The 65,760-nt window shown below is 40.9% G+C and overlaps 1 protein-coding gene across 2 annotated transcripts; it reads left to right on the forward strand.

Moving 5' to 3' along the window:
* Positions 1-2,203: 2,203 nt before the first annotated feature.
* STARD3NL (STARD3 N-terminal like) lies at positions 2,204-59,940 on the forward strand. 2 transcript variants are annotated; one of them, XM_052639144.1, is made up of 9 exons: positions 2,204-2,395; positions 36,569-36,851; positions 44,901-44,978; positions 47,579-47,656; positions 49,576-49,629; positions 49,735-49,852; positions 52,432-52,527; positions 58,266-58,341; positions 59,519-59,940. In XM_052639144.1, exons 2-8 carry the CDS (start codon positions 36,627-36,629, stop codon positions 58,322-58,324), a joined length of 708 nt encoding a protein of 235 aa, XP_052495104.1. In that variant the 5' UTR covers positions 2,204-2,395; positions 36,569-36,626; the 3' UTR covers positions 58,325-58,341; positions 59,519-59,940. The 2 variants fall into 2 exon arrangements, with proteins under 2 accessions (XP_052495104.1, XP_052495106.1); XM_052639146.1 differs by lacking the exon at positions 2,204-2,395 and adding an exon at positions 7,547-7,606.
* The last annotated feature ends 5,820 nt before the right edge of the window (positions 59,941-65,760 follow it).

The following is a 65,760-nucleotide window of genomic DNA, read 5'->3' on the forward strand; positions in this document are numbered from 1 at the left end:
CTGAATATACATACATTTTCTGGTAATATTATACTAGGTATATATCAAAATCAAATGTATAACTATGTGCATCAACAGGTACAAAAATATTCTTAGCAGAATCATTTTTACTCACTCCAAACTTTAAACAACTCAATGCTACGCAATATTAGACTAGACAAATAAATTTTGGAATTACATGAAAATGAATAAACTACTACTATATTCTTTAATATGTATCAATCTTACAAATTTTTATTGAGTGAAAAGAGCCACACAAGAGAATATACTATGTGTGGTCATTTATAACCATTCAAAAGCAGGCAAGGCTAATTCTGCTTATAAAATTCAAAATAGTGGCAATTTTTGTGTGGGTTGTGATGACTCAGATGGGGTATAAGATTTTTATATTTACGGTAAACATCTAAAAATCTTGATGTAGGAGGTAGTAACACAAGTTCATTCATTTTGTTACCAAGATACACACTAGGAATTATCGCACTTTTGTACATATGCCATCTCTTAACAATTTTTCACACACATCCATTAAGAACATTTTAAAAATTGTATTTCATTAATTTTTGGCAAAGGCGTAGTGCAAGGGGTACTCATATATTTAATGTACAAATGTCAGTTGTAGCAGCTACTTAAAGGAGTAAAGGGAAGGAATCTACTACTGAGATTTAAGATGTGCTCCATCCAGCACTTCCACATATTAGTTTCTTTCCCTAGAGAACACTTGGATATACCTGCAAAAAGGCACAAACACATGTTGAAGGTCGCAACATTTCTAACTAAAAAACTAAAAAAGAAACAAACATGTCTGAGGGAAAGGGAATCATAAATTAAATCTATTGGTTCTGAGAACTACCATGTAGTCTTTTAAAACAAAGAGGTAAATTTATATATATATATATATATATATATATATATATATGGAAAGATCTCAAGGATATAATGTTGACTGAGGGAAAAAACCAACATCTACTGGCATGTAAATGCAGAAAACTAAAATCACCATATGTGAAAGTCACTCAGTCGTGTCCCACTCTTTGCGACACCACGGATTATACAGGCCATTAAATTCTTCAGGCCAGAATACTGGAGTGCATATCCGTCCCCTTCCCCAGGGGATCTTCCCAACCCAGGGATGGAACCCTGGTCTCCCGCATTGCAGGCGGATTCTGTACTACCTAAGCCACAAGGGAAGCCCAGAAGTCACCATATAGGGACTGGTTTTTAATTACTCCCTGAAAACGATTAGCTAATGTGTGACGTTTAAATTTATGGTTATATGTAATTTAACATGAATAATAGCACTCATAGTGTCTTTGGAAGGATACGCAAAAAATCTGCAACACTCAAGTTATTGACTTCAATAGGCGAACCAAGTGCCTCAGGACCTGGAAGCAGAATTCCCTCTATGTAACTCTCTAGTCCTTCATATATTTGAACGGTCTAACTGTAGTAGTTTCATTAAAATATAACCTTTAGTCAAACAATAAAGGAGGTCAATTTAGAGCGAAAACCTATACAAATATAAAAAAAAATGTTGACTGCTATTAAAACTGATTGGGAAGATCTCCTGGAAAAGGAAATGGTAACCCACTTCCATCATTCTTGCCTAGAAAATCCTACGGACAGAGGGGCCTGGCGGGCTACAGTCCATGGGGTCGCAAGAGTCGGACACGACTTAGCAACTAAACCATCACCACTATTAAAACTGAAGTGTTATGCGCTAGGAGAGCTGAGAGAGTATCCTAAGCGGGGAGGAGGTGGGGCTGGAGCCGAGAATTCAAAGATGAGGTAACTCTTGAACAGGGAAATTGAATATCCTACTTTTTCACTTCTGGAGCGCCCAAGGGCCCTGAAATCCAGTCCCATGATTATTTTCCAGAGTTGGACCCTAAATTGCCACCAAGAGAATGGGGGAAGCCAGAAGAATCTATCAGGAGAGAGAAGAGACGCATCAGAAAACCGTGCGGTACCGGATTCGCGAAAATTCAGTCAGCCGGAGTTTCCTATTCCCACTCTCGCCTCAGGGCCGGCCGGACCGCCCCGACCGCCCCTCACGCCTTCCCGCGACGCTCACTGGACAGTATATGATTGATAGAGTCACTCACCAATCGCCGCTCTGCTATAGGGGCTCTCTGGCCCTTACCGGTCTTTGGTCCCTGGGGCGAGATGCGACCTCTGTGCGTCGACGTCAGCGTGCTGACGTCATAGGCCGGGTACTCTAGGAGGTCCTGGGGCGACAGTACGCGGGCGGTGGGCTGCGCGACTTCTGCAGGACTAGATTCCTGGTCCCACCCTGCCGAGCCCCGCCCCTCCGCCGGCGGACACTGCCGCGGGCGCAGCCACAGAGCCGCGGTCTCCCGGCCAGCCTGGGGCGGCCGGCCCGGAACCACCCGATGAGGTAGGCTGGGTTTCTAGTCACCCTATTTGACAGATTGGAAAACTGAGTCATCGGGATCAGGTGATTTGCCCGGGGCTCACTGGAGACCCGCGAACGGAGGCCAGAACCGAGCATCCCGGCTTGTTTGTACGGCCCTCGCCGTCCTCTGGAGAGGAGGAGGGGCTTGGCGGTCTTGTTTATAATGGGTACAGAAGTAAAGTTGCAGATTGCGGCGCCCCTTTTCATCCAAGGTTTGGGTGGGCATTCAGGGCATGGATGCTAGTAGAGAGGTCTCCATTCCTTCATTCTGCGGAGCCCTCGGTGAAATCAAGCCTTCTGCTGGCCCCTTGGGCCTTCCATAGTGACCGAGAATGGTGACTAGGTTGATGCGTCGGTTACTGACCTCTTTTTTTTTTTTTTCATCAAGGAAAGCTGTGTTCCAAACAAAATTTAAAAATTAAAGCACAAATCACGAATGTTCTGGCTGTGGTTTCAGTTCACTGCTTTGCTCACTCGTGGGTATCTGGTCATATTTTGAAATCTCAGTAGCATGCTTATTTTTTGGTTTAGGATTAGAGAGGGATTTTTTTTTCTTTCTTTCTTTTAGTTCAAACAGAAGTTAACATTGTGGAACTTTTCTTATTCTCTTAAAGTGCCAATTGATCTTCATGTCATTTTTCTTGTTTCACAGATGGAATTACTGAATTCGTCACTTGACTCAGTAATAGTCATAAGCTTAGCTAGGTAACAACAGGTCAAGCCTTTCCATACTAGTACTGAAATTAGTTCAGTTTATCTCAGAATTCTTTGTGGAGAAGTGTTCTGAAAGATAATTCACATATATATATATTCCATCTACCTATACATCCTCATGAAACAAAACGTCGTAGGATACCTAAGATGCTTTATTTATGGGTTCTAATAAGGTGGGGGCATAATTCATGCTCATAAAGTAAAAATGTGTACTGTATAATATATGTATCCATATATGTTTTGTATTGTTTTGAAGAAGTCATTCTTTTTAAATCTTTCTGTCTCAGACATTGACCTTTAAGACTGCATTATTGCATAAAACTGCATTAAAGAAATGAAATTAAAACCACTTCAGGGGACTTTTCCTTACTAAGGTTCACAGAAGGATGGTTTTTATCATTTAACTTTAGTCTTTGGACAAATTTATCTGATGATCGATCGCCTCATCTCTGCCTCATCTTATGCTTTGTTTTAGATGTTGAGAATTGAATGTGGAAACATTTAAATAATAGTCTTGCCCTCAAGACCTTCCATTTTGATGTAGATACTATAAATATATAAACAAAAATGACAATTTTAGATAATGATAAATGCTAGAAGAGACATTACCAGGGGCTGGAGCACGACTGGGATGGGGGAAATTTAGATATGGGTGATCAGGAAAGATTTCCTTGAGCAAGTTTGGAGGAGATCTGGATGTTTAGAATGAGTCAGCCATGGGAAGATCTGCTGGAAGTTTCCAAGCAGAAGTAACAGTGCAAAGGAGCTAAAGGAAAAAGAAGCTTGATATGTTCCAGAGATAGAAGAGCAGCTGTGTGGCTGGAGTGGGGTCTACCTAGGGGAGAGTGAGGTGGGAGGACAGTAGTGGGGGAAGTGGCACTCAGAGGTGGGCAGGACTGCGATCATCTCAATCCCGCGTGCGAATTGCAGGCAAAGAATTGTCAAAGCCCTCTTCATTTTTCTTAGTGACATTCATATAGTGCTAACCCAGCTTTCTGCTTTATATTGGTCATGAAATCATTATAGTAAATCACTGTATATGTTTTTTCACCAGTGGTCCTCATTCTTAATGGAAAGATGTCTTCTTCCCTCAAGCACTGTGTCCCTTGTTGTTTCTTTCCTGTTCCTTGTTACTATGTGCAGTACTCTGAGCCTTTGCTTATCTTCTCCTTCCTGCTTTGATCCTTCTTACTCCCAACTGTGAGTCCTCCCCAGTATTTATGTGCCAGGCATTCAGTCCCTGCTCTTCTCCAGGCTGAGTTCTAGGAAACTGCTTTGTCAAGTGGATTCCTCTTCTCCATCAGAACTTATCTTACTGGCCAGAGACTTAATGTCTGCCTTTATTTAGTGCCTGCAGTATACCAGATGCATTATATACTTTCTGATTCTTCTTTCCTGTTGCAAAGGTAAATGTTATCCTTTCTTGATAGAAGAGGAAACTTCTGCATAAGGCTACCACCTGGTACTGAGGGAGCCCATGTTTGAACACACCAGCTAGTCTGCCACTGAACCTTGATCCGTGATACGCTACCTCCCTGAGTGTATTACAACAACTCTCTACTAAGAAATTAATATTTTATGAAATAGCACTTTAGACATCATGATTCAATCCTCGTAGTTTAAAGGTGAGACTGGAGAAGCCTGTTTAGTGCTTTTCGAGACAGAACTGGCATCAGATTCTCATCCTACTAATTTGCAGCCTAATGTTTTTCCTGCTATACTTAAACTTCATGGACGGTCCATCACAAGGGGTTTTGGTATATAGAGAAATATAATATTTCAACATCGTGAATTTATTGTCCATAAACTCATATCAGGCAGTTTTAAATGAACTTATACAAGGCATCTTTTAAAAAGATGAGACAGTGCTGCTCAGTTCAGTTCAGTTCAGTCGCTCAGTCGTGTCTGACTCTTTGTGACCCCATGAATCACAGCACGCTAGGCCTCCCTGTCCATCACCATCTCCCGGAGTTCACTCAGACTCACGTCCATCGCGTCAGTGATGCCATCCAGCCAGTGCTGCTGCTTGGGCTAAAATATGGTGGTTTAGTCGCTAAGTCGTGTCCGACTCTTGAGACCCCATGGACTGTTGCCCACCAGGCTCCTCTGTCCATGGGATTCTCCAGGCAAGAATACCAGAGTGGGTTGCCATTTCCTTCTCCAGGGGATCTTCTGGACCCAGGAATTGAAGGCGGATTCTTTACTGACTGAGCTATGAGGGAAGCCCCAAAACAGCCCCTTACTGTATTTTAATTGTCTTTTTCAGCAGTGAGCAGATGTAAGCTTTCTTTGTGAACCTTGGTTTTCTTAGTAGAAAGTGGCTTCAAAATGACTTTAAAATTTACATTTCAATTTCACAAATCTTTGTAGAGAGTTTACAATGTGTTGTTTTCCCAGATTTAACCACTTGCTTACAAGTACGGGAACATCGCTGAGCATTTGCTGGTTCATAGTTTCTGTTGGCAAGTATGGTTTCTTCCTGTAATTGAGGAAGCTGTTGAGCCAGCTCAGGGAGACAACTTCTCTTTCTTCGGTTCAGTTCAGTTCAGTCTCTCGGTCGTGTCCGACTCTTTGCGACCCCATGATTCGCAGCACGCCAGGTCTCCCTGTCTATCACCAACTCCCGGAGTTCACTCAGATTCATGTCCTTTGAGTCAGTGATACCATCCAGCCATTTCATCCTCTGTCGTCCCCTTCTCCTCCTGCCCCCAATCCCTCCCAACATCAAAGTCTTTTCCAATGAGTCAACTCTTTGCATGAGGTGGCCAAAGTACTGGAGTTTCAGCTTTAGCATCATTCCTTCCAAAGAAATCCCAGGGCTGATCTCCTTCAGAATGGACTGGTTGGATCTCCTTGCAGTCCAAGGGACTCTCAAGAGTCTTCTCCAACACCACAGTTCAAAAGCATCAATTCTTCAGCGCTCAGCCTTCTTCACAGTCCAACTCTCACATCCATACATGACCACTGGAAAAACCATAGCCTTGACTAGACAGACCTTAGTTGGCAAAGTAATGTCTCTGCTTTTGAATATACTATCTAGGTTGCTCATAACTTTTCTTCCAAGGAGTAAGCGTCTTTTAATTTCATGGCTGCAATCACCATCTGCAGTGATTTTGGAGCCCCCCAAAATAAAGTCTGACACTGTTTCCACTGTTTTCCCATCTATTTCCCATGAAGTGATGGGACTGGATGCCATGATCTTCATTTTCTGAATGTTGAGCTTTAAGCCAACTTTTTCACTCTCCTCTTTCTCTTTCATCCAGAGGCTTTTGAGTTCCTCTTCACTTTCTGCCATAAGGGTGGTGTCATCTGCATATCTGAGGTTATTGATATTTCTCCCAGCAATCTTGATTCCAGCTTGTGTTTAGTAATGCATTATCATTTTTAAAAATGAGTCAAAATTCATTTCTAAATTATATTATTGAAAAGGGGTCACTTTCTTTCTACAATTTAAAAATACCCATTCTTTATTTGTAATGTTTGCTTATTTTATTAATTATGATTGGGATATAACTGATGAATTATACTAAATTAACAAATAGCTGAATTTACTTTCTGATAGCTTTTTGACTCTCCTGCAAGTGACTCAGATGGTAAAGAATCTGCCTGCAATGATGAAGACCTGGGTTTGATCCCTGAGTTGGGAAGACCCCCTGGAGGAGGGCATGGCAACCCACTCCAGTATTCTTGCCTGGAGAATCCTATGGACAGAAGAGCCTGGTGGGCTGTAGTCCATGGGGTCGCAAACAGTTGGACACGACTGAGTGACTAAGCACAGCACAGTAACTTAATGGTGATCAACTTTTCTATTAATCAAATCGGAATAATGTTACTGGAATTAGTTTGTGCAACTGACTTACACCTTCTGAAGGTCCAAGCTGTCATGATTTGGCCTCAGATTACAGTGCTGTCCTTCCACCATGAACCCAGTGCCCCAAACTGGACTCCTGGCCATTCCAGCTTTAGTGCCATTGCTTGTGCTCCGCCTGCAGCCTGAAATGCGTTCTACTTAAACAATTGCAGCCAAAGTTCTGCCTGTGCCACTGTGTCCATCTGTGCCCCTTTCTCAATGAGCTGTTTCCTTTGTCTCTTTAGTGGAAGCTGTCTCCTTAGTGAAAGCCTTCTGTTTGACAGCACTTCTGGTAGTCTTGCTCTGTGATGCAGTTTACCAATCTGGGTATCTTTGGTAGCATACTATATTGTACGTGGGTGTTGAAATATATGTTTACTTGAGCTTAAAAGAGATTTAACAATTCGTTTTAGACTTGAAAAGTGGTTTGTTTTTTTTTTAATAAATGATAGAGCCCTTTAGTTTAGCCTTTTTAGATTTGTAGAACATTTATTACCTCACCTTTGCTAGAAGCATCTTTAATGCTTTTCTTGGCTTTGATTCAGCAGAACTTCTTTCCTGTTACAGTCAAGGGTCTGACTGCTACAGTTACCAAGGGGTCCCTTGAGAGGAACTCAGATGTTTGTGCTGTAAGTATTGAAGACACATTGTTGCAAATAAGAATCAGTGTTCTCTGTGTTTATGGTTTTGGGAAAAAAATAACAGCAGTTCCACTTTTTAATAGTGACTGAGAAAACTGAAGCCCAGAGGACAAGTCAGAGATTCCTGTAGTACTGGGCTACGGAGCTTGATCAGCACTCCTGGTCCACGGCAACAGGGGCTAGCACTCATTCTAATGTCCTGCCGCAGAATTCCTGGTAGCCTCTTAAGTGTATTTCAGCACGGCTGAGGCCTTTCCGGATTGCTTGGCTACTGAGCTGCCCTACATCTGGAAGACACCTCTTCTTGTGACTCCAGGTCAAAGCAGGAACTCTCCCCAAGGATCCCCAACTGAGCTGTTTAAGCCCACGGGATCTTCTTGGGCAAGCAGTGGCTGGTATCCGGGTGGTAGGCTCTTTAGTTTAAAGCCTATTTCTTGGGGCTTTCCTGGTGATCCAGTGGTCAAGACTTGGAGCTTCGCTGGTCGGAGACATGGGTTCAATCCCTGGTTGGGAAACTAAGATCCCACATGCTGCTCAGGGCAGCCAAAAAAGGTAAAATAAAAATTAATTAATAAAATGAAAGAGCAAAACCTTTCTCTTCTACTTCCCCTCTCATCACAGTTTTCTAAAAAATATCTTGGGATTAATGGACATCCTCTGTATTAAACTATGAGCTGGAGGAAATTCAGTCTGGTGCCTTCTAAGTTGCAGTAATCACCAGTTTCTGTGTCCCGTGTTTTCCAGGACAGTTTACTTTTCTGACACTGTGCATTGTTGCTCACTAGAGGATGTTCTTGTTTGCTTTTTGTTTTAGGAAAATATATTCTCATGGTTCTTTAATTGATTAATGACCTGCTGAATGAATGACATAGAACCAAGGAATTTCAAGTACATCTCTCTATTTGTTAAATTCCTCCAAGGTAGCAAAAGGAGCTCTTGAGAAATTAAGAGTTTTCTCCAGCTGAGGTGGGAGCCCCAGCTAGGGCTTGCTTCTGTTATTACTGATAATAACTGAGAGGGTTTCCTCTGTGTTAAGCATTCCTTTTAAATGCTTTATGTCAGGATTTGGTATCCTGAGCACTGTTGATATTTTAGGTTGGATAATTTTTTGTGGTGGGGGCTGTCCTATGAGTTGTAAGGGGTTTAGCAGCATACTTAGGCTCTGCTGCTGCTAAGTCGCTTCAGTCGTGTCCGACTCTGTGCGACCCCGTAGACGGCAGCCCACCAGGCTCCCCTGTCCCTGGGATTTTCCAGGCAAGAACACTGGAGTGGGTTGCCATTTCCTTCTCCAGTGCATGAAAGTGGAAAGTGAAAGTGAAGTTGCTTAGTCGTGTCTGACTCTTGGCGACCCCATGGACTGCAGCCCACCAGGCTCCTCCATCCATGGGATTTTCCAGGCAAGAGTACTGGAGTGGGGTGCCATTGCCTTCTCTGACCTAGGCTCTACCCACCCTGTATACCAGTCCCCCCTCCCCCCAGTTGTGACAACCAAAAATGTCTCCAGTCTTTGCCACATGTCCTGGAGTGAGTGAGCAGAGTCCTTCCCTCCACAGACACGTAAAGAACCACTGCTTTACTAAACTAATTTATTCCTCTCAACAACCCTCTCAGATCAGTCGTATTGTTGTCTTCATTTTGTGCAAGGAGAACCTGAGGCCTGGAGAGGGTTAAGTGACTTGTCCGGGATTACACAAGTAGTAAGCAGTCATGCTGGATGTGAAACTCGCCAGTGTTCTTTGTGAACTCTGGCCCTGCACAGCCAGCAGACTGGCCACAGACTGTTAGGGACCCAAAGACTATGTGAGTTCAGTTCAGTCGCTCAGTCGTGTCCAACTCTTTGCAACCCCATGGACTGTAGCACACCAGGCCTCCCTGTCCATCACCAACTCCCAGACTTTACTCAGACTCATGTCCATTGGGTCAATGATGCCATCCAACCATCTCATCCTCTGTCATCCACTTGTTCTCCCACCTTCAGTCTTTCCTGGCATCAGGGTCTTTTCAAATGAGTCAGTTCTTCACATCAGGTGGCCAGAGTATTGGAGGTAAGTCAGGGGACAAAACAAAAGCCAGCAGGACCAAACAGGGCTATAAGTGAGGTGGTTGAGTGAACTGAGGAGCATTGCGAGAATTGCCTCTTTTTCAAGAGAAGCTAGAGATCTGGATTTTAGTTGTGTGAAAAATGCTTTTCTTTAATTAATCTAGTGACTAAAAATACCATGCAAGCCAGTAGACAGACAAGCAGTATCACTTACGTATGGACAAGGTTTGGCCCCAGGCCACCAGTTTGTGGTCTTTTTTGTGGAGACTTTGCAACATTGTGATATCTTAGAGAATTGTATATTAATTTGATTAAAAGCACAGGTATAGATTCTGTGTGGAGGGCAAAAGTTTTCACTTCTTGGAAGTCTCTGGAAATAGATTGGTGGGGTGGTGCTTCTAGACTAGAGGTAGTTGTCTTTTTTATTTAAAGCCAAAAAAAAAGTGTGAGAATTAGGCTGACCATCCATCACACTTCGAAATTTTAATGCTCTGCTGCTCAGCACAGACTCAGTTTGAAAGTTCTGTACTTTGTCCTTCAGCAGCGTCACCAGTAACTATTTTTTTTTTATGACCTCTCCTTGTACTGGTACTAAAGGCAATATCATATAGGACAACCAGGAAACATAAATTCTGTAATTCTATATCCTAGAGAAGTGAACCACAGCCATACCTCAGTCTTTTGACAGCCAGTAACCAATGGAGTCCAGTTTAACCCTGTAGGAAAAGACCGGCCTCTCTGTCTGTTTCGGTAACAGGTGGACTTCTCCAGGTTTTGTAGCCTTTTCCGTGAGCCTGTGTGCCTTCGTACCCCTGCTCTAGGCGTGAGAGCGGCCTCCCGCTCTCACACGGTCTGTGCGTGGCCTTGGGATCTGCCCTGTGCCTCCTCACGTGGGCCCTCTGAGGCTGTGGGCAGCCCATTCTCCTGGACGTGCTCCTGCTTCTCCTCTGTTTTAATTTAGTCTGCCTCTTCCTTGCTGGATGTTACCTTTTCATTTCTTTCGAAGCCATACGTTTTCTTTTAGGCCAGCTTTTTTTTTAATCAAGCTTGTTTTCTGGCTATAAGAGCCTAAAGTTCTGTCCTTTAGTGTTGCAACCATCTTAGACTTTGATTTCTAATTATTTGTATAACTGCTTTACCTCCTCCATAAAGTTATATTTTGCTTGAGGATGGGGAACAGTCTTTCCCATCTCACTTTTCCCCACAGCATCTAGCAGAGTGTTTTCTGTGGGGTAGATGCTTCATACATTTCAGTTTATTCAGGGGGTCCTGGTAGGTTCCCAGTCATATAGTGATTTCTTCCTTTTTCCCCTGTATGTTTGTATCAGTTTATCTAGTGTGTTGTTAGAGTGACTTCACTAAATAGAATTCAAAATAGGAAGGAAGAAGTGATAACCAAATTAATTTGGGAAGGTTGGACCATTTTTATTAATTTCATTGTCAATGCTAGTAATCAGAGATGAAATATTCTTCATTTATTGATGTTGGAACTCTAGACATCTGTGTAAACTTGGCTAACCTTAGGCAGCAAGTACCCAGACTCCAAACTTTAATACAGCAATATTTATTATTTATTTATAATTATATAAATATTATTATAAATAATATATAATCTATATTATTAAATATAATAATATTTATTATTAAACAAATTTATAATAACAAACAAATGCCTAACAAACACATGGCCAGGTATTTCTCTAGGTGCTAAGGATACAGAAGTGTCTTCTGGGACCTTTGGTATAATACTGAGAATAAGACATGTAAACAATATGTAAAATTGTATGAAAGATTAGAAGTACTGGTAAAGACAGATAATCTCTCATGGGATCAGAGAAGATTTCTTTGAGGAAGTGGTACTTAAGCTTCCTTGAACAATGAATAGGCTTTCATTGCTGTTAATTGTTTGGCAGTTGCAGGAAAAGTCACTCCAGGCTGGAGTATTAGGACAAAGACAGTGATAGTGCGAACCACCTCGTGTACAGGGAAACCAACCATAAGTTAGTTCATCTAGAGCTCTGGGTGTGAGGAAATGGAGTTTTGAGCAGAGGGAGGAAGTGGTTCCTTCAGGCTTTCATTTTAGAAAAACTAGCATGATTCCAGTATGGAGAATGTTTTGGAGACAAGTAGACTGAATTACTGGAGTAATGTAGATAAACGCTGACTGGGAAAACCATGGAATAAACTGATGAGAGCTATTGGGAGGAATGACATGGTCATCAGTTAAGAATGTAATATTTGAAAGATGGAGCCAGCAGAAGAATCAAGTTTAACACCTTCTCTTAATTATGAAAGCTTAAGTATGAGATCTTACTGATTATTACTGGCTAATTTTTCTTACCTTAAGCATTTTTTATGTATTTACAGGTGTGTGTGTATATATATACAAAGGTCAAGGATTCTTGGGGGCCAAGAATCCTGGCAAGAATATTGGAATGACTTTTTTGTTTCAGTTATTCTGGGCCACTTGATAGCAGCTTCTGAAAAAAATGACAGAAAAATAAAATAATATTCTTGTTTGTCTCTCTCTCTTGACCTTTGAAAAGTGATGAGATATAGCTATAACATTCCAGCCATCTGACTCAGCCAGTGTTGGTGATGTGACTGACTACTGAGTTGTTGAGCCCTGCAGGCTGGTGAGCCGACAACATAGGCCACCCAACGTGATTTTGATTACTGTGTAGAATAGTGCAACTTTGTCACCTGTGATCCTTAGTAGAACAGATATACATTGTCAAAGACCTTCCTCTGTCCAGCTGACTCATCCTCCCATGGACCAAGCAACATCCTAGTGACATGTTTATTAGCAAGAGTATATACTTGATTTCTTTCCCTTCTCTTCGATCACCCCCTTGTAATATTTATATATCTGCCTCTTTGACTGGGGCTTCCCAGGTGGCTCAATGGGTAAAGACTCCGCCTGCAACGCAGGAGACATAAGAGATGCAGGTTCAATCCCTGACTCAGGAAGATCCCCTGGAGGAGGACATGGCAACCCACTCCATTATTCTTGCCTGGAGAATCCCACAGACAAGAGCCTGGTGGGCTTTAGTCCATAGGGCAGCAAAGAGTCAGACACGACTGAAGTGACAGCACGCACACCTGCACTCTGTGACTATTTGGAAGTTTTTCTGAGAACAGAGAAAAATTGCATTACCTTTTGGGAGTTTTAAATTTTGTAGGTGTTCGATGATTATAATTTAAGAAAATGAGAGCTCTTAAAGGATTTAAATTATGATTTAAATGAGGATTTAAATAGAGGATGAGATGGTTGGATGGCTTCACCAACTTGATAGACATGAGTCTGAGCAAGCTCTGGGAGTTGGTGATGGACAGGGAGGCCTGGCATGCTACAGTTCATGGGATTGCAAAAAGTCAGACACTACTGAGTGACTGAACTGAACTAGAGGATTTACATAGGGCCCACCTCATAATTCGGAGAAGGCAATGGCACCCCACTCCAGTATTCTTGCCTGGAAAATCCCATGGGCGGAGGAGCCTGGTAGGCTGCAGTCCATGGGGTTGCACAGGATCAGACATGACTGAGCGACTTCACTTTCACTTTTCACTTTCATGCACTGAAAAAGGAAATGGAACCCACTCCAGTGTTCTTGCCTGGAGAATCCCAGGGACGAGGGAGCCTGATGGGCTGCCGTCTGTGGGTTCGCACAGAGTTGGACACGACTGAAATGACTTAGCAGCACCTCATAATTATTTTCTGTTCTACAAATAGATGCACTTTCTTTGTTTTTTATACCTCCCCCTCTTCTTTTATGGAGAGAAGGGAGACTATTCTAATTTCTGTTACATCTCATGGCTGTTAACCTCCATCTACGTGCTGTTGACTCCCAAATTTCTATTTCTAACTCAGACGTCTCCCCTGAACTCCTGACTCACACCGTACTGCTTGCTTTTATTTTCACTTAGATATGAATAAGTATCTTATACTCGTCGTGTCCACACTGCACGGATATTCTCCCTAAGAGTCACCCTTCCGCCAGCTTCTCCCTTGCAGTAAATAGCGAGTCCCTCCCTCCATCTTCTTAGGCTGTAAGTCTGGCAGCTGACTTCTAGGCCTCTCTTTGTCCTGTATCCCATGCCCAATCCATCCTTTTACTAATTTGGCTCTGTATTTGGAACCAACCACCATCACCACCCTTGTTTACTAAGGCACTACGTCTTCTGTCTCCTGAATTAACAGCCACCATAGTCCCCTAAATAGGCTCCCTGCTTCTTTGCCTCTCTCAGCCAGAGTCTCCTAAAGCTTAAGTTGCATCAGGCTTCTCTTCTTCTGAAAAGCTTCTGGTGTTTTCCCACGTTATTCACTATCTTTACTGTGGCCTGTGAGGTCCTCCAAGGCTCCCCCAGGTTGTTAACTTCTCAGCACCTCCTGCTGCTCTCCTGTCTGTCAGTTGTTGCAAAGCTAGAAGCTGATGGATGACCTGGCTGAACTCCTGCCTGGCCAGCTCTGCCCCTCCTCAGGGCCTCACCCATCCTCTTCCCTCCTGTAGCCCTGCTCTTCTTCCTGATACCTATGTGGTATCTCTTCCTTATCTCCTACTAGTCTCTGCTCCACTTTTGTTCACCTGTAATGACTTCAGTGACATCATCCTGACCAAGCAAGCTGTTTACAGTTAGGGTTCAGGTTAGTGCTTCTTTATCCTCTGTCCCTGCCCTCTAGACAGTAAACTGTTAGAGGAGAGCATTCTTTCAGTTTTATTCATTGCCGCATCCGCAGTGCTCAGAGGAGGACTAGACATATTTTTGGTATTAAAAGTGTATTTGTGGAGTAAATTAAGTAGATGTGGTATATTGTTGGCAGACGCTGAATTTTCAAAAATTATCAGGTACAACTCTTAAATCTTATAGTATATATCCAGATTCAGTTTCTTAGTAAATGCTTTAGATTTGCCTCATAAATTATAAAAACAATATATGTTTGCCCAGCTATCTTTAAATCTTAATATTTCTTTCTGTGTTATATGTCAAATAAAAGTGCACTGATATTTTTAATATTGGTATGGAAGTAGTTGCCGTAAGAACAGGTTTATTCTTGGGAGATCAGTTGGTATCAGTGAGAGGAGTGACTTAAAAACTTCATAATATACTTGTTTTCTGCTTTACTTTTTCCAAGTCATTGGTGCTAAATTCTAAATAAATTTGAGAATCTTGAAACAGATTGTCAAAAAGTTAAATTCTCGTTATACATACACAATTAATCTGTTGATATTAAGAGAAATTATTAAATGAGATGAGACTGCACAAAATGACACAGAATTTGAATGGAGAGCCTTGAATGTGTGGAAGGGGGATGAGAGCAGAACACATAGCAGCAAATGGTGAGCAGACATACCAGGATGGAATAAAAGCTTTTCTTACTTCTCAGTGTTAACAACTCTAGAAAATAAGACATCTGGAGCATAAGTACAGTATTCAGAAAACAACCATGGAGTGAGTATTTAGGGATATTACTATGGAGTTGGACTTCTGATTCTTGAAAAAAAGTAAGAAAAAGAAGGAAGTGCAGTTCAAGTGTAGGTCCCAGTGGAATAAGTCAGCTGCATGAGTAGAACAACATGTGGTACGTGATGCTGTGTGGTAGATCTGTCTCTCCCCACTGTCTGGGAAGAGTATGAGTACTAACGGATGAAACAAAAGAAGGGTAAATTTGACTTTTTAAAAGCTTACGATAAAGTAATGGCTTGTGTACATTTTCACTAAAGATCAGATCTAACTTTAGACCCCAAACCACTGCGTGATGTGCACTTTATTGTTTCATTTAATAAAGCCTTGTTGATGACAATAAAAAGAAAAAAAAAAAAAAACAATTATTAGATGTTCGGTATTGGCTCAAAAATCCAGACAGGATGACTCCTATGTTCAGTCACACGCATTTTAGAAGTCTTCAGCCATCTCCATTTGTGTCTTGGAAATTCAGTATTTTTATTAGGGGCAGAATGATTTGGATGCCCGGAAATCTTACGTAGGTTTTCCTTCGAGTCTGTTAATGTGTCTCCGTTGTCGTATGTGTGCGTGCTCAGTAGCTTCAGTTCTGTCCAACTCTTAGCCACCCTGTGGTACAAAAATGTGTTTACAAAATCTCCATGTGTTTGTTCTCTTTTATAAAACAATTTAAGAAGTTTTCTAGGATCATTCCAGTTCTTTAATTCTGCTCTCAGAGGTAGCTCATACTTAAAGTTAACTTAATGATTTTTCACAGTGAGAATTTACTTTTATTCACATATAAACACACACATATGCATATATATACAATATACATATTGTATTTAAATATATGTATGTTTATATCATATATATATTTTTGTATATACTAGATGGATTGATAGAGCAACCCCATCCCAAAACATCCTTCTATCCTTGTTTTTCTGAACTATTCAGAGGTTAAGAATTTCATAACCAGAATACGAAACTATAATCAGTTTTTCAGTTGTTTTTTGTAGCTTTATCATTTGGGTTTTTAGTTTTTATTTTATTCAGGATTCAGTCTAGGCTTGTGCGTTACTTTTGATGGTTGTGGCTCTTTTTACTTTTAAAGTTTGAAGAGTATCCACACCGCTTTCTTACCTTTTGTTTTTGTTTTGCTTTTCATCATGTTGACTTTGCTCAAGATTCAGGATAACTGTCTTGTAGAATATCCCACATACTGTGTTTGATTGTATCCTTATGGAATTTAGGTTAAACTTTTTTTGCACAGGAACGTTAAAATTGATGTTACAGACTTCTGATTGTATCACTTTAAAAGGCACATAGTGTCAACTTGCTCTAGTATTGGTAATGCTGTTTGGTTAGTTGGTACAGGTGGAGACTGCCAGATCTCTCTACTATAAAGGTACATTATTCCTAATGAAATAATTATATAATCTAAGAGTTGACACTTTGAGACTTCGAATATCTATTCTTCAACAATGTTTTAATAATTTTAGGCACCCAGTAAAGATCCTTGTCTGAATTAGTTATTCCAGCTGGGGGTTACAAACTGTTGATATTTCTTGTTTTATCGTTTCTTCTACGTTTTAATCTAACATTTGTTTCTTGTAAAAGAGAACTACCCTCTCCCTCTATTGCAGTATTACTGTAGACTCATGGAACTTCTTAAGTTTTCCAATGTAAATTCCAACATTACAGTCATTATTCATTTTTATAATCAAGTCACTGCATCTGGCCAATGGAAACACCTCATGAAAGCCTACACATTAAAAAAAAAAAAGATTTTGGCTTTTTGTGTCTTCTCTTAAGAAAACTTGCCTATAAAGAGTTTTTAAAAATATTCTCTGCAAATTTTTATAACAGCTTTATCTTTTTAGTTTTTATGTTTAGACCTATGATCCATCTGGAATTATTTTTTGCATGGTGTTTGTTAGGGTTTGAAGTTCATTTTTTTTTTTTTTTAAGTTTTGATATCTGGTTGTCTCGGCATCATACGTTCTTATTCCAGTTGGATTGCTTTGACATCTTTGTCAGAAGTAAAATGATCATATACGTGCAGATCTCTTTCTAGACTCTCCCTTATGTTCCATTGGTCTGTCTGTTGATCTTTATGCTAGTGCCACACTGTCTTCATTACTGAAGTGTTGCAGAAGGTCTTTAAGTAGTGTGTTTTCCAGTTTTGTTCTTTGTCAAGATTGCTTTGGATATTCTCATTTCTTTGCATTTCTACATACGTTTTAAAATTAGCTTGTCAGTTTCTACCAAAAAAGCATGATGAGATTATGGTTGAGATTGAGTTGAATCTCTAGATCAATTTGGGAAGAATAGAAATATTAACCATGATTCCTTCCAGTCCTTAAACCTGGTCACCTGCCTGTCTATTTTCATCTTCTTTGATTTTTTTCGACAGTGTTTTACAGTTTTCACTGTTGGGACCTTGCATATATTTTAAGCTTATTGCTTAGTGTTTTATGTTTTTGATGCTATTTTAACTGCACTCTAGCCCTTACTTATTTATTCCTACTCCTAGCTGCCCAGAATGGAGGGATTGATAAACAGGTGAATCACAACATCCTGAATAAGCTAATCTTTTTTATTTGTTTGTCTTGTCTAAAGTCAGTTTTCATTCCAATCCCAAAGAAAGGCAGTGCCAAAGAATGCTCAAACTACTGCACAATTGCACTCACCTCACATGCTAGTAAAGTAATGCTCAAAATTCTCCAAGCCAGGCTTCAGCAATATGTGAACCATGAACTTCCAGATTTTCAAGCTGGTTTTAGAAAAGGTAGAGGAACCAGAGATCAAATTGCCAACATTCGTTGGATCATCGAAAAAGCAAGAGAGTTCCAGAAAAATATCTATTTCTGCTTTATTGACTATGCCAAAGCCTTGGACTGTGTGGATCACAATAAACTGTGGAAAATTCTGAAAGAGATGAGAATACCAGACCACCTGACCTGCCTCTTGAGAAATCTGTATGCAGGCCAGGAAGCAACACTTAGAACTGGACATGGTACAACAGACTGGTTCCAAACAGGAAAAGGAGTACGTCAAGGCTGTATATTGTCACCCTGCTTATTTAACTTCTATGCAGAGTACGTCATGAGAAACGCTGGACTGGAAGAAACACAAGCTGGAATCAAGATTGCCAGGAGAAATATCAATCACCTCAGATATGCAGATGACAACATCCTTGTGGCAGAAAGTGAAGAGGAACTCAAAAGCCTCTTGATGAAAGTGAAAGAGGAGAGTGAAAAAGTTGGCTTAAAGCTCAGCATTCAGAAAATGAAGATCATGGCATCCAGTCCCATCACTTCATGGGAAATAGATGGGGAAACAGTGGAAACAGTGTCAGACTTTATTTTTTTGGGCTCCAGAAATGACTGCAGATGGTGACTGCAGCCATGAAATTAAAAGACGCTTACTCCTTGGAAGAAAAGCTATGACCAACCTAGATAGTATATTCAAAAGCAGAGACATTACTTTGCCGACTAAGGTCCATCTAGTCAAGGCTATGGTTTTTCCTGTGGTCATGTATGGATGTGAGAGTTGGACTGTGAAGAAGGCTGAGCGCTGAAGAATTGATGCTTTTGAAGTGTGGTGTTGGAGAAGACTCTTGAGAGTCCCTTGGACTGCAAGGAGATCCAACCAGTCCATTCTGAAGGAGATCAACCCTGGGATTTCTTTAGGAGGAATGATGCTAAAGCTGAAACTCCAGTACTTTGGCCACCTCATGCGAAGAGTTGACTCATTGGAAAAGACTTTGATGCTGGGAGGGATTGGGGGCAGGAGGAGAAGGGGATGACAGAGGATGAGATGGCTGGATGGTATCACTGACTCGATGGAGGCGAGTCTTAGTGAACTCCAGGAGTTAGTGATGGACAGGGAGGACTGGCATGCTGCAATTCATGGGGTCGCAGAGTCAGACACGACTGAGCGACTGAACTGAACTAAAAGATCAAAAATAATCTTAAGCAGGATGATAGATATCTATGTACACTATTCTCTGATAGGAGCAGACAGGTGTAGAAAAATGGGAGGAAGCAAAAGCTTCCCTGAGAAAGTGAGTTAAGGCTTATTAGAATGAGTAAGAGTCATACCTATTTGAATGCAGAGTTCCAGAGAATAGCAAGGAGAGATTAGAAAGCCTTCCTCAATGATCAGTGCAAAGAAATAGAGAAAAACAATAGAATGGGAAAGCCTATAGATCTCTTCAAGAAAATTAGAGATACCAAGGGAACATTTCCTGCAAAGATGGGCTCAATAAAGGAAAGAAATGTTATGGACGTAACAGAAGCAGAAGATATTAAGAAGAGGTTGCAAGAATACACAGAACTATACAAAAAAGATCTTCACAACCAGGATAATCACGATGGTGTGATCACTCACCTAGAGCCAGACACCCTGGAATGTGAAGTCAAGAGGGCCTTAGGAAGCATCACTAAGAACAAAGCTAATGGAGATGATGGAATTCCAACGAAACTGTTTCAAATCCTAAAAGACGATACTGTGAAAGTGCTACAGTCCATATGCCAGCAAATTTGGAAAACTCAGCAGTGGCCACAAGACTGGGAAAGGTCAGTTTTCATTCCAATCCCAAAGAAAGGCAATGCAAAAGAATGCTCAAACTACCGCACAATTGCTCTCCTCTCACACTCCAGTAAAGTAATGCTCAAAATTCTCCAGGCCAGGCTTCAGCAGTACGGGAACAACTTCCAGATGTTCAAGCTGGTTTCAGAAAAAGCAGAGGAACCAGAGATCAAATTGCCAAGATCCACTGGCTCATCAAAAAAGCAAGAGAGTTCCAGAAAAACATCTACTTCTGCTTTATTGACTATGCCAAAGCCTTTGAGTGTGTGGATCACAACAAACTGTGAAAAACTGTTAAAGAGATGGGGATACCAGACCGCCTTACCAGCCTCCTGTGAAATCTGTGTGCAGGTCAGGAAGCAACAGTTAAATCTGGACATGGAACAACAGACTGGTTCCCAATTGGGAAAGGAGTACGTCAAGGCTGTATATTGTCACCCTGCTTATTTAACTTATATGCAGAATACATCATGAGAAATGCTGGGCTGGAGGAAGCACATGCTGGAATCAAGATTGCCGAGAGAAATATCAATAACCTCAGATATGTAGATGACACCACCCTTATGGCAGAAATCAAAGAACTAAAGAGCCCCTTGATGAAAGTGAAGGAGGAGAGTGAAAAAGTTGGCTTCAAGCCCAACATTCAGAAAACTAAGATCATGGCATCTGGTCCCATCGCTTCATGGCAAAGAGATGGGGAAATAGTGGAAACAGTGACAGACTTTATTTTTTGGAGATCAAAAATCACTGCAGATGGTGACTACAACCTTGACATTAAAAGACGCTCACTCCTTGGAAGAAAAGCTAGATAGCATATTAAAACCTAGGTAGCATATTAAAATGCAGAGACATTACTTTGCCAACAAAGTTCCTTCTAGTCAAGGCTGTGGTTTTTCCAGTGGTCATGTATGGATGTGACAGTTGGACTGAAAAGAAAGCTGAGTGCCGAAGAGTTGATGCTTTTGAACTGTGGTGTTGGAGAAGACTCTTGAGAGTCCCTTGGACTGCAAGGAGATCCAACCAGTCCATCCTAAAGGAAATCAGTCCTGAATATTCATTGGAAGGACTGATGCTGAAGCTGAAACTCCAATACTTTGGCCACTTGATGGGAAGAGCTGATTCATTTGATAAGACCCTGATACTGGGAAAGATTGAAGGCAGGTGGAGACTGGGATGACAGAGGATGAGATGGTTGGATGGCATCACCGATTCAATGGACATGAGTTTGGATAAACTCCAGGAGTCAGTGATGGACAGGGAGGCCTGGTGTGCTGCAGTTCATGGGATCACAAAGAGTGGACACAACTGTGCAACTGAACTGAACTGAAGACTCATAGAGATAAAGGAAAGTTGCTCTCAGGGTAGGGAGGAAAGTACAAGCTGAGGTTGGTGAGAATGTGATTCCTGTTCAGTTCAGATGACTACTGGACTACATGACTACTGGAAAATCCATAGCTTTGACTAGATTGACCTTTGTTGGCAAAGTAATGTCTCTGCTTTTTAATATTCTGTCTAGTTTAGTCATAGCTTTTCTTCCAGGGAGCAAGCATCTTTTAATTTCATGGCTGCAGTCACCATCTGCAGGGATTTTGAAGACCCCAAAGTAAAGTCTCTCACTGTTTCCATTGTTTCCCCATCTAGTTGTCATGAAGTGATGGGACTGGATGCCATGATCTTAGTTTTCTGAATGTTGAGCTTTAAGCCAGCTTTTTCACTCTCCTATTTCACATTCATCAAGAGGCTTTTTAGTTCTTTGCTTTCTGCCATAAGGGTGGTGCCATCTGTGTATCTGAGGTGATTGATATTTCTCCCGGCGATCTTGATTCCAGCATGTGCTTCATCCAGCACAGCATGTCCCATGATGTACTCTGCATATTAGTTAAATAAGCAGGGTGACAGTACACCACTTCGACGTACTCCATTCCCTATTTGGAACCAGTCTGTTGTTCCATGTCCAGTTCTAATGATTGCTTCCTCACCTGCACACAGATTTCTCAGGAGGCAGGTAAGGCGGTCTGGTATCCCCATCTCTTTAAGAGTTTTTCACAGTTTGTTGTGATCCACACACTCAAAGGCTTTGGCATAGTCAATAAAGCAGAAGTAGATGTTTTTCTGGAACTCTCTTGCTTTTTTGATGATCTCTGGTTCCTCTGCCTTTTGTTAATCCAGCTCAAACATCCGGTAGTTCATGGTTTCCCTACTGTTAAAGCCTGGCTTGGTGAATTTTGAGCATTACTTTACTAGACTGTGAAATGAGTACTGTTGTGCAATAGTTTGAGCAATCTTTTGCATTGCCTTTCTTTGGGATTGGAATGAAAACTGACCTTTTCCAGTCCTGTGGCCACTGCTGAGTTTTCCAAATTTGCTGGCATAGGCAATGGCAACCCACTCCAGTGCTCTTGCCTGGAGAATCCCATGGGCAAAGGAGCCTGGTAGGCTGCAGTCCATGGGGTTGCAAAGAGTCAGGCACAACTGAGCGACTTCACTTTCCCTTTTCACTTTCATGCATTGGAGAAGGAAATGGCAACCCACTCCAGTATTCTTGCTTAGAGAATCCCAGGGATGGGGGAGCCTGGTGAGCTGCCGTCTATGTGGTCACACAGAGTCGGACACGACTGAAGTGACTTAGCAGCAGCAGCAGCAGCTGGCATAGGGGCTGTAGCACTCTCACAGCCTCATCTTTAGGATTTGAAATAGTTCTGCTGGAATTCTGTCATCTCCACTAGCTTTATTCTTAGTGATGCTTCCTAAGGCCCTCTTGGCTTTGCATTCCAGGATATCTGGCTCTAGGTGAGTGATCACACCATCGTGGTTATGTGAATCATGAAGATCTTTTTTGCATAGTTCTTCTGTGTATTCTTGCCACCTCTTCTTAATGTCTTCTGCTTCTGTTAGGTCCATACCATTTCTTTCCTTTATTGAGCTCATCTTTGCATGAAATGTTCCCTTGGTATCTCCAATTTTCTTGAAGAGATCTGTAGGCTTTCCCATTCTATTGTTTCTCTCTATTTCTTTGAATTGATCATTGAGGAAGGCTTTCTTATCTCTCCTTGCTGTTCTCTGGAACTCTGTATTCAGATGAGTAAATCTTTCCTTTCTCCTTTGCCTTTAGCTTCTCTTCTTTTCTCAGCTATTTGTAAGGCCTCCTCAGATAACCATTTTGCCTTTTTGCATTTCTTTTTCTTGGCGATGATTGATCACTGCCTCCTATACCATGTCATGTACCTCCGTGCATAGTTATTCATGTACTGTGTCTATCAGATCTAATCCCTTGAATCTATTTCTCACTTCCACTGTATAATCATAATGGATTTGATTTAGGTCATACCTGAATGGTCTAATGGTTTTCCCTAATTTCTTCAATTTAAATCTTAATTTTACAATAAGAAGTTCATGATCTGAGCCACAGTCAGCTCCTAGTCTTATTTTTGCTAACTGTATAGCGCTTCTCCATCTTTGGCTGCAAAGAATATAATCAATCTGATTTTGATATTGACCATCTGCTGGTGTCCACGTGTAGAGTCTTCTCTTATGTTGTTCAAAGAGGGTGTTTGCTATGACCAGTGCATCTCTTGGCAAAACGTTTGTACTCCAAGGCCAAATTTGCCTGTTTTTCCAGGTATCTCTTGACTTCCTACTTTTGCATTCCAGTCCCCTATAATGAAAAGGACATCTTTTTTGGGTGTTAGTTCTAGAAGGCCTTATAGATCTTCATAGAACCATTCAACTTCAGCTTCTTCAGCATTACTGCTTGGGGCATAGACTTGGATTACTGTGATACTGAACGATTTACCTTGGTAACCAGCAGAGATCATTCTGTCGTTTTTGAGATTGCACCCAAGTACTGCATTTCAGACTCTTGTTGACTATGAGGTCTACTCCATTTCTTCAAAGAGATTCTTGCCCACAGTCGTAGATATAATGGTCATCTGAATTTAATTCGCCCATTCCAGTCCATTTTAGTTCACTGATTCTCAAAATGTCAGTGTTCACTCTTGCCATCTCCTGTTTGACCAGTTCCAATTTACCTTGATTCATGGACCTAACATTCCAGGTTCCTATGCAATATTGTTGTTTACGGCATTGGACTTAACTTCTATCACCAGTCACATCCACAACTGAGTGTTATTTTTGCTTTGGTTCTGTCTCTTCATTCTTTCAGGAGCTATTTCTCCACTCTTCTCCAGTAGCATATTGGGCACCTACCAACCTGGGGAGTTCATCTTTCAGTGTCATATCTTTTTGACTTTTCTTACTGTTTGTGGGTTCTCACGGCAAGAATACTGGTGTGGTTTGCCATTCCCTTCTCTAGTGGACCACGTTTTGTCAGAACTTTCCAGCGTGATCTGTCGGTTTTGGGTGGCCCTTCACAGCGTGTCTCATAGTTCAATTGAGTTAGACAAGGCTGTGGTCCATGTGATTAGCTTGATTAGTTTTCTGTGGTTCTAGTTTTCATTCTGTCTGCTCTCTGAAGGATAAGAGGCTTATGGAAACTTCCTGAGGGGAGAGACTGCCTGTGGGGCAAATTAGGTCTTGTTTTGATGGGTGAGGCCATGCTCAGTTAAATCTTTAACCCAATTTTCTGTTGATGGGCGGGACTGTGTCCCCTCCCTGTTAGATCTGAGAACAAACCTTGGTGGAGGTAATGAAGATAATGGTGACCCCCCCTTCAAAAGGTCCCATGCTTGCACTGCTGGACTCAGTGCTCCAGAACCTGCTGCAGGCCACTGCTGACCCTAGCCTCTGCTGGAGACTCCTGGACCCTCACAGGCAAGTCTGGGTCAGTCTCTTGTGGGGTCACTGCTCCTTCCTCCTGAGTCCTGGTGTGCACAAGGTTTTGTTTGTGCCCTTCAAGAGTGTTTCCCCAGTCCTGTGTAAATTCTGTAATCAAATCCCCCTGGCCTCCAAAGACAAATTCCCTGGGGGTTCTCAGTCCCTTTGCCAGATCCCCAGGTTGGGAAATCTGTTGTGGGTCCTAGAACTCTCCTAACAGTGTGAGAATTTCTTTAGTATAATTGTTCTTCAGTTTGTGGGTGTCTGCTTGGCGGCTCTGTGGTGGGGTTAATGGTGACCTCCTCCAAGAAGGCTTATGCCACAGGCTGTGTGACCCAGGTAATTCTTCTAGGGAACGCAAGCTTGTGATTTGTGGTGTGCTGCAGTGGTTCTGGAGAGGTTGGAGGAAGTAAGCCATATTAGGTTAGGCAAGATTAAGAAATTTGACCTCTACCTGAAGGTCCCAGAAAAGTATTTAATAAATAATCTTGTGAATTTAATTTGCTTCCCTAAATAATGAATAGGTATTGGGTGAGATTTACATTAGTTTATTAACAAATTTAGTTTTCTTTTGTGCTTTGATGTGCTTTGCCCATTTTCAAGCTGAATTTTAAGATTTTAACGACCTGTCTTTCCATATTCTTGTTTAGCGTCTAATGTTTTTGAATAAAAACTTGATTTTTATGTATTCAGTTTTGTTTCCCATTGTAGATTTTCTAAGATGGAATCCCTCATCCCAAAATCATGTTATTTACCACAGTTTCTTCTGCTGCATAAACCATAGTAATGATTTTGCTTTGTTAACTTTTTAGTAAAGTCTTCAATGTATTTTGATGCATAGATTTCTTTCTCCACGTACTTGAACAACTGATTAATAGCTTTCTTTTGCAACTAAATTTCGATGGTATCTTTATCATCTGTAGATATATTTTTTTTAACGCAAGTTTTTCCTTGCAGAGAAGCTTAGGGAAGTACAGGCCACACAGTGGCTTGTCTGTCATGAGTTTTCCTTGACTATCAGTATGCTTATTATTGATTTAATTGAACTAATGCTTAATATTTGAGAAATTTGGTGTTAGAGTCCATGTTTCTGGCTTCTCCTGATGAATAATCTTGTGACCTCTATTTCCACACGTTTGACCCTGGAACAAGTTTTTCCTTGTCTCCTGACACTGATTGTCAGTTGCTTACACTGATTTTCCTTCAGCTTACAGTGATTTTCCTTCAGCTTTTCTCATTATCACATATGTTTCAAAACCTGGGGAATAAGAGACTTGAGAGAGCCATAGTTTTGTTTTTTTTTTTGAAGTGGAAGATGGTGGATATCTTTGTGGAAAGGTAGGGTTCCCCGCTCCAAGATTTGAAACCAGTCAAAACATATATAATTTCAAAGTTCTTCCGCCCACATAAGTTTAAATTGTATGCATGCATGCTTTCAAAATGCAGTGAAACATTTTAATGTGTAAACAGAAATATGTGCCTTCCAGTTAGGTTTAGTTTTTTTCTTTCATATGAATTTTGACTTATTTTTGTGATGTTTCAGGAATACATTCTAATACGTGGGACCTACTTGTGGGAGCTACTGTGAAACTTAAATGGCATAATGTGTGTTAAGTACTCAGAATTGTGCCTGATTGAGGGAAGGATTTTATTATGTTAATATAAGGCATCCACTCTTACATAATATAATGATAGTTAATAGGTGGGCTAGGTTTATACTTGTGTTCTTTTGTTCTTGTGTGTTGTTGGTCAGATTATGTTAGGATTGTGCTAACTTTGTTTAATGATGGGACAGCTTTTCTTTCTTTTTAATGTTTGTTTATCTTTATTTCAAATTTTGAAACTTCTGGCATACTCTGACTCTAGGTGATTCTGTGTCAACTTTTTCATGAAGATTCATTCTGTCCAAGCCATCTATGTCTTCTTGGTGCATCATATATATTTCTTTTGTATTGACTTATTTATGATTTTTAAATGTGATGCATATAGAGTATCACTTACACTTTGAAAAATAGCCTCTCCTATTTATATTATGATCTGTGTATTCCTTTCTTAATCTCCTCTCCCCAAGCTAGGTTTTGATTTGGGGGGGTGGGTGATTATGTATGTAACTTAAATTTGTGGAAATATTCATTCATGTACAAAAATAGGGGGTTTAATATAATGAATTACATTGTAGCAATCACTCAGATTGAAACAATTATCATCATTCTTGGTTTGAATTTATTTATTAATTGTACCATTGTTTTTCATTTTTTAATTTTTTCCCCATGGGATACTGAGAGCTTTTATAACTTTATTGTTTAAATGCCTAATTCTTTAATCTTATGCTATATTGAAAAATAATTAGAGCACTTACAGTTCAGTTCAGTCGCTCAGTCATGTCCGACTTTGCGACCCCATGAATCGCAGCACGCCAGACCTCCCTGTCCATCACCAACTCCCGGAGTTTACCCAAACTCCTGTGCATCGAGTTGGTAATGCCATCCAGCCATCTCATTCTCTGTCGTCCCCTTCTCCTCCTGTCCCTTGTCCCTCCCAGCATCAGGGTCTTTTCCAAGGAGTCAACTCTTTGCATGAGGTGGCCAAAGTATTGGAGTTTCAGCTTCAGCATCAGTCCTTCCAACGAACACCCAGGACTGATCTCCTTTAGGGTGGACTGGTTGGATCTTCTTGCATTCCAAGGGACTCTCAAGAGTCTTCTCCAACACCACAGTTCAAAAGCATCAGTTCTTTGGCACTCAGCTTTCTTCACAGTCCAACTCTCACATCCATACATGACCACTGGAAAAACCATAGCCTTGACTAGATGGACCTTAGTCGGCAAAGTAATGTCTCTGCTTTTTAATATGCTGTCTCAGTTGGTCATAACTTCCCTTCCAAGGAGTGTCTTTTAATTTCATGTGCACTTTAAAGGAGTGAATTTGATAATAAGCCTAATTTTGACAGCATTCCATTGTATTTTCTAAGTAGTCTTTTAATTTTTAACTATTTTTATCTCAGTAGTTATTTTAGAAAACTTATTTATTTATTTATTATTTATTCTGTATTTTGCACCTAATTGAAAGGCTTGCCAAATTATATATTTTTAATAGTCTAGCTTTATGATCAATATTTTGAACATGGCATATTATATCCTTAAAATAGCATATATGTATGTAGGGTTGTAGGGTTGAAAAAATACAGTGTTTAATAAACTTACAGTGTTAAAACTTACAGTGTTTGAATAATCTATATCCATTTGTGTCTTTAACTCACTAAATAGATAAAAAAGTAAAGCTTCCCATTATGATTATAATCTATCACTAAGTAAGCTTTTGCATTTTGTTAGTTTTTAAAGATGCGTTTTGTATTTCTGTTCTTTCTCATAAGGAGTACATGGATACTGATTGGTAAATCTTAAACCTGATTTCAGTTATATTGTGTGTGTGAGCATGTGTGCTAACGCTTCAGTCATGTCTGGCTCTTTGCGACTCTAAGGACCGTAGCCCATCAGACTCCTCTGTCCATGGAATTCTCCAGGCAAGAATACTGGAGTAGGTTGCCATGCCCTCCTCTAGGGGCTCTTCCTGACCCAAGGATCAAACCCGTGTCTCCTGCATTGGCAGGTAGATACTTCACCACTGGCACCATCTGGGAAGCCCTTCAGATATATTAGACTACTACCAGATTGTAGCTATAGTTGCTTAGGTTGCTGCTGCTAAGTCACTTCAGTCGTGTCTGACTGTGTGTGACCCCATAGACGGCAGCCCACAAGGCTCTGCAGTCCCTGGGATTCTCCAGGCAAGAACACTGGAGTGGGTTGCCATTTCCTTCTCCAGTGCATGAAAGTGAAAAGTGAAAGTGAAGTTGCTCGGTCATGTCTGATCCTGTGCAACCCCATGGACTGTAAGCCTACGAGGCTCCTCCGTCCATGGGATTTTCCAGGCAAGAGTACTGGAGTGGGGTGCCATTGCCTTCTCCAGTTGCTTAGGTTAAGAGTATGTAGCTTCAGAGTATCTTCAGAACTTTATGCATCTTGAGCTTTTAAGTTTTTGTGTACTTATTAAAAATCTCTAAGTGAACTATGTACCTTCCCTGGCTTTTTATTGAGTATGAATTTGTAATCTTACCTAAATGCTTGCAAGTCAGATTGAGAATAAGCAAATATTGTATCATCATCACATAGTCAAGTTCAGTTCTTACTGCTTTGGGTTGAGCTTGGTAACTGTCATTCAGTTAATAAGTCTACTTAAGAAAAATGATTATCACATGTAAGCTTATGAAGAGATATTAGAAGAATACTGGCGTGATGATACAACCTTTCTATAATTCTCTTTTGCAGTATTCCCACTTGCATACTGTATAGAGGATATGCTAATTGTTATGGTGGCTAACCATCACTAAGATGGTCTCTGGGTGATATCTCTAGGAGCCACTCGAGCAATTTTGCATGATAATACCACTGAGGGTCATCAGGAGACGTCTCAACATTCACCTCCCCAAAAAAGCTTTTCAGTGGTATCACATTCGTGACTTTGTTGGCTCTGAGTCCAGCCATCTTTCTTGTTGACTGAAAAACTTGATTTTGTCAGCCTCTGTGTCCAGAGCCCTATGAGAAGGGGCACTTCCTCACACAGGTAAACTCACATCTCAGAATCTGCAGTTAACAATGTAACTGCTATGTAGGCTGTTTAATCTCAGGCTAACTGGTGTGCTGTTTCCCTGTTGCATCTTAATAAGAAGCACAGAATTATGACAGGTTGTAGGAGGCATGTCGGGAATTATTAAATTGTTCAGTAACGAAAAGACACTGATGATGCCCTGATGCCATCATAGTAATGGTAGGAATCATCTAGCCAGTGTGTTGAAGATTTAAAATCCAATAGACAAGGTGCCCCTATTTGAACAGTGCCAGGCTGGGCACAGCTGCCATTTTTTCATGACCCTGTTTTCCCTGTGTTTTGCAGACTGACCACCCCTCTTTCTGGTGGGCATGTTCCTACCTTTGAACATATGTCCAGTCACCTTGCTCTTGTTTCTTGGCCTGTGAGCCATTTTGTGTCTTTCAGGATGGAGCACATCTACTCTGATTCACTATGTGTTGATTTTATGGTTTAACTTTCAGAGGACAGTATTATCTTAATTTCCTGTTATAGTCCTGGTGATATAGGCAAATCTATAAAACGCCCAGTAGAGTTTTATACATACACATAGATTTTTTTTTTTCTTCTTCTAAGTATTTCACTCATTTTCAGTTGGAAAATTAATAGGAATCTGCTGGAAAAATTTGACTCCTTGATTCAGGAAAGATTTTAAAATTTATATCGAACAGTTGGTGAGTGATTTTATTTAGATGCTTAAATTTTTTTTTTTACTTATTAACTTAAAATAACTTTATTTTCCAGACTTCTCTATACAGTAATTTCCTATTGCTACAGCTGCTAATTTGGAAGTGATGTGAAGGTGTTTTAAATTTCAATCCTATTGTCTAGATTTTAGAACTGCTTTTCTAGACATTGTATTTAACTTGGAGTATATAAGACATAAAGTAAGCCAGGGCTGTTTTGAAATGTGAGCATAATGGTAGTGGACATTTGCCAAAAACAGGTTTGTTTATCTTGATTTTGTTAAACTTCCTGTAGTTCTTCATTGTGATAATCCTCTAGCCCAGGAAGCTGGAGTGTAACACAAATTCATTAGCTTCCTAACCTGGGCCACTGCCAGACTTTCTACTAAAGCCACTGTCATCAGAGTTCTACCAGGTCTTTCTTTACCTTCCAAGGTAGAATGGACACACTAGAGCATTAGAATCAGGAAGCCCAGGACAATGAATCATTTGTTGTTGTTACTGCTTAGAATATCTTTACTGCAAAGCAACTTTGGGATATTCTAAAAATATAAGCAGCTCATCTAAACAGATACAAAATAGAAGTTTTTATTTTTGAAAGTTTGAATAGTTAGTTGAATTCTGACATGTAGAATCCCCAGGTCTTCTTAGGCATGCAGAACTTTTCCTCATCTCACAGTGATACCTTTAGAATAGGAAGGTTGTCTATTATGTTTTTCTGATACTCTGGATTAGCTTCCTTTCCACAGCACTGTCTTCTCTGTGCATGCTTACTCTGAAAGCATCTGTGTTTTTTTAGCTATCATGCCTTTTCCTCATCCTGGCACATTATGCTTGTAAATGTCAGGTTACTCCCATGTTATTCCCGTTCTCCACTTCTAGCTGTTTTCATTTTGGAAACTGTCAGCTCTAAACAGGACTTTAAAAAAAATCATCATGTACCAGGTCTCATAACAGGTGCTGGGCCTTGCAAGAGGAGAGCCAACTCAAGGTGCTTCCCGCCCCCTGAGAAACCCAGTCCTGGGACAGAGTGGGCACCCCTGAGGCAGCTCTGGTCTTTAGGGACAAGCCCAGTCACTGTATCCCAAGGGCCGTTTGAACACCTTCTTATGCCCCTCCTGTTTCCTTCCAGGAATCCGACAGAGAGGGAGGAAGTGGAAGACCCAAGTCTTAATCCTCAAATATGTCTTGAAATATTTTTTGGATGGGTGAATCCTCATAATCCACGTAGGCCTCAGCTGCTACTTTTGTGTTTTCTCCATCTGTAAGCAAACCTTTCTAGGCAAGAATAATTTCAATAACAAGCATGAGGAAAGCTGTGAAATAGCACCTTGAGACACAACCTTCAGTTGTAGGACTTTCTGCCTGTCAAGCAAGGGAGGGGGAGTAAATCAGAGTGGTGGACTTGGATGCCCCCAGGCAAGGTCGAGGCTGAGGCCAAGTGGAGAGTGTGGGCTCCATCTGAAGAGCTCAGCAGTTTCTTGGCTTTGTTCTCATGGTAAGGGAATGCAGGCCTGGCCATTCTGTGTCTTTTAACTTTTCCAGAGAAGCTAGACATCTGGAATTTTACTTGAAAGCTCATTATTTAAAATGTTAGCAATTAGTTCAAAATCTTTAGAAATCCTGTACAAGACCAAGCAAAACATTTCTGTAAGCCAAATCTGCTCCCCAGGCCTCTGGATACGTTGAAGACTAAGGTCTTGCTGAGTTAAGTGTTTTTAGTGTCTGTTATTCTCACATTCTCTCTTGGGGTAGAACATACAGTGTCTTGCTGTGGCCGGAAGTAGTTCAGAGAAGAAGGCTGGGAGCCTGGGTTGAGAGATTTGATTTGACTGCCACCAGTAGGATTTCCTGGAGAAGGAAATGGCAGTCCACTCCAGTACTATCGCCTGGAAAATCCCATGGACAGAGGAGCCTGCTATAGTCCGTGGGGTCGCAAAGAGTCGGACACAAGTAAGAGACTTCACTTCACTTCTTCACTTCAGTAGGCGCCCAGAGGCCCTTTCCTCTTCTCCCAGGAGCCTGTTGGACATGTGTAAAATGCTTGCTGTGGTGGCTACTGCCCCAGAGCAGCTGCTGTTTACCATCTGGGTAGTATATCAATTCTGAGTCGAAGCAGATGGAGCTGAAGTTTTGGCCAACCAGCTTTACAGCCAGCCTGGAGACATCTCAAAGATAGAGCCGCTCGAAGATGTAAGCTCTTCTTTCTGGAAGCAAAAGTATCTCGGATTTTTGTTTTTCTCCAAGTGTTAAGGGTATTATTGTTTAGGAAGCTACCATTATAGATGGGACAGTGTTTTTCTCCAGCTCTAGTGGTGTGGGATTAAGGGAATAGAATAAGGCAGAGACCCGTGTATTGGGCTAAAAGTACTGCTAAAGTGGCCCTCAGGTAAGCCAGCATGAGATAAGACCACCTGTGCCTGAGCTGTGCTGTGTCATGAGGGCCACCTATGGAAAAATAAAGAGGAGAAGGAATTAGAAGTTTTTCCTCATTGAAGAATCAGAGCATGCATTGGAAAAATTAATATTCATCAATTAGCCTACTTTTTGCTGATTACAACACAGTAACTCTAAATTTCAGCTAGCTCCTCTCTGAGAAGGTGATGGAAGCAGCAGTCCCCCTTTTTAGAAAATTACAAATAATGAAGTATTTTAGGCTTTGTGAACCATATAATCTCGGTTGTGACTATTCCCTTCCGCTCTCTTCATGTGAAAGTATCCATAGCAATCGATACCAACCACAGGAATGGGTGTGGTGGTATTCTAATAAAACCTCTGCATTCAGAAACAAGTAGCCTGCCGCATTTGACCTACAGGCTACAGTTTGTTGACTCCTAATTTAGAACATTGACAGCTGTGATAGATTGGAATATTTGTCAGCAAATACTCACTTACCTTCTTCTCGTCTTTGGATGGAGTGTATACATCTCAGCTTCATGCCCTTTGGGCTTTAACCAATATAATATGAGCAAACATAATGTGTACCGAGATTCCACTGTGCTTACATGGTTGAGCTTGTCTCCTGTGCTCTTGCCATTTGCCATGAAGAGAACGTGCCCTAGGTCATCTTGGACCAAGGGGAAAGACAGACAGGACAGTCAAAGACAGACTTAGACCCAACATACAGTTTGAAGCCAAGCTCTTTGACGCATCGCCTGAAGCAGAATCGCCAGCTGGGCTCAGACTAGATCAGCTGAACTGAACTAGACCCATGAACCTGGGAATAAATTGTAGATTGTTTTAAGCCTCAGAATTTGGGAGTGGTTTGTGAACACAGCTTGACTGTCAAAATAGCCAACACAGAGGAGGAGCCTTACCTATCCAGATAAAACAATTAAGATATGAATCTCCTTTTCAAAAACCAGGACAACAAAAGAGGATTCTCATCTCCTGACACAAATTCTAGAGAAAAATAAGATGATGTTTTTCTTTATTATATAACCCTCCACTCAACTCTTCCTCACTTGCCCCCTTTCCCATGCTCCTTCCATCATTGGAATAAACCCTGCTTTGTAGATTCAGGCCCCCATATGTACAGCTGATCAGTACTTAACACCTCTTTAGAGAGGCATAGCTTTCCTCAAGCCAACTCCAGAGAGGACTCAGTACAAGAACTGCGTGTTTAATACTTTCTGCATTGTATCTGGGAAAATATCCAAACTCTTCCTCAAAAATGAGAAATAGAGGTTTCCGAGAGCCTACTCTGCATTATTGTGTGGGCTAGATGCTAGGCAGGATTTATCTAGTCAATATCTGTTTTGTTTCTGCTGCATATGTGCTGAGGTGGTCCCTAAGGACACAAGGGTGTGTAAATCAAATTGGAGGGCTTTAAGGAACACTTCAGCTAGTAGGAGAGATGGGCGAGTTAGTTCAGTTCAGTTCACTCAGTCGTGTCCGACTCTTTGCGACCCCATGAATCGCAGCACACCAGGCCTCCCTGTCCAGCACCAACTCCTGGAGTTCACTCAGACTCACGTCCATCAAGTCAGTGATGCCATCCAGCCATCTCATCCTTTGTCATCCCCTTCTCCTCCTGCCCCCAATCCCTCCCAGCATCAGAGTCTTTTCCAATGAGTCAACTGTTCGCATGAGGTGGCCAAAGTACTGGAGTTTCAGCTTTAGCATCATTCCTTCCAAAGAAATCCCAGGGCTGATCTCCTTCAGAATGGACTGGTTGGATCTCCTTGCAGTCCAAGGGACTCTCAAGAGTCTTCTCCAACACCACAGTTCAAAAGCATCAATTCTTCGGCGCTCATTTTTCTTCACAGTCCAACTCTCACATCCATACATGACTACTGGAAAAACCATAGCCTTGACTAGACAGACCTTAGTCGGCAAAGTAATATCTCTGCTTTTGAATATACTATCTAGGTTGCTCATAACTTTTCTTCCAAGGAGTAAGCGTCTTTTAATTTCATGGCTGCAATCACCATCTGCAGTGATTCTGGAGCCCCAAAAAATAAAGTCTGACACTGTTTCCACTGTTTCCCCATCTATTTGCCATGAAGTGATGGGACCGGATGCCATGATCTTCGTTTTCTGAATGTTGAGCTTTAAGCCAACTTTTATCTTAAGTGGCATATCCACAAGCTTATGGGAGCTTGGAAGAGATGTACTTGGCCTTGCCTGGGGATAGGAATGTGGGGAGTATTTCAGGGAAGTCTTCCTGAAGGAATTGACACTTGAACTGAATAGTTCTGCAGGACATGGTTAAGGTGAAGTCCTGTAGTCGTAGAGCAGAAAAGGAGATAGGAATGTGGGGAGTATTTCCAGGAAGTCTTCCTGAAGGAATTGACACTTGAACCGAATCTTTCTGAAGGACATGGTTAAGGTGAAGTCCTGCAGTTGTAGAGCAGAAGAGAGGCTTTAGAAGTATCTTCCACTTTACTCATTAAAAGGAAGCTTTCACTCCCTTTTAAAATTTCAGTCTGTCCCAAACAGAGGTCCATCTGATAAGAGTCAAGCTTCTCAGAGCAGTCTGTGCCATGGGTAACTTTACTATTAAAGCCATTGCAAATAGCATCTAAACATTCTAGCTAATTAGCAGTTATATAAACACACGTATGAAAAATAAGGTAATGATTCTCATTTTCCAAGTCAGGTGTACAACGCTGCATGATGTCAGTTTTCAGTTGGAAATAGCCTCAGATTTCTCGGCTATTGGTGTTTGCTATCCTTTTTCATTGATGAGGGGAAAGGAGAATGAGTAAGACTAAGAAAAGGATCTAATTACCTTGCAAATGGTTTTCTTCCAAAAAACAGTCCTCTGTTTGATTTATGACTTCTTTAGATTTTCTGTACAGTTTAGTGGATTTGAGCCATTGATATGACAATAAATTATTTAAAAAACAAGTACAGCCCTATTAGCAGGACTCAAGCCAAGACCACGCTTGTGCCCGCTAGTCACTTTTTCCTTCCTTTTGCTTGGGAGTAATCACTGACCCAGCCTCTAATGACACAGATCAACTTTTGCCTTGAAGGTCTACAGTTAAGTTCCTTTAGATTACCAGAAGTAGGGTTACAGGATCAAGAAATATAAATATTTTAAAGTATTTAAAGTATTTAAATATTTTAAAGTATCATAGGTCATATAACCAAATTGCTTTCAAAAATGTTATGTCATTAAATCACTACACTGTATGAACATGTGGGAAGCACTTTTGTTCCTGAGTATGGGGATGGAGAGAAATGAGTGTGGGGAGGAGAGAAATGAAAAGCCAGGTGTAAAGATAGAGAGACTTTAGGGAAATTCCAGCAATGTTTTGAAGTGGTATTTTGCCCACATGAAAAGTGTTCTTTCTCTGGACTTTGCCACTCACCGCATTGTGGCAGAAAGAAGAGCATGGGAGCCTTGCACTGGTTAAGCTCTGGACGTAAGTGACACACATTACACTGGCCAAAGGAAGGCACCAGGTTCAGCAGAACCGGGGGTGTATAATCCTCCCTCAGGGAGAGCTAATGTAGGAAAGGAAACCAGAATAGTTAGCAAAGAAAAATACCATCCAGCGTAATACTCCCTATTTGCTGACTTTGCCCCATCCTTGGGGAGATCAGATCATTCATATTTCCAATCTTTTATTTAGTTTAGAAGCACATGCTGGCCTTGAGGGGAGGGATCCTGTGTCTCCATTAGGGACAGTGATTGTTGCAGTTATCAGTGGGGTGTTTGCATATGGTAAACTTCTTAGGGTGGGCATAGTTCTTTTCTAAGGAGAGATGCGGAAACGTACTTATTAACAGGTAACAGAAATGCAAATTTGGTTTATTAGATACCTGTGGTGGAAAGCAGTTCCTCTATAGGAAGTACATTTTTTCATAGCTGATTTATGTGTTTTTGTTACATGCTCTCAGTGAAGCTGTTCGGTAAATGTTTCCTGGTCCACAGGGAGTGACACTGACAGAATTGTAGAAGTTTTCTGCCTAGTCAGCAAGGGAGCTGCCTTGGCTTGTTCACCCAGTGGCATGCTCCAGGTTCCAGGCACACATTTTTGTTGTGGTTAACAACCTGTCTTTACCATTTACTGTAAATTTGTTTTCTTCTTTATTGACAGTCTTTTCCATAACAGTTTTTTTCGGAGTAGTATCGATGGATAACATCAAGAATTGCTTCTCATTTCACTTTCTCACTGTGTCTTCATCAGGACAGAAGTGTCTTCAGTTCAGACACCCTGATGCTCAGAGAGATGGACTGTTGCACGGGGATGGGGGTCACACTGCAGTATCAGGTGGGCTCTGATTTAATGTGATGTCTCTCTTCCGTTCCCCAAAGATCTCTTCCCTCGAGGGATGGTGAAGTTGGCGAGAGGCTCCTTTAACCCTCCTGCAGGATGAACTCCCTGCCAGAAGACATGGAGAATACTCTCACGGGGAGTCAGAGCTCACACGCTTCTGTGCGCGACGTCCACTCCGTCAACCCTACGCAGCTCATGGCCAGGATCGAGTCCTATGAAGGAAGGGAGAAGAAGGGCATATCTGATGTCAGGAGGACTTTCTGTTTGTTTGTCACCTTTGACCTCTTATTTGTAACATTACTGTGGATAATAGAGTTAAATGTAAGTGGGTTTTGTTTTTGTTTTCTGTGACATTATATGAATTGTTTCCAGAGACGAAGTTGTTTCTTACTTTTCTCATCATTTCTGTCTCACTTTCATGAATTCCGTCTTTCTTTGAAATGAGGCATTCTTGATCTTCTCCAGTTGATTTGAACTTTCCTTGTTTTTTACTGTTATTGTTTAAAACAAACCTAGTTAGTTTAAAATGTATTTTTTTGTTATGAAAGTTGAATTCATGGGGTTTTATTTTATAACAGGAGTTGGCAAACTGCAGTCTGAGAACCGAATTCAGGTGGCCTGGTTTTATAAATAAAGTTTTATTGCAACATAGCCCTGCCCATCTGTTTACATATTGTCTGTGGCTGACTTTCGTACTGAGTGGTTGAGTTCAGTAGTTTCGACAAAGTCCATTTGGCCACAATGGGAAAATTTTTTATCCCCTGGCCTTCTAAAGAAAAAAAAAAAAGTGCTGGTCCTTGCTTCAAAAAAGTGTAGCATGCTTCTAGAATATGTTTTAATGTTACATCTACTTTGTAGTTCCTACATTTAAGATTTTTGCATGCACTTATTTTTTATCTTTTTTCAAAGAGACTATTTATTCATATTTTATCCAGAAGAAATCCTAGAGACATGTGGAGGTTTCTTTTGTCAGCTTTCTGTGGTTATATTGCCAAATAATTGTCTAGACCAGTACTGTCCTTGTTCATGCGCTCAGTCGTGTCTGACTCTTTGTGACCCCGTGAACTGTAGCACACCAGGCTTCCCTGTCCCTCACTATCTCCTTGAGTTTGCTCAGACTCACGTGCACTGTCAGTGATGCCATCCAACCATCTCATCCTCTGTCGCCCCCTTCTCCTCTTGCCCTCAATCTTAACCAGCATCAGGGTCTTTTCCAATGTCCTAGTGAAATACAATGCAAGCCTTGAATGTAATTTTAAGTTCTCTAGTTGTTACACTTCATAAAAGTAAAAATAAACAGGTGATACTCACTTTAGTAATATATTTTATTTACCCAATATATCTGTTTTCTTGAAAACCGTGCCTTTGACTGTTTATATTTCTTATAAGCACAGGGAGGAGCTCTTTCAGAATGCTTTCCTCTCAGGCAAAAATTGTCTGTTTCCTTTACTTTCAGCAATTCATTTATTTCAAAGAAATATTTGCTAAAGCCTAGGTAGCAATAGTTATTAGCCATTGTTTATTATTAAGAGGTTGCTATTTGCAGGCATGGTGCTAGGTGCTTTACAAGAAATTTATTAAAATATAGAAAATATGAAAGGATGCTGAGATTCCTGTTAGAAAATTATTTTTAATTTTGCCTCATAATAGAGTGAGTGTCTTAATCTAAAGCGATTAGCATTCTGATTCATACCAAGAATTTCTGTTTTAGATTTTAGACTCTTAATGATTAGCATCATTGGAGTCATTTAATTTCATCATAAATTCTAATAGAGGAATAAAGCTCTTTTTGAAAACAGATATATACTTATATTAGAAAATAAAAAGCTTTTTTTTTTAAGAAGAGAAGATTGGCTCTAGAATCAAGGTCATGTGCAATATGAATCTGCTGTTAGGTTTCTGTTCACAGATTGTCCTTCTTTTAATCTAACTCTGTGGGTGTGCCCTATTATTATTGAAAGCCAGAGAAGCTGGTGATACGACAACAGTAATTTCAAGTGTCTCTTTTTACTATGTGTTGCATCAAAGAACATATTTCATTTGATATATTTTCAAAACAATCAGCTGTGGAATGAGAGATGAAAAAGAAATACACCTTTTAATAGGAAAGCTTAACAGTTTTAAGGAAGCACACTTAACATTATTATAGTGATAGCACAAAATCAAGGCGTTTGTTGGTCTGCTACTGATATGATCACACTGAGTGCGTTTTAAGTAAGAGAAGCTGTGGTTTGGGGCTGTGGTGGGTCATGGGGTTACACTTCTCCCTTCCTTCCTTCCTTCCTTACTGCTTTGAGGAAATTAGAATGGAAGTGAAGTAAGTGGAATGCTCCCTGTTTCATTCATCATAAGGGACCTGTTTCCATCTGCATGCAACTTGTTATAAATGAAAAATCACCAGGCCTTAGCAATTGAGAAATGTGTTTTTATCCTCACTTTTCCTCTGACTGCCAGTTTCCCGATTTGTAAAAAGTTCAAAAAAGAGTATATGATCTTTAAGATAGTATATCTTGACTTTCTTAGAGAGGCTATTTTTTTCCTCTAAAGGCACATTTAATTTTCTAGTTCTATTTGTTTAGAATCGTCAGTCCTGACCATCCCTTTTCTTTTGTTGTCTGTTTCTGTAAACCTCTCTAATCACTCAGGTCCCTTGTTATTTTTACATGCTTATACATTTACTGAGTGCCAAGACACAGGATTCTGATTGAGGTGTTGCAGGCTTCACAGAAAGCTACAGATTTAAAGTTTAGCTGAAGAGATATAACAGGTATCTTATATTGCCTCCTGGTGTTAATCTTTAAAAGAGGAAAGAAACAGCATAAAGGGAACTTAGGCCTTCAAAGGAATATGAGGGCCCAGATGTTCTAAGCAATCATAGCAATAACCAAAATACTTTGCCTTCACATACAATTTCCAAGTTGGCCACTTTCCTCCTGGCTCCAGGGAGCTGACTGGCACCAACCCAGCCTGGAACACACGGCCTGGGCGAGCTGGAGCAGCCGAAGAGCACCGTGGTTAATTTTCCTGCTCAAAGACCTTGGGGTGGCTGATTTCGTTGGGTCCGGTTGAAGGGATGGTTCTGGTTCTGTGTCAGACCTTTTGGTACATGCCTGAGTAGACTGATTTCTCAAATTAGATCTAGAATTCACTGTTGGCTTGGTGTGCCTGAAGATTCTATTTCTCTTTTCCCCTAGACTCTTAGACTGACAGGGATGGGGATCAAAATGGCAGCAGAAAAGAAATCATTTTTCTTTCTCAGCTTTTGATACCTGGGTTAAGATTATAGATCAAGAAAGGCCATTATCCGTGCTTATTGCCTGTCTTACTATATTTTCCAACTGATGTATTTGAAAGGGCCAGGATGCTTCTGGTTTGCCTTGGAGCCATCATGACCAGCTGTGTGGCCTCAGGCAAGCCATTTAAGTTCTCTGAACCTTGGTTTCTCAGTCAGGTAACTGAGCTGATACCTGTCTTGCCTTCCTTGTGACTTCTTGTAAGGATCAAATAATAAGATATATACCACAGCCCCTTGGCAGTTATGAAGCTCTATATAACTATAGATTGTGTAAAGCCCTATAGATTATATAAAGCCCTAAAGTAAATTTTAGGGCTTCCCAGGTTGTGCAGTGGTGAAGAATCTGCCTGCCAATGCAGGAGATGGCAAGAGACATGGGTTTTTGATCCTCCGGTCAGGAAGAGCCCCTGTGGTAGTAAATGACTATCCACTCCAGTACTCTTGCCTGGAAAATTCCATGAACAGAGGAGGCTATCAGGCCATAGGGTCCATAGGGTCGCAGAATTGGGACACAACAGCCACACACACTAAAAGTAAGTTGTACCCAGAAACAGAAATAAACAAGTTGCTTATTATCCTCTCATTACTGTTACACTTACGTTTCAGGTGTTTATTATCCTACTGATTCTGATTTTATTATTTCACTGTCACTATGTTCTGTGGTTAAACTGTGATCACCAGTGAAAACAGCAATTCACTGGAAGAGTTCAGTGGATTGGAATTATCTGAAGAGTGAGTGGAGGAGATGAACTGAATTGTGTATGGAAGGAATTGTGTGTGGGTAGAAGGAATTGGGGATAGAAGGATGATGTAGGATCAGATGGTGGGACCAGTGAGGAGACAGTTTGGTGAAGGAGGTGAACAGAAGCACTGAGGCAAGAGTGTGCTTGTGTGTGTGTGTGTATGGTTTGCGGGGGGGACAGGGGCAGACACAGAGAAAATATTAGCCTGGCTAGAAATAAGGTTCCCATAGGAAACAAAATTGTCTAGGTAAGTTGGTTCCAGACTATTGAAAATATTAAAACAGCTACAGAGAAGTGTTGGACTTACTGCAGTTGTGAGCTGAGATAGATTCTAGAGCAGATTGGAAAACACAGTTTTGAGATCTTCCAGAAGTTAATGACTCATACTCCACATCACATCATGACCTACCTGCTGTATCTGTTTGGATGCTTAACGTGACATCTTCCCAGTGACACACACATCCCTGCTTTCCTTAGCTTTGTTCTTTAACAGGAAATGATACCCAGATGCTCAGGCCAATGGTTAAGACTCATCCTTGATTGATTTGCTTGGTTTATTTTGTCTTTCTCATGCCTCCTATCCTTAAAAGTAAGGCCTGTCAAATCCGCCTGCAAAACACACTCACAACATAACCTCTTCTTTCCATTTCTACCATTACCCACCCTTGACCAAGCAACTCATCCAAACTATGGCGCCCTGTCTGAGCCTGACCAGTTTACCTGCTTCCATGCTTGTGTGTGTATGTGTTAGTGGCTTAGTTGTGTCCAACTCTTTGTGACCCCATGGACTGTAGCTCACCAAGCTCCTCTGTCCATAGGATTCTCCAGTCAAGAATACTGGAGTGGATAGCTATTCCCTTATCCAGGGGATCTTCCCAACCCAGGGATCGAACCCAGGTCTCCTGCTTTGCAAGCAAATTCTTTACCATTTGAGCCACCAGGGAAGTCCTGGATTCTACTCTTGCCCTCCCCAAATCCATTCTGATAGAAGCCAGAGTGACTTTTAAAAGTAGAATAAGTAGAAATATAAATCAGATAACATTTTCTGTTTAAAACTTTTCACTAACCTATCAGAGCACTTAAAATCCAAAGCCCCCAAGAAGCCAACCCCAATTTCCTTTCCCACCCTTGGTTCCTGGCCCACCTAGGTCAGCCAGACTTCTATTCACAGAATGGAACAAAGCTCTCTTCTGTCTTAGACCCATTCTTCTATATGAATTGGTTCATTTCCTTCATCTTGATGTAGATTTTGTCTTACTATGCTAGTATCACTCATTTCAACTGATTTAATTCATTTAAAATCAGTCACCAAGGGAAGATTTCTATGACCACTGATCACAAAGGAGTCAACAGTTATTCCGCCACACTGTCTTGCTTCTGTCCTTTTAGCACTGATTTTCTTTTTTCCTTTTTTTCTGATTTTCTTATGTGTTATCTGTCTGCACTTGCTAGAATGTTAGTTCCACAAAGACAGATATTCATTTGTTTACTGAAGTATTTCCTGTGTGTAGAATAGTCCTTGGCACTCACTAGGTGCTCAGCAAATACTTGGTGAATGGATCAAGTTCATAGCAGTGGTTTGCATATTAAATTCCAGGCAGATTGACAGTAAGAACGTTAACTCAGAAGTTTTTGGAGGAACTCCACGGAAGGTTGTGGAAGTAGAAAAGAAACAGCTAACTTGAGAGACATACTAAAGGAAGAAATATAATGATTTGTTGATAAGCTGATTTTATCACCCCAGTATCCAAAGATGACTCTTAGGATTTCTAAGGACAGAATCTAGAATAACAGTACCAGTTCTGACAGAACCATGATTGAGAAGGGGGGTCCATGTGAAATTAAAGATGAATCTGTTTGGGACATCTTGTACTAGAGGCCAAGATTTTGAAGGAAATTTGAGTGTAAGTTAGGGTTGAAGTGAAGTTGCTCAGTCGTGTCCGACTCTTTGCGACCCCATGGACTGTAGCCTACCAGGCTCCTCCATCCATGGGATTTTCCAGGCAAGAGTACTGGAGTAGGTTGTCATTTCCTTCTCCAGTTGGGGTTAGGGATACAGATTTTACTCTATTTAAGTTCTTCTTTTGTGCACATGCTCAGTTGTGTCTGACTCTGTGACCCCATTGACTGTAGCCCACCAGACTCTGTCCATGGAATATTCCAGGCAAGAATACTGGAGTGGGTTGCTATTTCCTACTCCAAGGGATCTTCCCAATCCACGTCTCTTGTGTCTCCTGCATTGGCAGTTGGATTCTTTACCACTGAGGCACTGGGGAAGCCCTTTCTCTATCTAAAGGCAACAGGAAATGACAGTTTATTTTAAAGTTTATGGATACTGAGGAGAACCTCTTTCTACTGGCTTGTTATTGCAGAACTGTATCAGCAGCTTTAATTCCTGTTCTCTCAGCCAGGAGGGTTGGTTTCTGTGTGGTAGAGAATGCCTCTTTGCCAGAGTCTGCTTGGAATAGTCATTTTTTAGAATATTTTGGATATTAAGTTTCCCTGGTCTGGAGAGACACAGCAGTGAAACTAGATGGTTGGTTTTCAATTATTTTTCCTTGCTCCCAGGTTTTTAATTCTATTCATTGGTAAAGGCTTATAGTCAGGTCTGTAGCTCTTCTGCACAAATTACACAGAAATCTAAGCCTCCTTAAGGATTTAAGGTACAAAATAGTGTTCATTATATATTCCATTTTTATAACAAGTACAGTTGGCCTTGGACAGTGCAGGGGAGGAGATATATTGTATAATCTATAGCCAGCCCTCCATATCCATGATTCCCCTGCACCTGTGGATTCAATCAACTGTGGACTATGTAGGACTGTAATATTTAAAGTTGAAAAATAGCCACCTGTAAGTGGACCCATGCAGTTCAAATCCCTGTTGCTCAAGGGTCAACTGTACTTGAAATGGTATCTAAGCTGAAAGGATTCTTTCTTCGTGTCAACTTTTACTCTAATACGACCGATTAGTAAATCATAGTAAATCCCTGGTAGCTCAGCTGGTAAAGAAATCACCTGCACTGCAGGAGACCCCGGTTCAATTCCTGGGTTGAGAAGATCTGCTGGAGAAGGGCTAGGCTACCACTCCAGTATTCTTGGGCTTCACTGGTGGCTTAGATGGTAAAGAATCTGCCTGCAATGCAGGAGACCTGGGTTTGATCCTTGGGTTGGGAAGATCCCCTGGAGGAGAGCATGGCAACCCACTCCAGCATTCTTGCCTGGAGAATCCCTATGGACAGAGGAGCCTGGTGGGCTATAGTCCATGGGGTTGCAAAGAATCAGACACGACTGAGCAACTTACACACACACACACACACACACACACACACACACACACACACTAGTAAATCGTACAAAGGTATTCCTTATTGACTTTTCCCCCTTTTTTCTTTTACCCAGATCTCTGGTTAATTGTCCTCTAATTTGTCCTCAGACAACTGCACTGGTTTGTCAAGACCAGCAGTGTCTGTACTACAGATTGGAAACTTGAATTTGCTATTGTACATCATGTTCCCTATTATCAGCTAATTCACGGGTCCTCACAGTTACAGAGGGTCTGCTTGGGCCCTTTCTTAGCTGTCAGAGATATGTTCCTTTCTGATTTTTTTTTTTTAAAGAATACTACTTTTAAAAAAGTAGTATTCTTTGTAGTTTGATATGCAGAATTTTAAACTTGATCATTTAAAATTCATCTTGACAGAATTGGGAGAGGACAGAAAATTTATCATAATAGGTTTACTTTACATCATCTACTATAACTTTGTCACATATGATTGTAGGTCTAGCTTAGCCTTCGTTCTTTTATCTGTTCAAGAGTGCAGAATTTTGAAATGCTAGGAGCAAATAGGAACAACCAGGGAGATTTTTTACATTTCTCTTCTGTGTCATGATAGCTGTTGTCATGGATGTTTGCTAAGCGATTAGGGGACAACTTGGCCTTCCAAGACTTAAATAGTGAAGAGTGATCAGAAAGTGAGGGAAACCCTGGATAAATATTAAATTGTCTTCCATCAAAATACATGTTTGTATGATTGAAGACATTCTCTTATAAGAGAAAAACATCATGTTTAACATTTTAGTGTGCCAAAATATAAGCTATAGCAGGGCACTGTTCACCATTATCTATTTGTTGAATTCAGAATTGAAGTGGGAAATGCCCTTCACCATTTTTCTGTTCGAAATATGAAGGTTCTGACATGTTTTAAAATTTCTGGTTGTTCTCTGTCTTCTGAAGAAGATAGAGAAGTGTTTGTAAAACCTTACTTGTGTGTTCTCCTGTTTTATTTTCGCACATAACACTCTCATTTTCATTTCTTCCTGTCCTTCCCAGGTGAATGGAGGTATTGAGAACACGTTAGAGAAAGAGGTGGTGCAATATGACTATTACTCTTCTTATTTTGATATATTTGTAAGTATTCTCTGTTGTATATTTCGGACATGATGAGACTAAGCAAAAGGCAGATTTCCTCTCAGTAGACCTTTCTATGCAATTCTTTTTTCCTCTTTTAAACATTATCTTTCCCCTGAACCATTCATTGCTCTCTCTGGTCATTTCAAGGAAGGAAAAGATTAATGAGAAATAAGGGAGCACAGCAGAAGAAGCCATTCAGATTTTCCTTTATTCTTTCAAAAGTAGCTGAGATAGAAGCCATCAGCAGATGCTAAAAAGGAAAATTTACTTGTTTATATAATAGCACAGTGAAAATGCCATTCCTTTTCTGTCTTGTGGTAGATTTCTGAGTGTATTTTTAATAATAATTCTGTTTCATTTTTCTATAATAGGAGTTTTTAAGAAAACATATATTGACAATCTTGGGCAACATTAGTCAGTTGTAGAATTGTATAGATGCAGTTATCTGTAGTTGAGGTGTTCGTTTTAGTCAAAGGAATATTTGTAGTGTCTTTCTAGGATACACTGTGACTTTGAATGGGTTTGATAGATCTCCATGGTATCTTTTTACAGGTGATAGTGTGAATAAGTCAGGTCTCAGCATTGTGTTACACAGTATAGGCAATTAAAATTCATTAAAAATTCCCCCCAATTCACTTTAACTACTTTATTCACTATCCTGAGAAGCTGTGTGCACAATGATTAAGACCCTTACAGTCAGCAAAACCTGGGTTTTATTCACAACACAGTCACTAATTGTATACCTTTGCATATATTAAGTCTAAACTTCAGTTTGCTCCTATTTGAAATGAAATCATCATAGTTCTGAAACATAATTAAAATAATACCCAGAAAACACTTAGCCCAGTGAAAGGTATGTTTCAGAAGCTCAGAGATTTACCTCTAATCATTGTTACCATCATCATTAGTTTTGATTGAGAATATTAATGGTTATATTTTCTAGTGGCTTTTGAAATGCTCTAAAAAGTCTGGCTTTGTTTTGTTTTTGTGACTTACCCTGCTGAAGTGTGTAGCAGGAAAGAGATGGGATTCCCAGTAAATAGAGATCCAGGTTCCTTATCATCACCCCCTTGCAATCTGAGTAGATTCCATTTTCATCTGTACAGTATGTTAGTGTTCCAGTAAGATTGTTTTGAAAAAGTGTTTGGCTGCCACAGAGTATTTGGAAAACCATTGATATAATTTAATCTGCTTTTCCAGAGGAAGACATTGAGTCTCATGGGTCAGTGTCTTGACCTACCCCACGTCACTGAATTTGTGGCAGAGCATGTTAGATCCTAAATCTCTTGATAATTTTTTTCTGTAAATCTATTGACATGTAATAACAAAATTGACTTCTCTCTTTCCTTTTATTTCCTCTGATGAATTTGTTTTCAGTAGTCTGAGCCAGGAATTCTTAGGAAGCCAAGTTAATCCTCTGGCCAGATCTCTGGCCAAGGGTTGTCTGAACTCTGCTTCAAGAGTTAATGATATTGGACATTTAGGTGGGACCTATTAGCTCAGCTTGGAAAGACTGTCACGCCTGGCCTTGGAAATGGACACAGCCTCCAGGAAACCCTGGGATCTGGGAGACTTTGAGATAAAGGAATAACGGTTTATGCTTTTGCCAAGTCCAGAATGCAGAGATAGGAGTAGGATAAATAAAGAAACTAAATGGTGAGCACATTACTGGTAAACCCATTTTTAATGAAAGCTGCAAATTGAAACAAATATAGCTGCAAACTTCATTTACATGAAAGGGTCTTGAGTGAGGTCATACAGTCAGTGATAGCAATGAAGTTGTCAGCTTCCAACCCTTCAGCAGTTTTGATTAGTAAGGAACAGTTGGCAGACCCCTACCCTGAGGCATTACTCAAGAGCCATCTGACTTCTTACTACTCAAAATAAGCATATTTTTCAAGTAAAATAGGTAAAATTTTATTCTATGTTTATTCCTTAGTAAATGAGAATTACTAAGACAATTAGACTAGTGCTTAAGAGCCTGATCTTTGAAATTAGGCTACCTGGGTTCAATCTTGGCTTCGTCCTACGATTGTGTGGCCTTGGACAGTTGCTGTGTCCATTATAATAGTTGCTGACTCATGGAATTGCTGGGGTGGGGGATTATGTGGGACAGTGATGCACATAAAACCTTTCACAAAAGTCCCTAAACCATGGTGAACAATCAGAGGGTAGCTCCTGGGGTTTCAGAACTCTAGCAACACCCCAGTAACTCAAAGCTTTCCAGCGGACTTCACTAACAATCTGGTATCAAAAGTGAGTGGAAAGGTGCTTGGAGTGGAAAGTTGACTTTGAAAACATTCTCTCCAACCTTAAAAGGATATCAGAATCTATGTGGACTCAAATAGAAAGGTAAAAGAAACACCTCACTATATATTCTTTTGTTGATAATGGGAAGTTAATTTGAGTCCCTGTCTACGCGATATTCCACAAATTCTAGAGCAGAGATCCCAAACTGGTCTATAGCCCAGTACCCATCTGTGACAGTTTTCAACTAAATCAGAATAAGGAAAACACTTTGGTGGGTTCTTCATAAAACTTAATGTATACCTTTGTGTATATTCCTGAAAACTTGTCTTTTTTTTTTTTTAATATAGCTTTTGGCAGTTTTTCGATTTAAAGTGTTAATACTTGCATATGCAGTGTGCAGACTGCGCCATTGGTGGGCCATAGCGGTGAGTATGCCTGGTGAGTGGTTCCCCCCTCCAGTGCTGGTGGCCAAGGCCTGCTCACAAGTGGGCTGAGCTGGGGGCATGTGTGGTTTCCATCTGAGTTGAATCCCCCTGGCTTCTCCTGAATCCCTGTCTTTCACACCTCAGTAGGTTTTGTTCTCCAGGGCTTCTCTCCAGAGGTGATGAGTAGCTATCTTTATTGCTATGGAAACTGAGACAAATGAGGGATCCAGGGGGGCCTAGCAGTGACTGTGGTCCAAGCACCAGCCCACCCTCTACCTCATTTTGCAAATGAGAGATAAGTTCAGTCCCTCTGTCTCAAAGCAGTTTGGACCATTTCCTCTTGAAAACTTCTTGGTGATTTTTTGCCATTTGGTCTCTGCTGATTTTGATCCCTGCCTTCCTCCCTGTGATACCCGCCTCCCTCCAGTCTTAGAGGTAAAAGTTCCCTTTTATTGCTGCCTTCAGATTTCTAGAAGGCAGTGGCATTTTTTACTCACCTCCATTTCCTGGCATCCAGCCCAGAGCTTTGGCACAAGCTCTTCTCAATAAATATTCATTGGTTGAAAGAAGAATTATAAGCAATTCTGCCTGAATTATTTTCTCCATTTCCATGGACCCCTGAACAGTCACCTTGTTGAGAGCTCTAAACAAAGCAGGTATATGGGGGAAGCTCCTCAGACTGGAAGACTTGGGCAGGACTAAACTGTGTGGGACCTTGGTCTGTGTGGGCCTGGCACAGGCTTGTCCAGCTGGGGATGGAGTTGTGCGCTGTCCTAAGAGGGCATCCACCATGTGCCTTGTCTGCCTGGACCATCTCTTCTGAGCATCCACAGAACCCTGGGCTGCTGTCAAACCGTCCATTGAACCCCAAGCTCACATTTCATGGATGAGGCCATCAGTTTCAGTCAGACTCAGCTCCCTTTCCTGAATGTATGTTATTGCTGATCCCAAACAGCTGTGATGGTTGTCACTTGCCCATTTTCTCCAGCCATCCCAATTTGGGGCATTCTGTTCAGTTTCCATGATGTGTACTGGCATCTTTCAGAAAATCTGTCTCAATGTTTGTTTTAGAAAGTGGTTGACTGTGCAGTGAGTTTTAAGAAACCTTCTTCAATCTCTAGCTTGAAATTATCAAAGGGTCCCTTTAAGCACATCTATTTTATTGTTTCTGATTCTTGTTTCTAAAAACATTTACAGAGAGGGGGCCAGGCAGCTGGAAGGAGTCAGCTGGTTCCTGAAAAGTACTTGGTGTCAGCCAGAAAAATTAATTAGTATCAGAATGTAAGATGCCTCCTCTCCCAATGCTGGGGTATCTGTGTGTGTATGTATTAACATGTATATGTGCATGTGTTTGTGTGTGTGTGTGTCTGTGTGTGTTGTGTTTTGCTAACAAAACTGACTCTGCAACTTTATTAATAGTGACCAAGTATGACACCTGGTATTTCTTGACCTCCATTTTGTCAGTCAAGACTGCTGTTGACATTCACTTTGGTTAGGTTTCTTATTGCTGCATACATTAGTTAGAGGATGAAGACACAAGGCCCAGGTCCTGTGGGAATAATCTCCGGGCTTCCTGAGCCCTGGGGGCGCCCTGCCTCACTTTCACTGGTCCGTTCTACGCAGAGAGCATCTTTACATGTTGTACCCTCCAGTGGACAGAATTGAGTTTCCCAACGTAGCAGCCTGTGGGTGACGGGAAACTTCAGGCTGCCACGCAGGGCATCCATGCCATGAGGAAGCCCTCTTTGCCCCCATCTGGTTTAGCGGACAGAGGAAGAGTGACGTGGGAGGAAGCCAGGTGCGCCAGGGCCTTTTCAAGCGTTACCTGATCCTGACTCGGATGGTTCTCCTGCATGAGAGAGATGCCTTTACAGTGCCACATATCTGATTTGAATGTTGCTGGATTATGTGTCTTTCAGTTGACAACAGCAGTGACCAGTGCCTTTTTATTAGCAAAAGTGATCCTCTCAAAGGTATGGCTTTCCACTTTTTTGTGCCGTGACTGTCTGTGCTGATGTCTTGTTCTCTAGAATGAGCTCATGGTAACTGTCTCTCTCTCCTGGTCATGTCTGTTCCAGCTTTTCTCACAAGGGGCTTTTGGCTATGTGCTGCCCATCATTTCCTTCATCCTTGCCTGGATCGAGACGTGGTTCCTGGACTTCAAAGTGTTACCTCAAGAGGCAGAAGAAGAAAACAGTAAGTTTCTCTCCGAGTTTACCTCCTGAGACTAGCCAGGTTGGGGGAAGGGGCTGCAGAGTTCTGGCTTTGTTTTTTTTTTTAGTTTTTTAATTTTTATTTTATATTGGCATATAGTTGATTTACAGTGTTTGTTAGTTTCACATGTATAACAAAGTGATTTAGTTGTTCATATACATATATTTATTTCTTTCCAGATTCTTTTCCCATACAGGATATTACAGAGTATTGAATAGAGTTCCCTATGCTATACAGTAGGTCCTTGTTGATGATTTATCTCATATATATTAGTGTATATATGTAATTGGGGTTACTTCCTAGTTCATCCCTTCCTCTCCCACCTTTCCCTTTTGGTAACCATAAATTTGTTTTCTAAGCCTATGAGTCCGTTTCTGTTTTGTTAATGAGTTCATTTGTATTGAGTTTTAGATTCCATGTATAAGTAATTATCATGTTTATCTTGGTCTGACTTGTTTCACTTAGTATGATGATCCCTAGGTCCAGCCATGTTGCAGCAAATGGCATTATTTCATACTTCTTTTAAGGCTGAGTAATATTTTGTTGTATATATGTACCATTCTTCTTTATCCATTTATCTGTCAGTGGACATCTAGGTCGCTTCTATGCCCTGGCTATTGTAAATAGTGCTGCAGTGAACATCGGGGTGCATGTATCTTTTTGAACTATGGTGTTCTCCAGATATATGCCCAGGAGTGGGATTGCTAGATCACATGGTAGCTTTATTTTTAGTTTTTTATACTCCATACTGTTCGTCATCGTGGCTGGGACAATTTACATTCCCACCAAAAGTGTAGGAGGGTTCTGAGATCTGGCTTTGCATGGAGCTGTGGGTGGAGTTAGGCAGATCTGGGGTCTGCGCTCTGCAGGCTGCAGGAGACATTGCCGGAAGAGTTGGATGAAGGGACAGGGACAGGATGTGGCCCCTCGCTCCAGCTGTTAGGGCAGACTTCCCTGGAAGGAAGTGTGAATACTGGTGAAAAAGACATTCCAGCAGCAACAACAGTAGCCAACGCCTCCTTCTCCTCAGACAGGTTGACCTTTTCTCCCTGTTGAGAAAAGGAGCATTTGGTGCCAAGCTAGCAGTTCTACATGGAAGTTTTTGATTCTCCAGAGTCTCCTATCACTGTCCACCCCACAGGTGGTGCCTTTGGGCTGCCATGTGAATAACTGAGCGCCTGCAGGGGGACTGTTGATGGGTTGCTGATGGAGATGGAAAGGAGAGGAGGAAGTTAGCCAGCCAGAGAGATGTTCACCCGTCTCAGGCTTTCCATCCTCCTCTGAGTAGAGGGTGAGAGCTGGCATTGTGTGGTCATGAATCCTGTTAAAGTTGTTATCATCTCCTTGTGTGGCTTTGAGCATCACAGCATGTTCACTGGAAATCCAGATGATTGAACTTTAGACTGGAATTCTTCTCTGCATAATGGCCTTAGTGGAAGCACACACATTCCACCTGTCCCCTTAAACACATATAATCAAAGTTCAAAGCAGAGACTCAGACAGTTGTGAAACTTGCTGTTTTTATGTTCTCTCAGTCATCTGGCTGGATTTGCCCCACCTAATAGGCAAAAAAAAAATTTTCTTGTGTCTTACGGAAAGTTAAACATGATTATAACCTCAAGATACAGTAGAAGGAAAAATAACCTTGTAAGTGGTTTTATTTTTCAAAAGTTCATATACAAAGATGAAATCGATGAGAAAGGAATTATCATTCAAGAAGAGATTTTAAAACACATGAATCAGACTAAGATCCATCTTCTATCCTGTGCCCTCTCTTCTTTTATGAAACTGTATTATGGAAAAGGGACAAGTAAAGCTAAATGAAGCCACTTGTTAAAAAGAGGAATTCCGTGGTAATTCAGTGGTTAGGACTCTGGGCTTCCACTACAGGGGGTGTGGGTTCAGACCCTGCTTAGGGAACTAAGATCCCTCGTGCTTCCAGGCCTGGCCAAAAGTAAAAAAATAAAAATTGTTTAAGTTGTATATAAACATCAAACTGAACTTTAGTGAAAGTATGTCAACTGTTCGTGTGACTGAGGCTTGCATGCCTATGTGATTAAACTAAAGTCACTAATAAAGCAAAACACATAATTAGTGAAAACATTGAAAATAGCATTTATTTTCACTGTAACCAATATTACATGCACATCTAGCACCTGCTGTTTGGCCTGGTGCTTCCTCCAGCTTTATCTCGGTGTAACTCAGCTTTAGCCAGAAGAATGCATTGTCGACAGCCTCTCTGCTAGTGTTTTTTTTGCTTTTATGCTGGCATTTCTCTAACCAGATGTAGACTGGAGGCCGTTTGTACAAACTCATGAGTTCTTTTTTCTGTTTGGCTTTGTGCTTTGGTTTTGATGTTGTTGATTTCTATAGGGAAGTAGGTATTTCCAGATGGGAAGATTCTATTAACACTTAGTTTTTGGTTGAAAGATTTTTCAAAGTATCCTATCCTACTAAGAGTTTTAAAAATGTAATAATAACACTTTTATTTTGTTTAACCTGGCCACAAAGCTACCAGAACAGTGGCATCATTCCCAGCATCTGAATTTCTTCTCTTCCAGGACTCTTGATAGTTCAAGATGCCTCGGAGAGGGCAGCGCTGATTCCTGGGGGTCTTTCTGATGGTCAGTTTTATTCTCCTCCTGAATCTGAAGCAGGTAGAAAATTTGATTTATCATTTATGTTTTTGTCTATCATTCAAAAGCTTTCCCCCCTCACCTAACCCCCTGTACTTCTCAATACGCTTAGCAAACATTTAACATACCAGACATTTAGGATGTGAATATAAATAAGATGTGGTCTTGATGTGCAACTCATGATGAGATGCAAAGATGCAAAAATAAACGTGATAGAGGGCCTTACACACTGATATGTGAACAAGGGAGAGTCTTGATGCTCTGTTATCTGTCACCCCCTGATTGACCTTCCTCCAGAATCCCCCATGTCTGAGAGCACCACCCACCCCTTTGCCCATGTCAGAAACCAGAGCCTCACTGGGGACTCCGCCCCTTTCCTATGGCCCATAGTTGACCATGCCATTTTGAACCTCTTTGTTGCTACCTCCTTGATTTCATTTAAATTGTCATCACTTCTGTTTCTGCAACAGCCTCCTCCTCAGTTGCCTTCTCCCAACCAGCCACCATAATACCATGTTAGATAGAATGACTGCATTGTTCTAAGGGTTCCTCATAACCTCTCTAAGGAGGTTAAAGTCTCATTATCCCTGTTTTAGAGATCAGCAAGTTGAGGCCCAGAGAGGTGAGATAGTTCATCCAATATTACACAAAGAGTAAGAGGGTGGAGCTTGGACTTGAATCCCAGCTCCAGGGCTAGCATCTATGATCACAGCTAATATACGCAAATTTTATATATTTTTAAATATTAGCAAAATTGACCATGTTTTTATTCCCTTGCCTAAAAGCCTTCAGTGACACAAAAGATTAAGAAAGTGATTGGATCCTAAGCCTGGCAGGAAGCACCTGTATGTCCACCTACCATGGTCCAAACTCTCCTCTCATTATGCTCCTGTGTGCCATTGTTAGATTTCTGAAAATACACCAGAGCCCCCAAGCCATTGTGCATCTTGCTTGTTCTACCCTTGACATACCTCTGTGGTCCCAGTGTCCACTCAGATGTTGAGAAGCCTTCCTAACCCCACCCTACCATGCCCCCTGACTCCCATCAGTCGTAGGTAGGGCATCTTTTGCCTCATGTTTGTAAGATCCCTTCCGCAGCACTGTCATCCTGTGTTGACTGCACTGACTTTGGCAGTGACTTGGCCTATTTCTGTTATTAGGATATAAACTTGAGTTAGAGACTACATTATTTTATTCTCACACTACACATAGTAAATATTTTAAACACACACACACATGCACACACACACACAATAGAGTAAAACAAACTCCAGGCAGAAAGAGCCATGTGAAGATCAAAGACTTCCCATTGTGACATAGGGAGTCAGGGGAACTTGAAGTAACTTGATATTCTGGACTATTGGTGTTGAATTTAAAAGCAATATAAAAGAAAATCATAGGGCTTCCCTTGTGGTGCAGTGATTAAGAATCTGCCTTTCAATGCAACGGACACTGGTTTGGTCCCTGGTCCAGGAAGATCCAACATGCCACAGAGCAACTAAGCCCATGTGCCACTGCTGAGCCTGAGCTCTAAAGCCCGGGAGCTGCAGCTACTGAGCCCATGCATTGCAACTACTGAAGCCCGTGACCTAGAGCCTGTGCTCTGCATCAAGAGAAGCCGCTGCGATGAGAAGCCCATGCACCACAACAAACAGTAAAGCCTGCAGGTAGCAACAAAGACCCCGCCCAGCTAAAAAATAAAATAAATAAGTAAATCTTAAAAAACAACAACAAAATTTTAGAGTCAGATGAAATAAAGATATGATTGAACAGAAAAGCTATTTCTCAGTCAGCAGACACTAGGATGAGTATTAAACTTTTCATTACCTCATTATAAGGATGATTTCCTTGAGATTTTTTGTATGTCAGAGGACTCATTCTTTTTTTTTTTTTTTTGAAGTTTACATTATAGTTCATGATTTTGTGTACCTTTTCCTGAGACTAATAGAATTTCTCAGCACCTATGTGTACCTTTTCTTTTAAATGAGAAGTTCAGAACAGCAGGATAATAATGTGAGGAATACCTCCTCAGGCATTTTTCATCAAGCAAGCCATGGGCTTCCTCCTTTGACTTTTACCACCCCCTAGTGGCAGTTGAAAGCATTACCATGTCATAGAATTATGAAGCTAAACAAACAACACTGTAAGCGTTCCACTGGGTGGCTGCATTGTTTAAGACAAAGACCAGATGGTAGTGGCCAGAGGAGTGTTCAAGGTGACTTACTTTACTGTATATTTTCATTGTCTGTGTTCAATTTAGGAAAGAATTAAGATTAAAAACTATTCTTGGAATTAATGTGCCCAGAAAAGATTTTACTCTAAAACTTTCTTGTTAGGTCAGTGGACAAATATTAAATGGTTTTCAGCAGCAGAAGTTATAAGCTTTTTATCCTAGTACCCTGCTGATTGGCCCTTAGTCGTTAAGAGGACAGCTGGGGCCTGCCTTGCCTGTTGTCTGTCTTTCTCTAGTACCAAGTTGAGTACCTGGTACATGGTAAACTTAGAACTTTTGAAGGAATGAATAAAGAGAGGAAGAAAGAAATTGGAGACACCAGAAATTTAAATGTTAGCATTTTTGCTTGTAAAGGAATGGCTTGAATTTTAGAGTCTCAGAGCCTTGGAAAATTAGCACATTTTAGTGGATGTATTTTAAAGGATATAAGGTGGTTTGTTTGCAGATTTCCTTGCTGCTTTAGCGGTATCCTGTTTGCCTGTGTGTTAAGTTGAAAGAATGAGGAAGCCCACTTCTCTCTCAGATGGTCGGGTTGAAGTTCTTATGTGCTCAGATAATTTAAATGAACCAGTTGTGATGTTGGATAAAAGGTAATTTGTCACATCCTGAATCACTGAACGGTTGACTTAAAGAATAACTCAGTTGCATCCTGTCATCTGTGCTAAACAAGTCTAAATGGAGGCACTGAAAATTTAATTTGATACCATCCATGCTGGTGTGGGCTGCTTGTGAAATTATGTCCCCTCTGGTGTGGCTGCAGATGTGTCTTCTCAGTTGTTGTTAATTGTTTCATTTTTAAGCCTGAGTTCTTAGGAGTTATCCTTGTGCCTATAGAGTGTAGTGCTAACCAGTGATTGGACAGGTTTTGTGATCTCTCACCTTGGTTAAGACTTGTATCCTCGGCCAGATGGCCATTTATATGTATCGGATAGCGCATTTGAATTTCAGGTCTTTTCGAGTCTTCTTCCGCTTGTGCTTTTTGCTGAATATTTTTGCATCTCCTCTGCACATGTGTACAGCCTCAAAGTCGCCTGGTCTAGCGTGGATTCTCTTGGGTTTCCGTTGAGTTTGCACACAGTTTCAGGCAAGCATATGCTCGCTGCAGCCTTGACCATCACCTCAAACCAGCAGAGACTCTGGGCTTTATGTTCACACACCAGTTGCACCATTGCATTACTCCTCACCTCAAATGAAAGGAGCTCCTTCAACTGTGTAAATCTGCTGCCAGTCCTCACAGCCTGCCATACTTGGAAGAACCTTCTTCATACCATGAAGCTGAGTGATGGGAGGTGGAGCAACAATATTGTTCTCTCAGTTCTGCAGTTTTTCAAGCACTTCTCACAAAGTTTCAAGCCTTAGGTTGCCTCCCTAGCACTGAATTTGCTGTTAGCTTCATTAGTTTCTATAGTCACTTTTCGGAAAAGACTGGTTGAACTTGTTCTTTGACAATAGCCAGAACACCTTTGAGATTAGGGAAAGCATATGTATTATTGTGTTTTAAAAATTTGACTTTATTTAGGACTTCCCAGTAGTTCTAAAGCATGTCAGTTTATTGTGGCTTGAATGCCGTTAACCCTCACAGGTGGAAAGTGCGCCTGGTAACAGAAAGACTCCATGTGACCACCTTCCTTAGACTCCTTGCAAGTGAGATGGCAGTTAAACTACCCTGGAGTCTCTAAGATTTCCGGCAGTGTAATAAGCTGGGAAGTGAAGCCTTCCTGCCACTGTATCTTTATGTATTTGCTTTACCACAAACCTAATCTGAACGACATGACATTTGTGAGGTTTAGGTGTGGGACACAGACTTTTCTTAAGCTTCTTCTGTGCCAGATTTGTGCTTGGCTATAATCCAGGCAGACGTTCTCCAAAAAGTGCCCTTTTTTAAAAAGAAATAAAATTATTGGAATATAGTTGATTTACAATGTGGTGTTAGTTTCAGTTGTATAGCAAAATGCATCAATTCTACACATATGTAATATCCGCTCTTTTAAAGATTGTTTTCCTTTATAGGTCATTACAGAGTATTGAGTAGAGTTCTGTGTGCTATACGACAGGTCCTTATAAGTTATCTATTTTGTATATAGTATTGCGTCTGTGTCAGTCCCACTCTCCCCGTTCATCCTGCCCCCCAATTTCCCTCCTGGTGAAAGTGTCCTTTTTGAACTGTATTATGTGATGAGTGAAGTGGCAGTGAAGCGGGCTGCTCTTGTAGGTGAGGAGGTAACATCCTGACCTGTCCCCTTGGTCTCCTCACCACCGCCTTTAGTTCCCTTCCCTAAGTATGAGAGGAATGTGTAATTGCTATAAAAACGTGAAAAGAACAAAAGTAGAAGATAACTGTCCTTCAGACTATTGAGCAACATTGTATTGACAGTTTGTTTCTTTCTACTTTTGTGTTTGTAATTTACATAATGTGTGTTGGCTATACTGTCTATATTATTTATACCCTTTTAAAAAAGTTGTAAAGTCACTTTAAGTTTATTGTAGAAATTTTGGAATATCCAAAATGTACATAAGTCACCTGGTCTTATATAAAGGGATGGTCTTTTTTTTTCCTAGTCTTACTGATTCATGCTAGTATATAAAGTTATAAGTTTTTATCAAATATGATCTTATACTATATTTCTTGTTATATATTTGCTTTTACTTTTATTGCATATATATTTCCTGTGTTGTTATGTACTATAGAATTATATTTCCATGAAATATAATAATATAAAAATTTTCTGTACTCAGACATTAGATTTTTCTTCTCATTTTTAGAGGGAAAATCTCATAATGGAAAAAAGTGTTATTTCCTCAAGAATATATCGTAAGGATATCATCCCAGAAAAATGACTGGGTCAAATTCAAGAATAGTAGAAGGTAGAGGCTCGCCTGGTGATCCAGCGGTAAAGACTCCATGCTTCCAATGTAGAGGGCATGGATTCGGTCCCTGGTCAGGGAACTAAGATCCCACATCCTGCATGTTGTGGCCAAAAAATGAATAAAAATAAGAATTGAAAAATAAAGTATGTTCTTAAAAGAATAGAATAATAAAAGGCTCATGCAACATTGACTCAGAATGGTTGTAACTATGGTTGCTGAAACAGCACACAGTGGTGACTATCAGCTTCCCCCATACTTTAGACTCCCTCTCTCACTCACTGAATACAGCCATTTTTCAAATACGTATGTTAAATTATTTATACCAAAGAGATTTTCACTTGAAAACCAGGTAAGCTTTTCAGCAAAGAAGCAGACAAGGAGGATCAGTGGATAATAGTTCTTGGTCTATATGAATATTTTTAGAAGAACATACATGAAATCCATTGGACAGATTAGTGTGAATGATATTTAAAGGTTTTCCTGCTATAAGATATAATGTAAAACTATTTTACAGTTTCATTAACTTAAATCTCTTGTGGATTAAACACATGTAGCCCTCATTTAAAATTTTATGCATGTATATTATAATGTTAAAGAAATCATTTGTTACTGTAATTGAATGTGGTACTTTTTCTCCTTCCCCTTCTCTACCATCTAGGATCTGAAAATGAAGCTGAAGAAAAGCAGGACAGTGAAAAACCACTTTTAGAACTATGAGTAAGACTTTTGTTAAAGTAAGTCTTTGAAAATGAAACTGTAATAGTGATGTAGTTAAATATGGAGCCTTCCTTCAAGTAGACTCAAAGTTAAATTCAGAAAATATGAGAGTGATTATAGTTATATTTCTCCTAATTATGTGAATTTGTCAGGCACATTTTATTATGTAAAATCTCTTAACAATTTTTAGGTATAAATTGGTGGAGGATGAAAACTACGTCAGAGTCCCACATTTCTGAAGAAGGATGACTTAGTTCATTTTTGTTTCTTGTAGCCAGAATGTCTCCATGTCAGACCTGATTTAATGACAAACCCTGACTTCTGAGGGCAGCAAGGGCAGCAGTCCCGGGAGGTGGTACTGTCCTTGTCTCCACTGGCAGGGAAGACTGAGGGGGAGTGACTGGTCCAGGGTCCCACAGCTGGCAGGGGCAGAGCCAGGACTCAGGCGCCGTGTCTGTACCAGCACCCACTCTGGTCCGCACAGGCGGGTCATCTCTGGAGTGTGTTGGAGCTTCTGAGATGACAGGTGTGGTCCAGTCACGGCAGTCGGGCTCCCTGTGCCTCCAGGTCAGGGCACAGTGTTCAGTCCCTTCAAATCATCAAAGGAAACATTTCAGCCTCACAAATATGAGCAAACAAACAGTCAATTGCAAAAGCCGTAACTCTGCTTAATTATTTAACCCCAGAAGGGAAAGAGTAGATCTTAAAACTTCATCTGATAAGAAAACATAATCTGTAACTATGTATAGTGAAGGATGTTAACTTATGTAGACTTATTGTGGTGACCATTTCAAAATATATACAAATATAGAGTCCTTATGTGATATAACTTAAACTAATAAAGTGTTATTTATCAATTATATCTCAATGAAAAATAATGAAATAAAATTTTAAAGCAGGAAAAAGTAGTGCACTGATTCATAGAAGGTGGGCAGTTGGCACAGAGTCAGATAGGCCAGCAGAGGCAGCCGGAGTCCTGGTATTGGAGGCCCTGCCTCAGCGGTATCCACTGTGCTTCGGGCCCTTTTCCTACAGCAGTGTTCAGACATAAGGCAGAATCGTGGGCGTGTGAATAGTAGATGCTTTTCTGAAAGGCTTTAAGTTCTTGTGTTGCCCCAACCATGGTTTTCAAGTGTAGCCTTTTGCCTTTTTACATTGCATCTCAAACATTGTTGTGTTTTCTCTTCTTCTAAGTGTGAAAAACCTTCATTGAAAGTCACCAGAAAGAAAAAGGAACTGGAGATGGGGTCTCCCTATTGAAGGTTGAAATGGTGACATCCACTGCTGACATTATTGAGCGGCTAATAAAGAATTTATTTATTGTAATACCTCACAGACATGGTACCACACCCATACCCATTTATGTCACCTGCCTGTGGCTGGAAAGATAATGTCATGGTCCACCCTATATTCAGTGAGACTGGATCTGACCTGTCAATGAATAGTTGCAGAAAGTCTTGTGTTGTGTTCCTAATCAAAGAGACTTCTTAATATATTGGAATAACACTTTTTTAGTATGCAAAATATCTTTTTATTTTGATTTGCAGAATGGAATTTTTTTCTCATGTTTTGAATTTCTTTTGTATTTTTTTTTAACTCCCTACATTTCCCTTATGTTTTTTAACTCATGCACATGCGCTATTTGTACAATTTTAAAAGGTAATAAACTCCAACATATCAAAATGGTTAGTTTTATTTTTCCTGTTTGCATTATGTATTTGGCCTAAAGTGTTAAAATTACAAAAGGGGAACCTGAGGGATTGTGAATACATATAGAAGGTCACCAGAGATAGAATCTTTCTCTTAGAAGTATGATCTAAAATAGTCTGAATACCCTTCTTTAAACCCTTTCTATGAAATTATTTCCCCTTGTGTTTAGTTAGCTTGAATCAAAATGAACTCAATTCTATTGTGAGCTGTTTTTGTTAAAAAGAAATATTCAACTCAGTGCTTCATGGGAAGCAGCATGTCTGTCAGTTCCCTGTCATTATTCATTATGTCATTTAAGAACAGAAGTGCAGCTGGAGCTCCCTGGGAGCCTGGGGCCTCACCAGAAGGAGCACCTTATGTGGAGAAAGGCGGAGCTCCAGGGTCAGGCTGTGGACTAAAACCTCCAGACTTCAATGGTGTCATCACAGTGAGAACGCCCTGTCCCAGGAGTGGACCCGCGTCTACGTCACGACCACACAGGGCCTGAGCCGGACATCAGTGTGTGACTTTAACCTAGGAAGGAGCTCTCCCCCTACACTCAGGCTGGACTAGTAGGACGTGGCCAGTCTTCCTGGGAGGGCAGGGACCCCAGATGTTGGCTCTCAGAGAAAAGACAAGAGGAAGGAAGGATGTGACTTGATTGTGCTGCAAGTTCAGACTGTGACAGTTGAAGCCTTGACCTCAGCCATAGAGCCCTGCTTCTCTCTGGGGCTGGATGGACGGAGTGCAGGGCCTGGACCCCTGCTCTGGACCTGCTGGTTGGGGAGGGGGGCCACCTGCTCTTCATGCTCATGTTGCTGAGCAGCCCTCTGCTATTCACCTTTCACACTGTCATCTGATTTACCATCTGGAAAGCCTTGCTCAGATTGACTCTGAAGTCATTTTGTCCCTTTAGGGGGCTTGGGTGACTAGTATATATGATACTCAATTGCACAGCTAGGTGACCCCAGGGCCTTCTGTATCTCGTTTCTCAAGAGGGAGAAAGCACATCCCTGTTGCACACATCTGCAGTCTTTCTATGTCATTGGGTTCGGGGATCGGGTCTCATGTTACCTGGTCTACACTGAGAAAATAAAACCAAGACATATCAGCCTCACAGATCATGGAAGAGCACAGGTGGTTGGGGGAAGGAGTCCTGTGTTCCAAGGAGTCCTGTCTCCCCTTTTCTTCAGGGTCTTCAGGTGCAGCATTTGGACATCTGAGCATAAGGTTCCCAACTCACAGAGGAGCTAATTGGATGAACTCTGTCTATAAAAGTGGGGAACCTGAACCCCCAGCCCAGAGTATGTGTGATAACAACTGCAAGACTGTGCAGAAGGACCTTTTATTACATTAGCTATGACCCTTTGAAAGTGAGCAAAGTTGGTTGTGGTTTAACTGTTCTCAATTTTTTGTGACACCCCAGCTACACTTTGCAGAGATCTAGCCAGTCAAGGCCAGTTTAACTTTGAGCTTTTTCCACGAATCAACCACACTTGACAGAGCAGGTGAACAAAATTGAAACCTGAGAGGGTGAAACCCCACCAACCACTCCAGCGCCCTCCTGCTGCCACTCAGGCGGTCTCCCACCCCCACTGCCCTCCCTTCTCTGCACCTCCCAGGCCAGGGCTGCCCAGGGTGAGAGAGGCAGGAAGTTGCTGAGAAGTTGGAAATTACCTAGCATTGCCCTCGGCCCCTGCAGGGAAATCAGCTGCACAAAACTTCGGTGATTTGCTGTTTTTCCATCTTGCCTTCTATGCTCTCCCAATGCAGAAATAGTTTCAGATTGCTAAGAGGAGGGCCAGATATTTGGGCTAAAGATGCCTGATCACATTCTTCAGAACCAAGAAGACTAAATTAGATTTCTTCTTTCTTGTATCTGGTTGCTCTTCTTTTGTTTCCAGATCTGAACTTCTATTTGGTTTTCAAAAGAACTGGTTTCACGTAAGCTGAAGCAAATTGTAAGCAGACAAACAAAAAAACACCTTCTCAATTTTAAAGGAGACAATGTTTCTTCTGATACACAAAAAGGATTTCGAATCACTTATTTTTTTCACCCACGCACCATGCAGTGAACTTTTTGTTTTGTCTGTACCTATAAAAATAGACACTTGTATAAATAAGCACTGTTATAATATGTGTTACTATTATTACTGCGTAGAAAAAGTGATCAAAGGACATGAATAAATACTGCAGAGGAAAGGAAATCTGAATTGACTTTAAATATATGAAGAGATGCTTACCCTCACTCACAAAAAGAGAAAAGCAAATTAAAACCACAATGAGATAAATGAGATACTATTTTTCACCTGACAAATCAGCAAAATCCTGTCCTATGACATCACTCTCCTGGCATTAACCTACACTGTGGTATAGGTGCAGGTTGGTGCTATGTCCATCACAGGCAATCCTAAAGGAAATCAACCCTGAATATTCATTGGAAGGACTGATGTTGATACTGAAACTCCAATACTTTGGCCACCTGATGCAAAGAACTGACCCAGTGGAAAAAACCCTGATGCTGGGGAAGATTAAGGGCAAGAGGTGAAGGGGGCGACAGAGGATGAGATGGTTGGATGGCATCACTGACTCAATGGACATGAGTTTGAGCAAGCTCAGGGATATAGTGATGGGCAAAGAAGCCTGGGGTGCTGCAGTTCATGGGGTCGCAAAGAGTTGGACACAACTGAGCAACCATCATGGGCAAGTTGGCTATTGCTGTCAAAATGACCCAATACACATAGTCAAAGTAACACAAAACACTTACAATTTCAACATTTTTTGTAATAGCGAAAGAGTGGAAAAAAGCCAATAATATATCATGGGGGAATTTTGTAAAGTATTGTGTATTCACCGGTGAAATATCACACAGCTTTCTATGTATTGCTAGAGACTGATAAAAGAACCCTATGCTGTGTAAGCACAAAGAAGTGCAGAATAATGTATATTGTTTACTACCTTTGTGTATGAAGCAGGAAATTAGAGTATGTATTCATGCATATACATTTGTGTTTTATTTATTTACTATTTGTATGTTCATTTGAATTTGCTAAATAAATAAAAGCTAGAATGATGCAGAGGAAGTGGAAGTGTAACCTGTAAGAGGTAGGGAGGTACATAACAGTGGTTGAAGCAAGATATCTTAATGCAGTTTTTAGTGTTTGTTGATTTTGATTCATGTGATGGTATAATCTAATGGTTTAACTGGGGTTTCCCAGGCATAATAGTTTTCAAGTACACTTCTTAATTTTCCTTTTCTTTAAATAACTTACATTTTGGGGGAAGATACATAGTAGTCTATCATATGACATCCTTTACTTTTTAGTTTCTAATTGGGCATTTGGATTACTTTGGATTTCTGTAAATGGTGCTATAGTGAACCAACATCTTGGCACCTAGATCTTGGTACTTATATTTTATTTCCTTAGGAAATTGATGTGTCAGTGGTCAGAACATGTTCCAGGGAAGCAAGTTTTATACTATAATGAGCCCTGTGATGGTTCCTTGCTGCCTGAGATCTGAGCTGGCAACGTTGGAACTGTTTTGACCACTTGCTGCCTCAACCAGCTGCACATTCAAATTACTGAAAGAAAATTTTTTAAAGTCTGATGCCTGGCCTATGATGAAGTCTGGATCTCAGTGAATCTTCCTTCTCTTCCTTCCTTTTCTCTGTCATTCCTTCCTTCCATTTATTTTGAGTTAGAATTCACATACCATAGATTCCCCAAAAGATACCAGCTATTATAATGGATAAAGCAGCAGGACTTAAGTCAGGCAGACACGGCCCATGTGGACTCTGGCACAGCTCCATGTTAACTTGGAGTACATTTCTTAGCTTCTCTGGAACCTGGTGTTCTCATCAGTGAAATGAGTCATACCTGATCTGTATTTTAGTGAAAACATCAGACATCAAGCAAGCAAACTGCCCAGCAGAACTGATGCTCACTAAGTGGTGGGTACTTCCTGTAATTCAAAGAAAAGGAAACAGAGCAAACATACAGGAAGTAGCCTAAGAGCACATTACAGGGACCATGCGTTTACCCAGATTCGTTCTCATGACTAATAGAAACACTGAATTTCTAGCTTGTCGGCCGAGTTTTACCAGCTTGGTGCAGTATCTCTAGTTATCTCTTTACTCAATTTCTAATTGACTATTATATAAGACTTTGTGGGAAATCCTGTATTACTTAATCGTGACCCACTTGATTGACAACAAGCTTTCAAAAAATGAAGTCTATGAGGGAAAGCATTCCAAAATAGTAGAGACAATTCATAGTGGGAAAGACTTTGAGAATTGTTACCTTGGAGTTTCCCTTTTTTATTCTTGAGAAGTGTATGAAGTGCTCCAATTCTGTAAAGACTATTGAGACGTGAGGGTTTTCATGTGGAACTGTATTCATTCTTGCCTCACTTTTCCATTGCACACCTGCAGATGCAGACTGCTCTTGAGATATTTATTTTATCCAACAAAGTGTCATGGACTTTAGTCACAGAGGTCCTATTACCAGATGGAAAGTCAGTGTATAAAAGCCTTTCCAGCATGAAAAATTTGGGGATGGGTTGACCTATGACCCTCTAATTGCACACCCAGCCTAGGTGCAAGGAGAGAAAACAGGTAAAAGGCAATTCTCTTCACCTGCTCTTAGCCTAATGAGGATAGAAATTTTCCTTTTTTTTTTTTTTTGATAAGTGGATTTATTATCTTTCTAGTTTTTATTGGAATATAGTTGCTTTACAATGTTGTGTTAGTTTCTGTTGTACAGCAAAGTGAGTAAGCTTTATGTATACATATATCCCTTCTTTTTGAATTTCCTTCCCATTTACGTCACCACAGAGCATTGAGTAGAGTCCCCAGAGCCATATAGTAAGTTTCCATTAGTCATCTATCTTATACATAGTATCAATAGTACGTGTCTGTCAATTGCAGTCTCCTCATTCATCCCACCTTCCTTTCCTTCTTGGTATCCATATGTTTGTTCTCTACTTCTGTGTCTCTGTTTCTGTCCTGCAAATATGAACCTCCAATTGAAAGTAAAAGTAAACATCTATTTTAGCAGCAACTAATGTAGAAGTTAGGAGCAGAGTTCCGGTAACCAGGCTGCTTGGGTTCAAATCCTAGGTCTCTTTCTTATTAGCTGTTTAACTCTGGTGTGTGTGTGTGTGTGTGTGTGTGTGCATGCGCACGTGCACATGTGTGTGCATGTGTGTGTGTGTGTGCATGCGCATGTGCGCTAAGTCACTTCAGTCATGTCTGACTCTTTGTTTTCTTATTAGCTGTTTAACTCTGGTGTGTGTGTGTGTGCGTGTGTGTGTGTGTGCATGTACGCTAAGTCACTTCAGTCATGTCTGACTCTTTGTTTTCTTATTAGCTGTTTAACTCTGGTGTGTGTGTGTGTGTGCATGTGTGTGTGTGTGCATGCACGCTAAGTCACTTCAGTCATGTCTGACTCTGTTTTCTTATTAGCTGTTTAACTCTGGTGTGTGTGTGTGTGTGTGTGCATGTGTGTGTGTGTGTGTGCATGTACGCTAAGTCACTTCAGTCATGTCTGACTGTTTTCTTACTAGCTGTTTAACTCTGGTGTGTGTGTGCGTGTGTGTGTGTGTGTGTGTGCATGCACGCTAAGTCACTTCAGTCATGTCTGACTCTGTTTTCTCATTAGCTGTTTAACTCTCGTGTGTGTGTGTGCGTGTGTGTGTGTGTGCATGCGCGCTAAGTCACTTCAGTCATGTCTGACTCTTTGTTTTCT

This window comes from Budorcas taxicolor, chromosome 4 (genome assembly GCF_023091745.1).
Source record: "Budorcas taxicolor isolate Tak-1 chromosome 4, Takin1.1, whole genome shotgun sequence".
Lineage (NCBI taxonomy): Eukaryota > Metazoa > Chordata > Mammalia > Artiodactyla > Bovidae > Budorcas > Budorcas taxicolor.

Excerpts from the sequence above, each read along its gene's own strand:
- STARD3NL (XM_052639144.1), top strand. The coding sequence starts at position 36,627 with ATGAACTCCCTGCCAGAAGACATGGAGAATACTCTCACGGGGAGTCAG. Across the intron at positions 49,630-49,734 it reads CAAAAGTGATCCTCTCAAAG|CTTTTCTCACAAGGGGCTTT; the intron begins GTATGGCTTTCC and ends TGTCTGTTCCAG. Across the intron at positions 52,528-58,265 it reads TCCTCCTGAATCTGAAGCAG|GATCTGAAAATGAAGCTGAA; the intron begins GTAGAAAATTTG and ends TCTACCATCTAG.